Genomic DNA, 70,164 nt, shown 5'->3' on the forward strand with positions numbered 1-70,164 from the left:
AAGTTTTCATACCAAAAGAAAAATTGGCTATATTTTCATTGTTTTTCCATGAACTTTTTGAGCAACCTTCATATATAACAAAATATGACCAAAAATATAGGTATTTGGCATGGTGGTTCAGCTGTCGCTTGGGACACTTTCCCACCAGCCTGGAGTCCTGGTTCTACTCCAGGTTCCTGCTAATGCAGATGCTAGCAAGAGCAGTGATCATCCAAGCAGCTGGGTTTCTCCTCCCCCCACTGCCATGGGAGACCTGGATTGAGTTCCTGGCTCCTGGCTCTGGCCTGGTCCAGCCCCGGCTGTTGCAGGCACTGGGAGAATGAACTAGTGAATATAAGATCTTTTTCTCTCTTCTTCTCTCAAATAATAATTAAAAATATGCCAACAAGTATGAATACATAAAGCTTACTTTTTAGACAGTTTTTAGACCTATCTGATTCAATTCACACACAAAAACAGGGAAAGAATTCTCAGCACCCCTGCTAATGAGAGAAACGTTTCACAGAGGCAATGTGTTGGCATGCCTTGAAAATGCCGATGGGAAAATGAGTTGCAGACAGTTTTCTAGAGTACAATTGGCAAAGTGGATCAGAAACTTTCAAATAATGCATGTTCTTCAATGACACTGTGAGAAACAACAAGGGGCATGCGCAAAAAAAAAAAAAAAATCATCTACTAGGATCTTCTGTTGAATGATTTATCCTAGGATAAATTCATCCCCAGAGTCCCGACGTGTACATACCCAACCACGAAGAAAGTTGTGACGTTACCACTACTGATACTGTGTCTACCCACCTGCCAGGCATGGTTGGAGATACTTCACTGGTTAACACAATTCAGGACATCATTTTAGCGTCATCCTAGGGACACAGAATTTACCCACTTGCATAAAGCACTAGAGCAAACAAGAGCATCACTAGTACATGAAAGCCTTGTAGGTTATGCAGCATACATTACACTCCTGGGCAAGGTGGGATCTTATTAACGCTACACACATGCAACAACGTGTGTTGTGTCCTGCTGTTGTGAATGTAGACACAACATGCGACAGTACAAAATTGTATCTGTACATAGCCACGTGTAAGCATGGAAGCATCTATACACCACCAGGATCACAGGAAACTCACTTCTGTGCTTTGTTTTCCTCGGGTGTACAAGGCACATACACCTGTGAGGTTCAAGACAAAGAACATAAAATGTAAAAGCTTCCAGCTCAGGGGCTGCGATGCAGTGGTTCAAGCCACTGCATGAGATGCCAGCATCCCATGTGAGTTGTGGTTCGAGGGCCAGATTCCTGTAGCTTCCCTCCACTGCTGTCTGGAAGGCCAGTGGTGATGGTCCATGTCCTTGGGCCCTGCCATCCACATGGGAGACCCAGATGGAATTTTTGGTTCCTGGCTTCAGCCTGGCCTGGCCCCAGTTGTTAGAGCCATTTGGGGAGTAGACCAGTAGATAGAAGCTCTTTCTTCCTCTTTGTCACTCTGCCTTTCAAATAAACAAATAATCATAAAAAAAAAGTAAAGCGGGGGGTGGGAGAGCAGCCCAAGGCAAAACAGGCTAATCCTCCTGTGGCCTTGGCACTGGCGTCAAATATGGGTGCCGGTTCAAATCCTGACTGCGCCACTTCCAATCCAGCTCCTGCTAATGGCCTAGGGAAACATTAAAGGATGACCAGGGACCCTGGGCCCTTGCACCTACTTGGGAGACCTGGAAGAAGTTTCTGTCTCCTAGTTTTGGACCCACCCAGCTCTGGTCATAGCAGCCATCTTGGGGAGTAAACCAGCAGATGGAAGATCTCTCTCTGCCTCTCCCTCTCTCTGCAACTCCGACTCTCAAGTAAAAGAAGTAGATCTTCATTTAAGAGAGAGAGAGAGAGAGACCTGGGAGGGTGAGGAAGGAAGGAAGGGAGGGATTTTTATGGCTCAGTAGGATGGGTAGTGAGCAGAAGCTGAAAGTGCGGGGATGGGGGAGAAGGGAGGATGGGAAGGGGTGGGGAGACGCAGGGAAACCTCGTCAACACGCATTCATACGTCACAGTATGCGCCACAGACCGACAGTAGTTAAGTGCACAGAGCTGCCTGATTGAAAACCGCTGCAAGGCCACTCACCCATGCTCCTGCCCCGGCAGGTGGCTAGTGTGTGAACCGGCACTCACAAGCGTGCCTCCGTCACTGCACATGCACTCTGCACGCCACGCTGCACTCTCAGGTTAGTTCCCCACACAGCTGGTCAGTTACACAGTCAGCAAACTGAGGATGCAGCCAGTCACAAGTCGGTTTTGTTATTTATTATTATTATTATTGTTATTATTATTTCCTCTCTTCTTTCAAAAAGACATGGCCGGCCAGTCTGCAGGACTCGCAGAAAGTTCCTTTGTTGGTGGTGCTTCCTGGCCCACTTCCTCAGCCCCCTAGCTGGGGTTCCTCTCTCCCAGCATCTCCACCTGCCGCCCCTGGCAGTTCTGTGCTGCTACTAACCCCTGCATAGACACAACCAGCATCCCTCCTCCAGACCGTCATGACCATAGCAGGTACATGCACACCAGCAAACACGCAGGTAATTATTTCATTGGCACACACTTCCCCTCTTCTTTAGTCCTTCATCTTCCTCACTCAGTGTCCTTTCTCTGTTACCGATTAAGGAAAGCTTTCTGCCAAACCCAGCACCTCAGAATTAGCCGGTCGCCGGCTTCGGCATGAGCCAGCCACCTCCTGGCCCTTTCTGAATGGGCACTTCTTGTATCTGCTGAAATGGACTGTTCCCTGTTGGGAGTGCAGGGCTGTTTCAGAGGGACTTGCCCCAGGCTGAATAGGAGGACATTTGGGGCTCCCATTGAGGGTGCGCTCAGTAGAGAGGCATGAAGGGCCCCCATCTTCCTTGGTCTCTGGGGGACCTCCTCAACAACTCTCTGCAAAGCTGCAGGTCTACAGGTAAATGCTGTTCTTGCAGGGGATTTTCGCATTTTCTTATGGACTCTACGATTGCCTGCTGTCAAGACGTAAGGAGATGAAGTTGGGAAATCCAGCTCCCTGCTTGTGGCCTGGGAAAGCAGTGGAGGATGGCTCAAAGCCTTGGGACCCTGCGCCCACATGGGAGACCCAGAAAAAGCTCCTGGCTCCTGGCTCCTGGTTTCAGATTGGCTCAGCTCCGGTCATTGCGGCCACTTTGGAAGTGAATCAGTGGATGGAAGATCTTTCTCTCTATCTCAGCTTCCCTCTGTATATCTGTCTTCACAATAAATATAAGTAATTTTTTCAAGGAAAATGCAAATGTGTCTTCGACAGTTCTCCTTTGCCTTTGGCCTGTGTGCCGCAGCCAGCTAACCCACCTGTGGCTTTTTGCTCATGTGCATGACTTATCATTGCTTATGTCATTTGCACTTTGGTGATTTAGAAAGTGTGCAAACGATCATAGACCCCTGCCTCACCACATCTACACTTGTCCAAACTCCACGAACTTAAAGTTGCTGAGCGAGTGGGTCACCCAGCGCCTCCTCGCCAACCACTGTCGTCATCGAGAGAGTTCGGAGGAGGTGCATTCCTTTATTATCACTAGCATTATTTAAGGCAGAGAGAGAAAAACAGAAGCAAAGAACGGTCTCCCAGGCCCTGGGTCACCTCTCACCCCCCGCAAATGTCTTCAGTGGCCAGGGCTGGGCCAGGTCAAGCCTGGAGCCAGGACATTCCATCCTCGTCTCTCACGCTGGTGGGGACCGAATGTCCTGAGCCATCACTGCTGCTTCCCAGGGTGGATGTTAGCAGGAAGCTGGACGGGGAACGGAGGCAGGACTCAAACCCGGCTCTGCCCCATGCGAGCGCAGGCCAGCCCATCATGCCGGTGAGCAGGTGCATTTTCCAGCAACTCACCTTCCAACTGCAGGAGCCTGTAACAGCTGCTGGGCCATTCCTGCAGACGCGCACTTGACAGGGGTTGGATCTACGGGAGGGTTTGTTTGTTTGTTTAAGGTATTTTCCATTTTCCAAATTGTCTACGGGAGACATACATTGCCTTTCTAATTGAAACAACTCATATTTTTATTAGAAGTGCAGATTTACAGAGGGAAGGAGAGAGAGAGAGAAAGATCTTCCGTTCTGTGAACCAGAAAGATCTGGTTCACTTCCCAAATGCCCACAATAGGCAGAGCTCAGTCGGTTTGAAGCCAGGAGGAGCCAGAAGCTTTCTCTGGGTCTCCTGGGGTTCCAAGGCCTTGAGCCATCTTCAATTGTTTTCCCAGGCCACAAGCAGAGAGCTGGATCTAAAGGGGAATAGCCAGGACACAAACTAGCTACTCATGGGATGCTGGGCTTACAGGTGGAGGATTACCCTATTAAGCCACAGCGCCAGCCTCTCAACGACTAAAATTTGAAAGGGAATGTTGGTGGGTTCACAGGGCAAATAGGGAATACCAGGGCTCCCCCCAGAGGCCCTGAGGATGTGAAATGACTTGGGGGCCCATTCCTTAGAAGAGTGACTTTGCAAATGGCATTTTGGGAGGAAGGACAGATTAGATTAGGATGGACCCCAGCAGCCTGGGAGCTGGCCCCCTCCAAGACCAGGGATCCATCCTGTTCTAGAGTCAAACTGACACAATGACCAGCACTGTCCACAGACCTATGGGTCCTGAGCCACACTGATGATCGCCTAGTTCAAACCCCCACCCTGGCTAAGCAGGGCCGGGCAGCGGCGGAGCTGGCGGGTAAGTCACCGAGCTCCCTCTACAGGCCGCTGCTGGTATTAGCCGACCGCGTTTCAAGGAACCCTAATTCCGCCTTTGCATAGAAAGGGATGTGCTGAGACAAAATCAAAACTGAAACCCTCCACGTTGTGCGTTGTCTGGCGCCGCACGGTGGGCGGAGAGCCTCCCAGGCCTGCTGGGGAAGGGGCTCCGCCGGGTTCTGAACCTGCTCTTGCCAAGATGGACTTGGTGAGGCGACCACTCCGGAAGACCTTGCACCTGTAAGCCTTAAACTGCTGACCAACTCGGCCCATTCCAAACTGGATTAGTGTTCGCCCTGGCGGCAAAGGAGGTGTAGGGTGAAGGGTCCCAGGGCCTTGGGCTGCCCTGGACTACTTCCCCAGGCCACAGGCAGGGAGCTGGATGGGAAGCGGGGCCGCTGGGATTGGCACCCATATAGGATCCTGGCACGTTCAAGGCGAGGACTTTTGCTGCTAGGCCACCGCGCGGGCCCCACGATGTCGACATTTTGCAGCAGCGCCAGCTCTGCCCCAGGACTTTGTGCTGCTGCTGAGGCCTCTGCCTTAAATGACTGCTGCTGTGTGTGGGAGCGGAGCCCTGTAGGAGTGTCACGGTGGCAGAGTGTGACGCAGGAATCAGCTTAGTGAGAGCTGAATCCACGGGGGTTCATTCTCAGCGTGTCAGAGGCCATTGGGGAGTTCTGTGCCATGCTCTATCCCACCCCACAAATGCACATGCTGAAGACCTACACCCCATTAAGATGCTGTCAATGGGGGCGGGGAAAGTAGCATAGCGCGCGAATCCTCCACCTGTGGCACTGGCATCCCAAATGGGCCCAGTTCCTGTCTCGGCTGCTCCACTTCCCATCTAACTCGCTGGCTGATTTGGAAAACCAGTGGAGGATGAGCCAGGGGCTTAGGGCCCTGCACCTACATGGGTCTGGCTTCAGACAGGCCCAGCATTGGCTATTGGGGCCATTTGGCGAGTGAACCAGCAGATGGAAGATCTCTCCTTCTCTCCGCATAACTCTTACATGTAAAATAAATAAATCTTTGAAAGAGAGGAATTATTAGACGATAAGGGTCTTTGAGGGAAAAGGTCACAAATGTTACCTGCTCGCTCTGCCTGCGTGGGAGAAAGGCCACGGGGTGAGGGAGAGAGGGCAGTGAGCAGGCTGGCCGAGTCCACGCCAGGAAGAAAGGCTTCGTCAGAAGCCAACCTCAATGGTCATGAGGTGCTGGACATCGGATTCCAGAGCCATGAGCCAACCAGTGCCTGGCGGTGAACCCCTGGCCATGCACTCCTGGTGGGAGCTGATCACACCCCCCACTGCGGTCACCCCTGCTGCAAATGCAGGGCGGGGGGGGGGCAGTAAAGAGCCGGTGGTGCCCTGGGCTGGGGCACAGCCCTCAGCCGAGCTCCCCTAAAGATGGCTCCCCAAAGCCTGGATCCCCCAAGCCTGAATCCCCCCTCCCCAAGTCTGACTCCCTGGAGCTCCCCCAAGCCTCGACACTCCCCAAGCCTTGTTCTCCTGAGGCTGGTTACTACCTGGAGCTCCCCCATGCCTGGACACACCTGGAACCTGGCTCCCCAGAGCCTGCCCCACCTTGAGTCTAGCCACTCCTCTACCACTGCCCCCAGCCTGGCTCCCAGGACTTACTGAGTTGTAACTGGCAGGTGAGGGAAAGAAAGGGCTCAGGGCGAATACACCTGACCAATCTGCGGAAGAAGGGGAAAAAAAAGTCTTGTGGGGAAAATTAGGCTCAGCGGTTCGCACTGACTGGGGTGCCTGCATGAGACCCCGGCTTCCTGCCCATGTGTACCATAGGAGACAGCAGGTGGGGGCTCCAGGACTGAGGCCCCTGCCGCCCAGGGAAGAGATGTGGACAGGCAGTCTGAGCTCCTGCTTTCAGCCCGGCCCAGGTCTCCCTCCATCTCTGTCATCCAAAGAAATGTCTAAAATGATTTTTAAAAAGATTTAAAATTAAATTTAAAAAAATCATTCGAGTAAAAAATAGATGATTCAGAAGATATTTTCAGACAAAAAGAATGGTCAGGTTGCAGAGGTACTGTCATTTTCTAGTGCATTTCTTTTTTTTAAGATTCATTTTTACTTATTTGAAATACAAAGTGAAAGAGAGAGGGGGAGGGACAGAGAGCTCTTCCGCCAATGATGGCAGTTGCCTGCGGGACTGCCACAGGGCTGGCAGGACCCAAGCCCTTGGGCCATCTTCTGCTGCTTTCCTAGGCACATGAGTGGGGGACTGGATCAGAAGTGGAGCAACCAGGACTCGAACCAGCACTCACGTGGGCTGCTGGCCTTCTTTCCCCATGTTAGGATACATGTCATGAATCCCACATCATGGGGCAATCACATCCTTGCTTGGACGAACAACAGTGTTTGTGTGTGTACATATTTACCCACGAAGTAGACGTGGGCATAGTGTTGACACTTGCTCATTCTCCATCCTTCCTTTTCAAAAAGAAAACAACAGGTTTCAACATGTCACAGCAAGAAGTAAAATCGGTTCATTAAATAAAGAAGTGGGCGGGACAAGTTGCAGAGCAGTTTTCACTTTCATGGGCTTCTAGAAATCTCTGTGAAGCCATGATTTCGGAGCCCAAAGACAGCACTGGTCTGGGCCATGCATTTCCAGGGAACAGCAGCCCTGGGAAGGAGACCCTGGTCCCAGCAGTGGTACTGCCTGCTTATTCGGCAGGCGACACCGCAGCCAGGAGTCTGGGCCACCTCGTGTTTCTCCTTGCAGCCGCAGCTGACCCTGCCAATGCCTCTGCTTGCAGGCAAGAGAGGAACACAGCTTGGTTGGTTCTCTCCTGATTCAAGATCCGGCTGACGCTCCTCACAGTGTGGCGGCTGTGGGGGTGCCCCTGCCGGGTCGGACCCAATGCTGGGGGCTCACGCCAAAGACACTGCCACAAGGCAGTGAACGAATCCTCGGCCTCCCCCAGGGCGGCCAGCGCACCATGTGGTGCCAGGCTCTGCCTGCTGGCCGCCCGGCCAGGAAACTCTGGGATATTGGTTGTCTGAATCGCTGCTTAGGTAGCTCCAGGTTGATCCCACTGTGCTTCTGGGATCTCAGTCAATCCTTAACATTCCCAATGGCAGTAACTCCTCCTTTGAAGAAATTGGTAACGGAACAGAATGTACTGGGCAGGACTGAGCAAACCTTAGCCTACAAGCAAAACTAGAAACCAGCATGGAGCACAGGTCATGCCGAGCCATGCTCTTGCACCTACTGGTCTACTTGGGTCAAGGACACTAAGTCACACTGTCTAAGGCAGAGGCCAGGACAAGTGAGAGAATGAGACAAGCTGAGTCAGAGCAACCACTGGCAGGCGCATGATCTACGGCTAGGAACAGGCCCAGTTGGGGAGGTAAGGGGACACCTTAACTGGGTTGAGGTTCCCACCAAGGGGCGCGTGTGCTGGAATGGGGTTGCGTTCTGTCTAGGAAACAGTTGCAATCTCTCGAGGCACTAGTGTGGACTGGGATTGGATGCACCAGGCCAGGCCAGACCCCAACATCATCTGGTGTCATGGAGAACCAGGGTGGATGTGGGACTGACTAGGCTGGGTCTCAACCCCATACTGAGCCATGTGTGAGCTGTATGTGGGTATGGACGAGCCATGGCTGGGCTGAAACATCCAACAACAAGAACCAGAATGGGGTGAAAGCAAGCCAGGAAAAGCCACTGTTCCTGCTAGGACATGAGGTGAACTGAATAGGGCTGGCTCAAGGACCCCCTGGTATGCGCAAAATCTGGCATTGGGAGAGGCTCTGATGGAGGAGCCTGGGCAACTCCTCTGGCAGGACACAGTCCCTGCAGGTAAGCGCAAGAAGCATGATAGGAAACAGCCCAGAATAGGCCATGGAAAGTTTCCCACTGGCATACATTTGGCACGGGTCAGGGTGGACCAGGCTGAATCAGTTCATGTCATCCACTGGCAAATCCGAACACCAGAACAGAGTGTGGGTTGAGCCGGGTTTGGTTGTGACAAAACCAGTGCACACTATGGAACACTAGGGTGAGGTTGCCTGTACTGGATTTGGCTGCAGCACCCAACCAGCACACGCGAGATCCAGGAAGGGAGGGGGCAGAGCCGGCGGGGGGGATTAAGGGGCTGGTCCCCTCGCTGGACAGCTACTCCCACTGGAGAGCTTGAGCTGGGATGGGGACAGACCAGACTAAGCAAGGCTACAACACCTGTGCGCTGCACGTGGACTAGATCAGGGAAAAGCCAAGCTGGGCGGATGATTCCTGCTGGTGCAAGCATAAATTAGAGTGGGTGAGGGATGTTTGGGCTTAGCCACAGCATCAACTGGCAGAAGCTGGCACTGGGGACGAATTCTGTTGGGTCAAATCACAGAACCACCCGAAGAGTGCATAAACCGGGACTGAGAGAGACCTGGGAGGGAAATAGTGGGTCCCCCCCTCTTGGGTCACTAGTCCCGCGGGAGGGCATGAAAACTTAGACAGGGGCTGGGGTGGCTAGACAGAGAGGCACTCAACAACATCCGTGAGGGCTGGAGAGTTGAGTTGGTTAGATGGAACTTAGCTTTACTACCCACTGACAAGTACAAGACCCAAATAGGATGTGGGACAGACTGGACTAGTCTGCTACACAGACTGGCAAACCAGGGCAGGGGGCGGGCCTGGTGGGGGTTATTGTGGGTCGCCCCGACTAGGCTGCAGCTCTCACTGGTTGATGCAAGGGCCGAGCGTGTGCTGGGCAGAACCAGGCTGGACTGCAACACCCATTGGTTCCAGTGGAAATCAGGACTGAAAACAGAACCAACGCAGCAATTGAAACCACCAGCTGATCAGGGTGATGGACTGTGCCGGGCCCTGTGCTTGCTAGAACATACAAGAATCTGGTCTGGGAATACCTCAAGGTTTCTTTGGAGATCTCCCCAATCGAACTGCTGGACTCAGAACCCTAACCAAGACAAGACAGAGGACAGAGCAAGTCAATCAACCACCTCAGCTATATGTTGGCAGCAAAATACTGGGCAAGTGAAGACTCCATGATGGACCATATCAATCAGTGGACGACCTCATTGAGTGAAACTGGCAGCGATTCATGACTGGAGAACTATTAAAACCATTTGAGCAAGGATCTCAGAGCATGCCCCACATCCGGGACTTGGGGTGGGCGGGAAACCGGGTGGGGCTTCTCCCTCAATATCCCCCTTTACCTCAGATACATGATGGAAACAATATGGACATAATAGTATTACCCACTTCCCTATACCCCCTGAACCTTTTTTTTTTTTTTACCGTAATTAATTATGTAAAGATTGTCAACAAAAATACAATAAAAAATAAATAAATAAAAAAAACTAAAAAAAAAAGATCGGGCCGAGGGGCAAAGGGCTGCAGATCCAGGCCCTGGTGACCCAGGCGGCTTCTCCTTTGAGAGGGTTGCAGTCCTGATGCATGCCAGTGCCTCTTTTTTTTTTTTTTTTAATGATTTCTCTTATTTTTATTGGAAAGTTAGATATACAGAAAGGAGGAGAGACAGACAGGAAGATCTTCCATTTGTTGATTCACTCCCCAAGAGACTGCAATGGCCAGAGCTGAGCTGATCCGAAGCCAGGAGCCAGGAACTTCCTCCAGGTCTCCCATGTGGGTGTAGGGTCCTAATGCTTTGGGCCGTCCTCGACTGCTTTCCCAGGCCACAAGCAGGGAGCTGGATGGGAAGTGGAGCTGCCGGGATTCGAACCGGTGCGCATATGGGATTCCGGCACGTACAAGGTGAGGACCTTAGCCACTAGGCCACCGCGCCAGGTCCATGTCAGTGCCTGTTGACAGCTGCAGAAAGGGGGAAGAACTGGATTGGTTCCGGGTCATGCTGAACAGAGTCTCACAGAGTCCTCTCTCCGTGCCAAGTCTACCTGAAGGTTTGCCAGTCTTTACGCTTTCAACAAGCAACATGTGACACCAACTATAATGCTGGCATCATGCCTCAGGCCTTCTGCCCGAGTCCTAACTGCTCCTCTTCCAATCCAACATCCAGCTGATGTGCCTGAGAAAGCAGCAGAAAATACCCAATGCCCCAGGACCCTGCACCCACATCAAAGACCCACAAGAAGCCCCTGGCTCCTGGCTTCAGATTGGCTTAGCTCTGACTGTTGAGGCCACTTGGGGAGTGAAACAGTGGATGGAAGATCTTTCTGTCTCTCCTTCTCTCTATAAATTGTTCTTTCCAATTTTAAACAAAACAAATGGGTGCCCACGTGAGCACCCATTTAACTCCGGGCTGCTCCACTTCCCATCCAGCTCCCTGTTATCAATTTTAGTATTATTTTATTGGAAATACAGATTTGTGGAGAGAAAGAGAGACAGAGAGAAAGATCTTGCATCCACTGGTTCACTCCCCAAATGGCTGCAATGGCCAGAGCTGAATCACTGTGAAACTGGGAGCAAAGAGCTACTTCTGGGTATCCCACTTGTGTGCCAAGTCCCAAGGCTTAAGATCATCTTCTGCTGCTTTCCTAGGCCATACACGCAGAGCTGGATGGGAAGTGGAGCAGCTGGGACTCAAACTGGTACCCATATGGGATTCTGGCACCTGGCAGGCATGAAGGATTTGTTAGTTGAGCCACCCACCAGCCCTTAAGGTAGGCATTTTAACTATGCATTTTAATCTTAGACCTGCCTTAGTTGTAACTCATAAGAACTTCAAACCATGCTCCACATCACACACAAAAATCAACTCAAGATGGACCTACACATAAAATACAAAACCGTGAAACGCTGAGAAGCAAAGAAATGGGAGAATCTGTTGCAGTGGACTAGGCACAGATATGATTCCAAAAGTATGATTCAAACCATAAAGAGAAAATAAATTGGACTTTCTCAGAATTAAAAACTCCTGCTTCTTGAAATTCACTGCTATAAAGAATGCAAAGATACAGATTGCGAGAAAATAGCCACAAAATCAATAGCAGTTGGAAGGACTTACATCTAGAATATTTAACAGTTAAAAATTAGAAAAAAAAACTCCTTTTTTTTTTTTTACTTGGAATTACAGAGTTAGAGGGAGAGTGGAGAGATCAACCATCCGCTGAGTCACTGCCCAGATGGCTACAACAGCCAGGGCTGGGCTGGTCTGGAGCTGGGCGCCAGGAGTTCCTTCTAGGTCTCCCACGTGGGTGCAGGGGCCCCAGTACCTGGCCCATATTCTGCTGCTGTCCCAGGCCTCCAACTGAGAGCTGGATGGGAAGTGGAACAACCAGGACATGAATCAGCATCCGAATGGGATGTTGGTGCCTCAAGTGGAGGATTCCCCAGCTGGCCACGTCACAGCACCTGTCATGAGAACTCATTATCATTATTATGTATTGCAAAGACTTGACCAAGTGCATAATGAAGACGCAGGCATGGCAGGCAAGAACATGAAAACACGCTAAACCTCACTTAGACATTAGGGAGACATAAATGAACGTTCAAAGAAAAACTCTGGCCTTGCCGACTTGTGATGAAGAATGGGATGTCAGTTTTGGTGATGGATGGCAAATAGCTTTCTTTTTTCCCCTTATTTTTATGTATTCAGTTTTTAAAGATTTATTTTATTTTTATTGGAAAGTCAGATATACAGAGAAGAGGAGAGACAGAAAGGAAGAGCTTCCGTCCGATGATTCATTCCCCAAGTGAGCCGCAACGGGCCGGTGCTGAGCCAATCTGAAGCCAGGAGCCTCTGCCAGGTCTCCCATGTGGGGGCAGGGTCACAGTGCTCTGGGCCGTCCTCGACTGCTTTCCCAGGCCACAAGCAGGGAGCTGGATGGGAAGTGGAGCTGCCGGGATTAGAACTGGCGCCCATATGGGATCCCGGCACTTTTTTTTTTTTTTTTTTAGTTTTTTTAAATTTTTTTTTTTATTGTATTGTTGTTGACAACCTTTACATAGTTAATTGCGGTAAAAAAAAAAAAAAGGTTCAGGGGGTATAGGGAAGTGGGTAATACTATTATGTCCATATTGTTTCCATCATGTATCTGAGGTAAAGGGGGATATTGAGGGAGAAGCCCCACCCGGTTTCCCGCCCACCCCAAGTCCCGGATGTGGGGCATGCTCTGAGATATTTGCTCGTGGTTTTAATAGTTCTCCAGTTATGAATTGCTGCCAGTTTTGCTCGATGAGGTCGTCCACTGATTGATATGGTACATCATAGAGTCTTTGTTCGGCCCATATTTCGCTGCCAACAATATACAGCTGAGATAAAAGATTGACCTGTTCTGTCTTCTGTCTTTTCTTGGTTAGAGTTTTGAGTCCAGCAGTTCGATTGGGGAGATCTCCAAAAAAACTTTGAGGTATTCCCAGACCAGATTCTTGTATGTTCTAGCAAGCACAGGGCCCGGCACAGTCCATCACCCCGATCAGCTGGTGGTTTCAATTGCTGCGTTGGTTCTGTTTTCAGTCCTGAGTTGCACTGGAACCAATGGGTGTTGCAGTCCAGTCTGGTTCTGGATCCCGGCACTTTCGAGGTGAGGACTTTAGCCCTAGGCCACCGCGCCAGGCCCTTTCCTTATTTTTAAAGATTTATTTTTATTGGAAAGTCAGACATACAGAGAGGAGGAGAGATAGAGAGGAAGATCTTCCACCCATTGATTCATTCCCCAAGTGGAGCTGAGCCGATCTGAAGCCAGGATCCAGGAGCCTCTTCTAGGTCTCCCACAGACAGGCCTGCACCGGGTTTTTTGGTGGCCAGGTGGCATGCTCTGTGCAGGTACCCTACACTCATCAAGCACTAACCTGGAGAGCGCGCCCATCGCCTGCCAGCTTGGGGAGTGTGCACACTGCCCTTCCCCACACGCCTCTTCCCTGGGCTGTAACCAGGGCAGGGCTGTGGGCTCGTAAGACAGATCTACTTCTGGCTTCTGGGAAAACCCTCACCCTGTCTTCCCTCAAGGCCTGACCAACATTCCCATCAGCAGGCTCTCATTAACACATGGCCACTTTGAAGATCCCAGTGCTGGGGGGCTCAGTGCTCATGGCTGTTCTTAGTTCTGAGTGGGCATGTGTCCTGAGGAGGGGACTCTCTTGTCTTTCCAAGTGTATTCGGGAAACGTATTTATTTCTTTAAAAGCAGTTCTTTATTTTAAAGTCAAGGTTCCATACAGACAGGAGAATCTTCCATTGACTGATTCATTCCCCAAATGGCCTCAACAGCCAGGGCTGGGCTGCCAGGAGCTTCATCCGGGTCTCCCTCATGAGTGGCAGGGGCACAAGTGCCTAGGTCACCTTTCTTTGCTTTTCCCAGGCCATTAGCAGGGGGCTGGATAGAAGTGGAGTAGCTGGGACTTGAACAGGTGCCCCTGTGAGAGGCTGGCACCACAGGCAGTGGTTTTACGCACTACACCACAGTGCTAGACTCTCAAGGTGCTCTTCTTCCAGTAGAGTTTTGGTCCTACAAGCCACTGGGTTGTAGTTTCTGTCACAGATGTAGCTCCTTTCGGTTTACCTAATGTATTATTTTTAAAAAATTAAATTCCTATTGATTTGGTGGCCTGCAAGAGTACAAACCTATTCTCTTAGTCCTAAAACCAGTGTGTAGGAAGAGCCGCATTCCCGGTAGGCATACAGACAATGCCTCTCCCAGGCTTCCCTGCTGCTGCTACACACAGCACCTGCCCTTCCAGCTCCCACTCACTCCCACCCTCAAAGCCAGCGGGGCGCTGTCCTCACAGCAAGCCCCAGCCTCTGGTCCAGCAGCTCCCTCAGACCCAGCTGCCCCTCTTAACGAATTTGTGGTTACACAGGACCTGTGTAGATAACCCCACCTCAAGATGTTGCATTCAGTCCGATCTGCAGTCACGCTGAAGCAACAGTCAGCTTCCGGGGTCGAGTGTAAACAAGAATTACTCTGTCACCCAACCTTCCAGACCCAGTAATGCTGGGCCGTCCAGAGAGCTGTATTTATCGATATCCTTGTGCTCCTAGTTACAAACACAGGTCTTTATATGTGTAGATATATGTAATGTATTTATATATATATATATTTGAAAGGCACAGTGACAGGGAAGGTAGAGGTTTTTCATCTGTTGGCCATGACAGTCAGCACTGGCCCAGGCTGAAGCCAGGAACCAGGAACTCCATCTGGGCCTCCCACATGGGCAGGGGCCCAAGCACTGGGAATATCTTCTGCTGCCTTCCCAGGCACATGAGCAGGGAGTTGGATCAGAAGTGGATCAACCAGGACCCGAACCGACATTCACAGGAGATGCTGCCATCTCAGGTAGCAGCTTGATCCACTGAGCTACAACACTGGCCCCAGCACCCAGCTTTCGACACTGGTTAAGATGAATAGGCTTCTCACAGAGGGGGTTTTCCTACAGGAGTTCACTTTCCATTACTGCAAGACAAATGAACCTGGATTTTACAACATAAGCCATTAAGTGTGCTTTCTTTAACCATCTGATTTCAGCATCTCCTACCCTGGGATGTTTCCCCTATTCAAACTTGGTTTAAATGAGTCCAAAAACTATGATTGGACAAGTCGTTCCCATGGGGAAGAAAAAAAAAATCACTGATCTTAAAAACTAATTGAAGTCCAGCTGCACTCCACAAAGCCAGCCAAGGCTGGCCGAATGTCCTCCATTCACGCTGAAGGTTTTGAGATAAACACCATTAGGCAGCTTTGGTATGATATGGTCAACGGGGACCAGCAGCTCCGGGACTGGCCTTCCACCAAGCATCCAGAGATGGCAGGTATCCGGGATAACATGCATGCTTAGCCTTCCCAGCTTCCCAAGGTCACCCTTGTCAACTGCCTTGGTGACATGCAGTGCTACCACCTTGTGTCATGACCAGCAAACCCATCCAAGGCAGAAGGAAAGTCCTTAGCAGATGCCCTGATCCTGGCAAAGAGGGCAGAGCCCCTACATGTCAGGATTCCAGGACCAACCGCCTTCCAGCTTTCCCCTGAAATGGGGTCCCCGATGACATGCGGGATGAGCCACACTGGGGTGCAGCCAGCCGCACTGAGCTCAGCAAAACTCCCAGAGTGGCCCGCTGCTCCCCTGGGTCATCCTCACTGTCACCGGCCTTGTTGCCAAGGCCAGAGGGTAGGAAGAGCTCCTGGGTTCAGCTCCACAGCCGTGAGCCAGGGCCCAGCGGCAGCCGGGCTGCGCAGCGCTCGCCTGCCTGCTCAGCCCCAGAGGCTCCTCTGCAGCCTGCGCGCCCACGCTCCTTCAGCTGAGGCCACCCTCACACATCTTCAGGCACACAAGAGCAGCTTCCTTCTGCCCGGGACTGCTGCCCCTGACTTCCCGTTGGCCGACAGCCTGGATGGCTCTGGCCATAGCAGCTTTCCTCCTCTCTGGGCTGACGCACTCCCAGTGTCTCCAATGGGTACCAGTTCAAGTTCTGGCTGCTCCACTTCTGCTCCAGCTTCCTGTTAATGCAGCTGGCAGAACCACAGAAGATGGATCCGGTGTTTTGGCTCCTACCACCCATGTGAAGCTCCTGGCTGCTGGCTCCTGGCTTCAGCCTGGCACAGCTCTGGTTGTTGTGACTATCAGGAGAATGAACTAGTGGATGGAAGGCACCTGTCTCTCCTTCTAACTTTGCTGTTCAAAAAATTCTCTGAAGTAGACAAAAAAACAAGTAGATAATACGAGAAACATGTAACCAAATCAGAATGCTAAGTGCTTTCAAGTATACATAAGCAAACTGGATAATAACCACCTCCGCTAAGTTTAACAATGAAAATTAACATTTCATTGTTAAATTCCCTAGACACAGGCGCTGTGGCATAGTGGGTTAGGCTACCACCTGCAGTGCTGGCATCCCATAAGGGTGCTGGTTTGAGTCCAGACTGCTCCACTTTCTATCCAGCTCCCTGTTCATGTGCCTAGAAAAACAGCAGAGGATGGTCCAAGTCCTTGGTTCCTACACCCACACAGGAGACCTAGAAGATGCCCCTGGCTTTGGACAAGTCCCATGCCAGCTGTTGTGGCCATTTGGAGAGTGAACCTACGGATGGAAGAGCTCTCTTTCTGTAATTCTGTGTTTCAAATAAACAAACAAACCTTTAAAGAAAATTCACATGCTTTCAAAAAAACCACGAAATGTGTTACTGGGTACATTTTTCTATGGCCTTGGAAACTATATTTCCTAGTGTAACTTGAACTTGGTCATAAGGCAAAACAGATTTTTAGTTGCACAGAATTTAAACCAGACTACGGCTTATGTAACTAAATTTAATGGCCTCAAACATTTTCCTAAATCATGCCGCACATGTTTTATTAATCTACAAATAAAATCCATTTCAGGACGGCACTGCACATATTTAATCATAGTCAACTCTTTATCCAGGAATCAAATGTACCTAATATTGCCCAGAATAAACAGAAAGGCTTCAGAATGGAGATTTTAAACCACACCAAGACTCCAATATTGTCTAACCCAACTTGCAAGTATGAAGAACAACAGCTTTGAGAAGTCTGGCTTGGCCTGAAACAATCAGGATAAAACCGTGGTATGATTTCACTTTCCACCTGACTTTCTGAAATAAGGAATCCCAACTAAACACGTAAACATCTGAATTAGGGTCTTTGGGAGACAGGAAGCTGAGAATCTGCCAAACAATAAACACAGGAGCCGACACGATGGCTCAACTGGCTACTCCTTCACCTCCAAGCCCAGCATCCCACATAGGCACCAGTACATGTCCCTGGTGCTCCACTTCCCTTCCACTCCCTGCTTGTGGCCTGGGAAGGCAGCAGAGGATGACTCAGGTACTTGGGACCCTGTATCCGTTTGGGAGACCAGGAAGAAGCTCCTGGCTCCTGGCTTCAGATCGGCTCAGCTCCAGCCATTGTGACCATCTTGGGGAGTAAATCAGCAGACAGAAGATCCGCCTCTCTCTGTCTCTCCTTTTTTCTTTGTAAATCGGCTTTTCCAATAGAAACCAATCTCAAAACAAAACAAACAAAAAAAAAACAGGCAGAGAACTCATTCAAAGCAACAGCAACTTTTAATTGCTGCTTCTGTTTTCTCAACAAATATAGGCTGATACCATATGGAAAAACAGTAGGTACAAAAGTCACAGCTTACAGAGATAACTGATGCTCTATGCAAAAATAACTGAATTATTATACGTAAAGTAAAAAAAAAAATGCTCCGAAATTCTTTGCTTGTGAATAAGATATTGTTAATAACATACGCTTGCAGCCCAAGAGAGAGAAAAATCTCTCTTATAAATCACAAGAATTTTGGGCCCGGCGGCGTGGTCTAGCGGCTAAAGTCCTCGCCTTGAAAGCCCCGGGATCCCATATGGGCGCCGGTTCTAATCCCGGCAGCTCCACTTCCCATCCAGCTCCCTGCTTGTGGCCTGGGAAAGCAGTTGAGGACGGCCCAATGCATTGGGACCCTGCACCCGTGTGGGAGACCCGGAAGAGGTTCCAGGCTCCCGGCATCGGATCGGCACGCATCGGCCCGTTGCGGCTCACTTGGGGAGTGAAACATCGGATGGAAGATCTTCCTCTCTGTCTCTCCTCCTCTCTGTATATCTGGCTGTAATAAAATGAATAAATCTTGAAAAAAAAAAAAAATCACAAGAATTTTTTAAGAACTATTTCAGTGCAAAAGACTTCATTCTTGGTAAGTACTTTGGAAAACTGAAGGAAAAAAACCACCCCAGTATTTCAGAGCTATTTGAGGTGGCCCAATTCTTCCAATTCTTTGGGCAGAATTTTGTATGCTCACTCATACATGGCATGAATTTCCAACTCAGGCTCGGCGTGTGCGTGCCAAGTCTCGGGGAGTCGATCCTGGCCTGGAAAAAGTAGTGGGCACAGAACTCGAACCAGTCAGCTGCTTCCTTCAGCGGGCCTTGATGGCAGCCACATGCTGGCATCGTGGACCACAGGGGTTGGCAGCCAGTGATAGTGACGGACAGCACATGTTCCTCTAAGGCCAGTGTTCGCTTACTTGAGCATCGGAAGTGGAATTGGAGAGGATATAGTGGTCTCCAGGACTGGCAGACTAACAAAATATCAGCTTTCTCCCCGAACTCACCTTGAAGGAGTAGGCAGAGCACCGAGCAGCTGCCCGGCAGGCATCAGCAGGCAGCAAGGCAGGCTGGGCAGGGCAGGGAGCCGCTGTAGGTCTGGGGGGATGTGAGCCAGACCCTCTAAACCAGGGTGCGTGGCTTTATTCATCCCGTGTTGTGGTTTCCCACCTCGCAGATGACAGCACAGATGCTAACAGCCCATCTACAGTGAGCACCACCTATATTGGCGGTGGGCTCTGGGCTCCATGTCTATGGACCCTGAAACTGGCCTCCTGAGGTCCGACGACCTCCTGGCTGCTGCTGCGCTCCTGTCCCCTCCCGAGCACACGCTGCACAGAACTGCCCATCCGCAAGGCTGTCCACCAAACAGCACTCGAGGCACACCGAGACACTTCCTACGGAGAGCTGGGAACAACTGTGCCTTCACTTGCTTCCTCCATGCTAAGCAGGAAGACTCCTCTGAGGTGTGAGGCCAGTGGCTTTTGGACGCCCCTGGAAATGGCATTGCCAGATCCCAGCCAACTCAGAGATGGGAACCTGTGTACTACATACCACGCTGTTCATGAACTAAGAGCTCACTGGCAGGGAGGGCACTGTGGTGTATTAGATTAACCTTCTCCACCTGCAGTGCCAGCATCCCACGTGGGCACCAGTTCAAGTCCTGGCTGCTCCACTTTCCATGCAGCTCCCAGCTTGTGGCCTGGGAAGGCAGTGGAGGACGGTGCAGGTGCTTGGTCCCCTGTATTCGCGTGGGAGATCCAGAAGCCCCAGCTGCCTGGCTTGGCACCGGCATATCTCCAGCTGTTCCAGCCATGTCAGTGAATCAGTAGATGAAAGATCTCTCTCTCCCTTCTCCGTAAACTCTGCCTTTCAAATAAAAATATTAAAATTTAAATATATACATGATCTCAAACTACTCAGGCTCAACCTACTAACCCCTGAAAAGCACAGTCTGACTTCATGTTCCCTTCCACAGACGCCATGACTGTGCCCCACTGAGAACACCTAACCCCTTGCACTAGCAGCCGGGATCGTCTGCAACGGCTAAACCTCCACTCCTGAGCATCACAGTGAAAACAGCACCTCTGCCACCTCAGCCCACGCCTCCCTCTGTCCACCTCTGCCCTGTCTCCCAGCCCAGAACCAATCTCCAGACCCCTCCGTGGTTCCATCCACAACCCCTCAAGACCCCTTCCCTGTAGTCGTACTTGACGAAGCTTCCTTCTGACCGTCCCACACAGCACTGGCGTCCTGTTGGCTGAGGCAGCACCTTGGATGTGGCACTCTCACATGGGATACCAGCAGGACTGCCCGCAGACACAGCCATGGCCAAGCACCCAGTCAGGCTGGCTGCTGCAGCCATGCTCCTGCAGGACTGCCTGCAGACACACCCTCGGCCGCCTGCCCAGCAAGGCCAAGCTCCGTCAGCCTAACTACAGCCATGCACGGGGCTTGCGAAGGGTGCTCTTTTCTGCTTATGCACTCCGGTGGCCGGGGGAACCCTGGGACATGGAAATCTGACCCTGTTCTCACCTGACTCAGTGTACAGTGAGAGGTGGCGGCCGCATGCGAGGGCAGAGAGACGTGTTCCTTCGACGGCCTCTACCACTTCTTTCCCTGTGCTCCCCAGGGACCTGGGCTCAGGCAGACTACACGCCAGGGTCCTGCAATGTCGCTAGCAAGTCTCCCAGCTCCTTAAAGATGGCTAAGGCTTCCAGGAGTGACACCAGTGGGCTGTACACTATAGAAGGGTACACAGCCAGGATCAACACAGCCAGGAACATAATTACTGTTGTGTATGGGGCTAAACTCTTCGGAGGGGGAAACCTCCAAATAAAAGCCTAGTAACGAGAAAAAATACATACTTGGAAAACAAAATTCTTCATGTTGCAATTTAAGAAATGGCAATTGTAAGTAACTGATCATTTGCATGATGTAATAAAAATTACATTTAAAAAATCTGGGAAGTGATATGTTGAAGAAATAAGACATTTGTTTGCAGGTATTCCATTAACCAGAATTTAAAACTGTACAAAGACCTTTGCTAGCCACATCCCATCCTATTAGTTATCAACGTGGAAAGCAAGAGACACACATGTCCCAGTCATCCGATAAATGATTAAGGAGGACCGTCCGCGTGCCTCCCAACAGCAGAAACCGGCCAGCAGAGGCTGGGGACTCGGGGATCAGGCCCAACAGCACAGCCCTGTGGACAGACGGGGTACTGCCGCACGGCAGGCCCCACCCAGAGCCAACATCTCAAGTGGGAGGCTTCACACACTGCCCTCCGCTCCTGGGGCACAGGCTTCAGCAGGCACTGAGGGAGCAGGCTGTGCCTGCACCCCACCGCCTGCCCTGTACAGGGAAACACCACCCACGGAAAGCGGGCTTCTCAAGCCGCAAGGGGAAGAATGGGAGGAGGTGGTGAACAGCACACTGTGCTTAGAAACAAGGTTCCTGCTGGGAAAGAGGACTAAGTGATCTTTACAAATACAGCACCTCAGTGCTTGCACACACTTGGTTTCGAACACCGAAGCCATATTGCCTCAGGTGTCTATCCTTACGTTCGGCTGTTGCTCAGTACCAACCTGCTTTAATTCTTAGGTGCCAAGCTGGCTCACAAGGTACAACAATCTGGATCACAGCCTTGTCACCCCCTGGCAGCTTTATTAAGCTATGTGTGTTATGCAGAGGGTTGTGTCCCTTTAGTGCTGCCCACCAGGGGCCACTCAGTCTGCTTGATGAACGCGTCTCCTCTCCTCCACCTGCTCTGTGGCAGCCATATGCCATGCTGCAGAGTGGGCCAAGGGGGCCAAGGGAAGACATCGGGAGAGGCAACCAGGATCACACATGGGTACTCGTCCTTTTCCCGCTGGCGCCAGCGACATTTTCTGGACTGTTATCTTTGATGGATTCCAGCAAGCTCTTAACCCTCTCACTGGCCGGCCGCTTTCTTTGCTTCCTGGGGAGAGCGCCACCCTCGGCCCCAGAGGGCAGCAGCAGGGCTGCCAGCCCCCAGGGGCGCGGGGCTGGGGTGCTGGCTTCTTCCTGCTGCAGGAGCCAGGCGCTTTCTCGGGCCAGGTCCACAAACTTCTGCAGCTGGCTCTGGCTCACGTTCTTGCTTATATTGAGAGAAGTTTCAAAAGGATTCTGAATGTGAAGCGGAGAGGAGTCGGGCTTGCTCTGTTCCCGTCCCTGCAGAGGACGACACAGACAGGGAAACACATCAGGGCACGGAGGGCTGGGACAGCAGCTGCCTCCAGGGACAGCCTGCAGTGTGTATGTGTGTGTGTGTGTGTGTGTGTGTGTGTGTGTGTGAGAGAGAGAGAGAGAGAGACAGACAGACAGACAGAGAGACAGATGGGGAAAGGTATCAGGGCATGCAGGGCTGGGGGCAGCGGCAGCGGCAGTGGCCGCCTCCAGGGAGGGCCTGCAGCCAGACCTGTTTTCCCCCTTGCAGGTTTATAACTAAGCTTTGGAGAAAAACAACTTCCTTGGGCTGCAGACCACTGGATGCTGCTGCTATTTCTGTCCTCCAGCAGGGAGGGCTGTGGGGGGTCAGTCAGGCCCAGTGTTTCCTGTGTGCCTCCTGGGGCAGGGCCATGGCACAACACCCACAGTGCCGCCCGCCCCCCCGCCCCGCCAATCCAGCGTGCTGCTAACATGCCCCCCGAGGCAGCAGAGGACAGATGAAGCATGTGGGACACCCCGATGGAGCCCCAGGCTCCTTGCTCTGGCCTGGCCCAGGTGTCTGAAGAGTGAACCAGCAGAAGGAAAAATCTGTCTGGTTCTTTCAAGTAGGCAAAAATCAACTTTAAAAACAAAAGGAATTCTATACTGCCCAATGCTCACCTGCCCAGAGGGAGCCTGCCATGAGGACACTGCTGCACAGCTAGGACAGCAGTTGGGCCTGTGGCCCACACAAAGCTGCACAGACAGCAACAGCAGTGAAAGCCTGGAGTCCAGCCTGGGGCGGCGGCCCAGCCCCGCCGGTGCTCGGCCACTGCCCAGCCAGGCCCTGCCCGTCACCTGAGCCAGAGTGCCGGGAGGACACAGTGCTTTCTGGTGGCTGACCTTTCACTTCCAGATGCATACCCCCCGCTGTCTGTGGCCTCTACCTCTCTCAGGCCCACACTTCTAACTAACAACGACCCAAGAGTTAGGGGAAAGGGGAAACAGGAGAGCTGAAGGAAGCAGATAAAAAGAGCAGTGGGGCCCTGGTCCCTGAGGCAGACTCGGGAGGTGGCTCCCCCGGCACGGACACAAACTGTCCTCCAGCCTGACTGTCTCCTCTGAAAACATGTCTACCACCTCAGCTCCTCGGAAGAACCAGCATCAAACACCCACTTGCCCTAAATAAGCCCAAAGTGGAGGGCCCTGGCTGAGGCTGTCACTGTAACCTGTGTGGGGACTGTCCAATCTCTCCAAGAGAAACGTAAAAGCAGTTGACAAACAACACTACGGGGACCTACTGCACATGTGGAAGGCCCGGATATCAGCACGGAGTGGCGACAGAACCCAGAGAGAACACAGCAGCAGAGCAGGTGTCAGAGCAGCCGGTGGCACTTGGTCCATGCCGGGGTGGCTATGTGAGGCCTGCCTGCTCCCCAGGGCCCAGCAGGTCAGTCAGGCAGTAAGAGCCGCCTCTGCTCTCCCAGTCACCAGGCGACAGCAGCCCAGAGAGCTCCTTCAGGTCTCAACCCACCCCACCACAGAGCGCCGTGAAACCTCTACCAACATCAAAACGTTACTGACCTGTCGGATATTTATGGAATTTTTATTGAAAGCAAAGTTGCCAAAATATTCAAAAAACTCCGTCAGCAGCAATTCTGCAAGGAAACAAACAAGACAAGCACAGTGAGGAGGAGGACTGTTTTACCCCACACAGGAAGAGTGAAAAGGGAAACACTTACCCAGTGTTTCCGTGTTCCCGGACGGCTGAATTTTATTCAAGTCCTGAACGAACGTACAGTTGTTGCCTTCTATTACACACCTGTCCTCTGCATCTTAAACAGGCAAGAACGTAAAGAACACTCATTACACTTCAAAGATACTTCCTCCTTCACGTAAGGAACCTACAGTTCAAGCTCAGACGAGATCGGGCGCGTTCAGGGTGGTATGGCCGTAGACAGGAATCTGCAGTTCAAATCAGCCCAAGTTACATATTCCTGGATCCTATTATTGGGGTTTACGCATTTTATGCGTGCATTTAAAATATTAGCTGTGTATGCAAACACACACATAGTGAATAGGATTTAAAATCCCTTTTAAAAAGGAGGCCAGTAACTACACTGAAATTAACTGGACATTGATGTTAGCAAACTGCAATCACTGTCTTAAGGACCACCACACAAACCCTAATCTATCTTCCAGATTTTGGGCTCACAGCTGCAGGTGAACACAAGGGGAGCCCCATCTGACATCAAGCCCAACCCTGGTGCACCCTCAGTTTGAGATCGGCCATCTCTCTCCTCTTCTCATCCCTCCTGCCATCTTCTCACCAGGAATCTGTTCACTGGTCACATGAGGTGACGCGACAGGAGTGCGGAAGGCACTTCTGCCAGGGGCCCTGCAGGGCCCGACAGGCAACAACCGTACCTCTGCTCCCGGTCCTCCCACCTCTGCAGGCAGCTTGTCCCTCCCTCATCAAAGTGCGGATGCCAGTAGCACCCACCTCCTCACTCCACATGTCACAACTTGTGACATCCCCGCCGGGGAGCGCAGCCCTGCTCCTCACCCACGGAATGCCAAGTCACAGGTCCCCCCTTTCTGCCCCACTGCCTGGCCGCATCCTGGTGAGCGCCAGCTGTCCAGCCCATGGCCCCACGCGGGGGCTGAGCGCCACTACCCCTCTCCAGCCCAAAGCATACCATCACATGGCCTTCGGACTGACTGCTGCCAGCAGCTGAACAAGGGGCCTGCAGACTCCGACCTCCCCCTTTCTGTGCTCTGGTTCCTGACAGGACTTGGACACCCCGAGAGCAAGCTTTCAGTGCCCTGCCACACAGGGCCGAGTGCTGGAGGAGCATGGCTCTACGGAGCTGCTCTGCCTCCTTCACACCATCAGAGCCAGCCACATACCCTGATGGAATTCTACTATTAATACAGAAATGACAGCCATATTACAGTGTTTCTAGGAAATACAGTGATAAAAACCTGAGACTGTCTGCAAGTGCTGCTTCTCATTCGAAGAGTTTTAAACAACTGAATGGAAACTTAAAGGAAAAAAGTTATTCTCTCGTTAAGGAGATAGCTAGCTTTCCTTTTTCAAATCCCCCAAGGTGTTCAACTCTAACACAGCTTAGCTGTTCAGCCCTCCCCCTCAGTTTCTGTCTGTCCTGTTTTCCTACTATCAGTAATACCAACAACTATGCAGCCTCCAGCAACCCGCAACTATTCAAGTTAGTCACACCCCCCCACCCTTCCCCATCCCATGAGCCACTCCATTGCAAGTGCCTAAACAGCAGAGGTGGCGAGTGGCCGCAGGGCTTCACAGAGCATGCCACCACTGGAGGAAGTTCTGCAGCAAATGCTGCTTCAGCAAGCTGGTTCTCAGCCACTGGCATGGGACAGCCCCACTGCTCAACTCTGGCACCAACGTTCGATTCAACAGCATCAGGGGAAACAATGGCAACACCTAAAGAAACACAAACTCTCTGGGTGGACACTCCACATGGTAGCTGCCCACGGCCCCTGGCAGAGGACCTGGTTCAAGGCCCCCCTGCACTGCTGACGCTGGCTTCCTGCTATGCGCACCTTGGCACACAGCAGGTGACGGCTCAGGTGTCTTGAGTCCCTGCTCTCATGGCGACCCTGACTGAGCTCACAGCTCCTGGCCTGGGCCTGGCCAAGTCTCACGGGCTGTGAGTGCTCACTGGGAGTGAACCAGAAGATGCTCCTCTGTTTGTCCAGCTCTCAAATACAGAGAAAACAAAAATCTAAAACAGAGTTCTGATGAAAGCAGACAGACAAGCATCTTAATTAACTCACATTAGAAACCTGATGACTTCTTTCACCTAAAGTGCATGAAATAAAATTAAGGCTATTTACTAAATTTAATTTCCTTGTTTGCACGGCAGGGAGAGACATCATGCATCCACCGGTTCTCTCCTCAAATGGCAACAACAGCTGGGGCTGGGTCAGTCTAAAGTCAGGAGCAGGTGCAGGGGTCCAAGCACTTGGCCCATCAATCCTTTGCTGCTTCCCCAGGTGCACTGGCAGGGAACTGGAATGGAAGTGGAGCAGCCAGGACTTGAACTGGTGCTCATATGGGATGCCAGCACTGCAGGGAGTAGCTGAACGCACTATGTCACAACACTGGCCCCCCTGGCGATCTTCAGCTCTTCCAACTGGCAGAGCCATGACTGCTTCTGGCACAACAGACATGACAAGAAAAACTCGCTGAGTAACATTCCCCACATTGTTAGGGAATAGGATTACACCACAAATGTACAATGTGTCACAGGGTCAACACGACTGCCAACAACTGCTATCACAGACTTCTGGCAGGAGCTGCAGGATAATTGCATCTCTGGGCTGTAATCACACCTGTGAATATAACCCTTTGGGTCATCAACACTGGGCCAGCCACATATTGCTTGCAAACCTGGAATCTGACGGGTGCAAAGTGGACTCAGAGACACAACAGCATCAAGTTCACACGGAGGCATGGTATGTTTGTTTTAGGAAAAGCTTTGTGTGATGGTCTACGTATATCAAGAGCTAGTACGGAGGCCCGGCATGATAGCCTAGAAGCTAAAGTCCTTGCCTAGAACACACCGGGATCCCATATGGGCGCCGGATCTAATCCCGGTAGTCCCACTTCCCATCCAGCTCCCTGCTTGTGGCCTGGGAAGGCAGTCAGGGACGGCCCAGAGCCTTGGGACCTTGCAACCACATGGGAAACCTGGAAGAAGCTCCTGGCTCCTGGCTTCAGATCGGCTCAGTTCCAGCCGTTGCAGTCACTTGGGGAGTGAATCAGCGGATGGAAGATCTTCCTCTCTGTCTCTCCTCCTCTCTATACATCTGACTTTGCAATAAGCATAAATACATAAAACAAAAAAGAAAGAAAAAAAAATGAGTTAGCATGGAACAGCTAGCATGATTTAAATCACTACATTTTCTCCACAGCAGTCAGTAGGCCCAAACCTTCCAGGAAGGCAGGGAGCAGAGGAGAGATACCAGGGTGGGTTTCTGCTGTGGGCATTGCCACCAGCTGTCTCCTGGTGATGGCGGTGGGCGGTGTAAGCTTAGGCTGGAAACACGGCTGAGGACAGCTTACAAAGGAGACTCCATAGGAGCACACAGGGCCAGGCCAAGAGGAAAACCTTCCCCGACCCCACGGCTCCTGGCAACTGCCTGGGACCAATCCTGTGATGCAATTACCACTGAAGTACATAAAAACCAAAGCCCAGCTGAGTGTCACGGGTGGAGAGGGACAGTATTTCCACGGACCTGACTCGCACACCGCCAGGCCATGGCAGTGGTCAGAAGCTGCGCGCGACTGTTCATGTCTCCTCCTGCTGACTCAGCCAGGGACTACAAGGCAAGGGCTTTGCCTGGAGACATCACGACGAAACCGTGCACTCCGGGGTCGCTGCACGAGGTGGCCACGCAGGGAGTGCCCAGGGAAGGTAGCACAGGCTCACGGGACGGAGCCTTCAACCCCCAGGCTCCCACAGTTCTCAGACTCCTAAATGCTGTAAATTGTGACTGGTAAAAATGAGTTTTAAAAAATTACTTTAATCATGAACACTATCACATCAACACTATCAAGGCACTTCCAAGCAAGTCCAAGAGGCCAGGGTGCACCTGGGAAGGCCCTGGCGGCGAGACGCAGGAGAAGGCAGGCGCGCAGCAGGGTCCTTTCAGGAAGTGCCTCTAGAAGGCCCACCTCCCTCACTGTCCACCAACACCTCCACCCTCTCACAGCAGACATCCCACAGAGTACTATGCTTGAGCTTGTTCCAGCTTCCTACATCTCTACCACCGGAGGGTGCAGGTAGATCCGGTGGGGAACCATCTCTCATCTGCGTTTGGGAAAACATTTTTTATAAGATCATTCTCAGGTTGGTCACCTAGTGGAGAGGCTCCAGGGGTCTTGGTGTTGGTTACTGCCATCTCTGCTCTCCAGAAAGTCCAGTTTCCAACTCCCAGCCCTGATGGGCATTTGAAACAGTGAGTGGCATTCAAGAGTGAGAGCCTCAGGCAGCCAGCTGGGGAGCGCTGAGCCCCCAGGGCACGGCCCAGATTCCCCACACTCACCAGCCAGGGCCTTCAAAGAGTCCAGCGTTGGGAGCACAGGGGGCGATCTCCTCTGTAGAAAGAAGATGACCATCACGGTGAGGGCGAAGTTGGTGACCCACGCTCCGGGAATGGTGCTGGTGAGCGCATGCGCGCGGGCCCAGCAGCGCACAGCGAACACCAGCGCCCGTACCCTCGAGTCCAGCGAGCCGTACAGGTAGAGGAGCTCGGAACTCTTCAAGGCAATCCTTCGGAGAGAGAAAGAACCAGACTGTCACACTCCCAAACCAGGATCACAGCGCAAACAACCCATGCCAAGAACTGCCTGCGGGCACACCCTGGGGCGCCAGCAGTGCTACAGGGAACCATGACACACACTGGACAGTAGAGTCAGACACCTGGGATCACCAAGCCACCTGCGTGCCGGCGGACACAACCAAGTGCTCGAACTTAGAATCGAAAACCCCAGCTCCTAAAAGGCTCCCTCAGCCAGGGAAATATCAGGGGTGGTATTAACCATCACATCACTCCTGATGGGCCTGGGCAACTCATCTCCAGACACCAGCTACCAAGCTGACAGCTCAGCCCAAAACACAGTACAGCACTCCACGGGCCTCAGCAGCAGAGCGATTCAGCTGGACATTCTGACGGCGTGAGAAACTGCCAAAGTGGCAATAAGCCCAACTTTATAAATACCAAAATCATCTGGAGGCACTACATCTGTTAAGAAGCCAAAACCTGGGGGCCCGGTGGCGTGGCCTAGGGCTAAAGTCCTCGCCTTGAAAGCCCCGGGATCCCATATGGGCACCGGTTCTAATCCCTGCAGCTCCACTTCCCATCCAGTTCCCTGCTTGTGGCCTGGGAAAGCAGTTGAGGACGGCCCAAAGCTTTGGGACCCTGCACCCGCGTGGGAGACCCGGAAGAGGTTCCAGGTTCCCGGCATCAGATCAGCGCGCACCGACCCGTTGCGGCTCACTTGGGGAGTGAAACATCGGACGGAAGCTCTTCCTCTCTTTGTATATCTGACTTTGTAATAAAATAAATAAATCTTTAAAAAAAAAAAGAAGCCAAAACCTGGGCCCAGCACAATAACTCGGTGGCTAAGTCCTCACCATGCAACCACTGGGATCTCATACGGGTGCTGCTCCACTTCCCTTCCAGCTCCCTGCCTGTGGCCTGGGAAAGCAATCAAGGACGGCCCAAAGCCTTGGGCCCCTGCACCTACATGGGAGACCCGGAAGAGGCTCCTAGCTCCTGTTCTAACCACTGTGGCCACTTGGGGAGCAAACCAGCACAAACAGAAAATTTCTGTTTCTCATTCTCTACAAATCTGACTTTCCAATAAAAGCAAATAAATCTTAAAAAAAAATATCTAGCTTCAACAAGATTCCTAGTCCTGATGTAGAAATGCAAATTTCAGAAACTTCATTGGTATTTAAACACTAAGATTATACTTACCAAAGCACCTCCTGTAATTCCTCAGAGCACCAACAGAGGGCACAAAATTACTGAGCAGAACATATATAAACTGTGACGTATCCGATAGCAGTCACACATGAAGTCAGAAAAACGCCAAGCAAGAAGTTCACAATGGTTAAGAGCCTTATGTGAGTAAAGCTAAATTTAGCTGAACAATTACCAAATAGTCCAAGGAATCTAATAGACAAAAACACTACCAGTATAAAAGAATGAAGCATGTAAGACAAATTCTTATTAAAACTCTGTCAACAAGACAAAGAAAACACTACATAAAAATTAATGTCGGGGCCAGCGCAATAGCATAGTGGTTAAAGTCCTCGCCTTGCACACACTGGGATCCCGTATGGGCGCCGGTTCTAATCCCAGCGGCCCCACTTCCCATCCAGCTCCCTGCTTGTGGCCTGGGGAAGCAGTCAAGGATGGCCCAAAGCTTTGAGACCCTGCACCCACGTGGGAGACCAGGAAGAGACTCCTGGCTTCGGATTGGCTAAGCTCCAGCTGTTGCGGCCGCTTGGGGAGTGAACCATCGGACGGAAGATCTTCCTCTCTGACTCTCCTCTTCTCTGTATATCTGCCTTTCCAATAAAAATAAATAAATCTTTTTAAAAAATGAATGTTACTTTCTCCTATTTTACATTCACAAGTACCTAAGTTTAGTTTGTTGGTGAATACATTAGTTTAATACAAGCTCTTCTATGCCAGATTTTTCTTCTTAAGATTTATTTATTCATTTAGAAAGTCAGGGGCCCAGCATTGTGGCCTAGTGGCTAAAGTCCTTTCCTTGAACGAACCGGGATCCCATATGGGCACCGGTTCTAATCCCAGCAGCTCCACTTCCCATCCAGCTCCCTGCTTGTGACCTGGGAAAGCAGTCGAAAGAAAGTCAGGAGTTAGAGAGGGGAGGAGGGAAGGAGACAGAGGGAAGAGAGAGAGAGTCTTCAATTCCCTGACTCATTCTCCAAATGCCAGCACTGGACCAGGCAGAAGCCAGGAATTTCATCAGGGTCTCCTATGTGGGTGCAGGGGTCCAAAGACCAATCTTGTGTTGCTTTAAAAAACCAACTGGGAGCAGGCATAGTACTACAGCAAGCTAACCCTCTGTGGTGCCTGCATCCAATAGGGGCTCCAGTTGGAGAGAGACCTGGCTGTTCTACTTCCCATCCAGCAATTGTTTATGGACTGGGAAAGCAGCAGAGGACGGCCCAAGTCCTTGGGACTCTATGCCCATGTGGGCGACCCAGAAAGAAGCTCCTGGCTGCTAACTTTGGTTCAGCTCAGCTCTGGCTGCTGCAGCCACTTGGGGAGTGAACCAACAGATGGAAGACTTCCATCTCTCCGTCTCCCTATAATTCCAATTCTCAAATAAAAAAAAAAAAAAAAAAACCAAATCTTACAAACCAACTCTTCGCCAACACTGTGGCTTAGCTTGCTAAGCCTCCGCTTATGGCGCCAGCAGCCTTTATGGGTGTCAGTTCATGTCCCTGCTGCTCCACTTCCATCCAGCTCCTGGCTAATGGCCTAGGAAAGCAGTGGAGGATGGCTCCAGCCCTTGGGCCCCTGCACCATGTGGGAGACTGGGAAGGAGGGCTTAGGACCAGCTCAGCTCCGGCCACTGCAGCCATTTGGGGAGTAAACCAGCAGATGCCCCTCACTCCGCATTTGTACCCTTTGAAATGAAAAAAATATATATATATATATGAAAGAGATCAACTCTTTGAGAATTTTTCTTTACTATGAACCCAGCAAAAGTGAACCGAGCCTGAAAGAACGCGGCTCTCACAGCCTGGCCTGTGTTTTAAGGCAAGCAGGGCTCGTCGTGCAGGAAAGTCACCCAGTGCGCTTAAGCACTTTGGCTAGGCCCGAGCAAGGGTCACACGGTTCAGCACGCAGCACTGACTGATCCCGCTCAAACCCACGCAGTCACTGGCTTTTCCCAGTCTGCCTGAGATACTATCAACAGGTACTCCTCCCGCTGGCAAGCCACATGGCTCAGAATGACTGACACACAGCTGTTTTCAGCTGCTAGGAAAGCCAAGATCTGGATGTAATATCCCAGAAGGCCATTCCGTAAGTACAAGACAGAGAAAGGGCTTCTTGCTTGTCGACTCAGAGCTTCCCACTGAAGCCCATAGTCTCAGTGTGAGACCCACGGCATGGCGCTCACTGCCACCCCGCTGCCAACCGCAGAGTGCCCACCTGTTATTGGTGGTCAGGTCGCACTGGAAGCCCGAGGCCTGGTGGGAGAAGCGCACGAGTGGGCAGCGAGCGTTGAGGATCTTCTGTACGCCCACGCAGCCGGGCCCAAAGTGGTCCAGGCACTCGCCGATCACCGACAGGATCTTCTGCGTTGCTATCCTTGCGGAAGGAACATTTTTCACTTGAAATTCCATCAAAAAACTCCCTGAGGTCTGAAGAACAAAAACATTTGTGAACATTTTTGGCCAACAGGAATTCTTAAATAAACTTTTTTTTTTTTTTAAAGATTTTATTGTTATTGGAAAGCCGGATATTCAGAGAGGAGGAGAGACAGAGAGGAAGATCTTCCATCTGATGTTTCACTCCCCAAGTGAGCCGCAACGGGCTGGTATGCACCGATCCGAAGCCGGGACCAGGAACCTCTTCCGGGTCTCCCACGCGGGTGCAGGGTCCCAATGCATTGGGCCGTCCTCGACTGCTTTCCCAGGCCACAAGCAGGGAGCTGGATGGGAAGTGGAGCTGCCGGGATTAGAACCGGTGCCCATATGGGATCCCGGGGCTTTCAAGGCGAGGACTTTAGCCGCTAGGCCACGCCGCCGGGCCCAAATAAATAAACTTTCCTAAAATTATTTCTGGCAACAGCAGCAACAACAACAAACAAACAAACAAACACTTTGCATGCGACCACAGCTAGAGATGGTCAGTTGTAAAGTCCTTCCTTGAAAACCCATCGGCTTGTGACCACTAGCTGACCACTAGCTGACCCACACTACCTGTCCTAACGTGACACACGTGCAGAGCTACTCGCTCCCAGGTGCACGGATAACCTCCCGGATGAGCTGGGATGTTTGGGTGCCGTACGCAACGGACAGGTCTAATGCCAGCAAGCAGGTCAGAAGACAACAATAGAAAAAAGAGACTTAATGACACGGCCGTGCAACACTTAATGAGCTCTACATATTACACGGGGAAAATTTCAATTTAACAAATGAGTCAAGTGGCCAGGTCCAACGTGGTAGCCTAGTGGCTAAAGCCCTCGCCTTGCATGCGCTCAGATCCCATACAGGTGCTGGTTCTTATTCCAGCTGCTCCACTTCCCTTGCAGCTCCCCGCCTGTGGCCTGGGAAAGCAGTCAAGGACAGCCCAAAGCCTTGGGCCCCTGCACCCGCGTGGGAGACCCGGAAGAAGCTCCTGGCTTCCGATTGGCTCAGCTCTGTTATGGTCACTTGTGGAGGGAACCAGAGAATGGAAGATCTTTGCATTTGTCTCTCCTTTTCTCCATATATATCTGCCTTTCCAATAAAAGTAAATTGTCTTAAATGAGTCAAGTGACCACTAAAATAAAAAAGAAATAACTAAATAGCTTCCTAATTTGGTTCTAAAACTCAAGTAAATCCAAAGTGGATCAACAATTTCAATGTAAAAAAAAAAAATACATGTATCCATAACGCACTAGGAGCCCTAGGGCAGGGCGGGGGAAGTTTTTACAACCTTAACATCCTGAAGGATCCTGGAAGCACAACACCCACAATTACAAAGGCCACAGAGGAAACACCAGCTAGCAAGAGTAAGGGCCTATAGAGGCAAGCCATGCATGTACCACTCCCTGAGAAAAAGGAGGCAGTGTGTTCCTGAGCACAAAGCAAGGACAGGAACCACGGGATTCTAAAAGGGCAAGAAAGAGTGGAGGAAGCAGTTAATGCAAGAACTAAAACGGCTGTGGGGAATATAAATGAAAGGTCATTCCGACAGCAAAGACAGCCTTTGCCACGAGCCTGGGAGCACAGCCACAAGCAGGGCGTCCACTGTCAGCGGGGGCACATACAGGGACACACTTCTTGTGGGCCCTGGACCGTGAGATCTATAGAGCCAGCTGTGTGTGTGCTAGGAAGGCCTCTCAAAGGCAGGCTGGCATAAACGAGCCCATTTACTAGGATGCCCACTCGCATCAGTGTTACACACCCACACTAACCCTTGGGAAGCTCGCCAGCTTAGGAAGGTCCCCTCACTGCACCCCCATCTTCCCCATGTGTTACCATGGAAACCAACCCCATCCATCCCAGACAGCAGTCTGGGTGCAGACGGACCACACACCCAGAGATCTGTGTTGGGACCCGGGACCAAGGTGCAGGGACCACCAGGCAAAGCTTTGGGCGGGCACCCACACCACCACGTGGAAAATAAAGCAAATCTATGGTGGTGTGGGAGGAGGAGCGGTGGGCAGAGCAGGAAACATGACGTCAAGAGCAGAATGCTGCCTGGGCTCCCGGTCCTCCTCAGCATCACCCCAACTCCTGCACTGGGTACCACGACACCCCGTCTCCGCTGCTTTGCTCTGCTCTTCTAAGGCAGAGGGGGTGGCCATGCAGTAAGCACTGGCTTCAGAAGCCAGCCCCCCACACTCAAGTGCCGGTTCGGGTCCCGGCTGCATTGCTGCCCACTGCCATGCCTGAGAAGTCAGCAGGTGCTGGCTGCCACAAGGAGGACAGGATGGAGTGTCTGCTCCTGGTTTCCTCTGGGCCCAGCCCCACCCAACCAGCCATTTAGGGAGTGAACCAGCAGATGGAGAACCCGTCAGCCTCCCTTTCAACTGAATAAATCTGAAAGAAGGCTGGGAAGGGGGAAGGCGAGGAGGAACGATTCTGCCCGACCGAGAGAAGGCTGATTTCAGTGGAACATTCTGTAGCTATTGTAAAGGACACAGTGGACTGAACTGCCAAGAGATTATTAATGGGGGTAAAATCAAAGTTCAATTTGCAATTTTAATCTGTAAAAGATTAAGTTGTATTTATGCAAAATCAGCTATATATGCAAAAGAAAAAAATGCAGAATAAATTACATTAAAATATTTTATCTCTGAAGGAAGAAATATTTACATTTATGCATCTGTTACTTTAAATCAGAGAAAAAGGAGATCAAATACACAAATATACATGTTATAAATAAACCTCACAATTAAACAAACATGTTATCTTTATCACCTTGTCTTCTGTAGATTTCTTCTTACAGCAATACTTTCATATTAAAAGGAATTAAAAAATGCATTTCTTTCAACATCTAGGGGTTAAAACTCCGGTTTAGCCATTTTGTCACAATATCTCTACTTCCCTGATCCACTCCAATTTAAAAAGAAAACATAATTAAGTCGTTAAGGCAACCTCAGTAAAATGAGACATAGAAGAAGTGAATCCCAGGCGGGAGGCAGCAACTGTGGGCACCAGTGTGTGCTGTGGCAGGGTAGGGCTCCCTTGGCCCATACCCCTCAGGGAGGCGGTCAGGGACCTGCTGGGCTGCTGCTTAGGTTCATGAAGCTTCAGAGGGCAGCTTGCACCATCGGCTTGCAGCTTTAGGAGCCACCATCGCATTCCCCACCACGTCGGCCCTGCTCCCAGCCCAGGAGAGAGGCAGGCTGGCCAGGCGCAGGAGCACACTACGCTCCCACCCGCAGTGCCTCCGCTGGCCCGCTGCTCAGCACCCCTGAGATTCGGGAGCTGGGTCTGCAGCCTCATCTGGCCGTCCAGGAAAGACGGCACTGCTGCTGAGACAGGACAAGCGTAACGCACAGCTCCCAAGGCCCTCAGCTGGAGCTGAAGGCACAAGCACATTCACACAGAAGGAAACACAAGTAGAGTGCCAAAAGGGACCACGAAGCACCAAGCGGTGTTCATCACTGCCCAAGGTGGGCAAAGAAGGCTTGGCGACTCCAGTAACACCAAGACTGCTTTGTACTGTATTTCACTTGCAAGGTTTCCATCTCTTGTTTCATGATTACAATAGCTTGGCTATCACGTAGAAGCCATTAGAACCTTAAGCATGTATTTCCCCCCTAAAATCTTAAATGAGCACGTGCTTTGCAGAGGACTTACTTGCTTGCCTGAGACAGAGGGTCAGAGAGAGGGCACACATGGTTGCAACAGCCAGGGTTGAACCAGGACAGGCCCGGGGCCAGGCACCCCATCCAGGATTCAGACCTGGGTCACCACAGAGCTGGGAGGTGAACCTGAACCAGCACTCCGAAAGACTGATTCCATTATTTGTAAGAGTGAGAGAGGGAGAGACACACAGAGGTTTCCTACCGGCTGGTCCCTCCCCTAGATGCCTGTAGTAGGCGGGCCTGGGCCGTACTGAAGCCATGAGCCATGAGTTCCGTCTGGATCTCCCATGAGGGTGGCAGGAGTCTAAATACTTGGGCCATCAGCTGTGGCCGCCCCAGATGGGCAAGCAGCGAGCTGGACCAGAAGTGGAACAGCGGGACATGAATCTGCCACTCCAACGTGGGATGCAGGCACCCCAAGAAACCCACCGTGCCAAGCCCCAGCCCCTTACTGTTTGTAGCACCACTTTCAGCAGTAAAGCCTATACATAAGATAACATCAAACTGTTGCGTCAGACTGCAGCCCTGCCTTCTGAAATGGCTTTCCCACTGCAGAAATCCAAGAGTGAGAGCCAACTAAAAGTTCCCAACTCCTGCACTTCCAACAGGGAAAAAAAGGGGAAAGCAGTGTTGCTGCTTGGTGGTAACTAAGCAGCACCTGTCGCCACTGACGCCGCTCAGCACCGAGCAGTTACTGTGCACCAGGCACCGTCCCAAGGACTCCACCGCACAGGAGGCGACTCAGTCAATGGGCGGGCACCGCGGGGCCAGGCCAGCAGCAGGTAGGAGAGCCGGGCAGGGAGAAGGCCCACGTGCCCAGTCCACGCAGCTCCAGGCAGAATGCTGACCCTGCAGCTGGGCTCCCCAGCCATTACTACACTCTGCTGTGTCCCCTGATTGTTCAGGGCCCTCCACAACCTAAATGCTCCTGCCAGGAAAGCAACATAGCCGTAACAGCATCCACGCTGGCCTTAAGGACACTGACCTAGTGAGCCTCCCTGACCTCTCTGGAAGGTGGAGAGAGAGATTATCTCCTCAATGCAGGTCTCCCACCTGGGTGGCAGGAACCCAAGGGCTTGAGTGATCACATCTGCCTCCTTAGAAGCTGGAGGCAGGGCCTCAACTACCAGGCCCCACGCCCAGCCCCACCTGACACACTCATCCCAAACCGTTTCCCATCCCCGGCCAGCCTCAGCTACCATATGTACTGAGTGTGTGGGTACGCCAGACCCCGTGCTCCTGACCACACCATCAGCAGACACGGTGCTGCTCTCCTCAAGCTGACGGCCGAGTGAGGAAGGCCCAGACCCAGCACCAGCTGAACACCGAGAAGAACACACATGGACAAAGACGCCCTGCAGACACTGCAGCAAGCGGGCTCGGTTTTGACTAGAGCGAAGGAAATCCACAGCTACGCTGAGAGCAAGCACACCAGAAGGGCCTGGGGGACAGTAGGGAGCACCCCTCACAGAGCCCTGGCAGGGCAGAACTCAGGAGCGTCAGTGTCCTCACAGCACAGCACAGCACTTGGCCGGTCTGGAAACGGTGAGCAGGAACAAAGCATCTCATCAGTAGGTCCAAGTGTGCGAGAAAATCCAAACTGGGCTTCCAGGAAGCACAACACAGGCTGAAGGTGGGAAGACTAAGGCGTGATGCTGGGAGGAAAGATGTGGAAAATAGGGTACTGCTCCCACAGAATCAAAGCAAAGCAAGGCCCTCTACCATAGGAAAGAAGCAATGACAGTGGAACTGTCCCCAAGACTGGTCCATCAGCAAAGCAAGCAGGCTGAGCGCCAGGCCTCCCGGGCACAGCCCAGCGGCTCAGCACAGCACGCACATGAAGGCTGCGTGGGCAGACAGGTGGCTGTGCTGACGAACAAGCCAGAACGCAAGGCAAGCACTGACAAAGTTTAATGACAAACGCAACAATTTGGCAAGATGGAATAACCATATACCTTGGTAGCCAACAGAAGCTGTTTGAAATACAAATCTCATAAGAATTTTAAGAAACTAACACTAAAAGCCGTATTTTTAAAACATTGCAGTAACTAGTTCACACTTACAAAATTAATAAATTTCTAATTTCTGAATTTTAAAGAATTATCATGGTCTGAGGAAATAGAATTACCTTAGAAGCACTGTGTTTTCCAATGTCATCTAGATCCAGAAACATGTCCAGGTCACACCCTAGCTTCCCAAACGTGTTCACCGAGGAGCCAAAGGGCCTGACGGTGCAGGCTGGGAAGTAGGCGGCTGCCAAGTCCTCGATGAGCGAGCAGGTGAGGTAGCGGAGCCTGATGTTTTCCTCCGTCAGCTGCAGCGCCTTCCACAGCGTGTTCAGCTGCTCATCTACCTAGCTGGCCAGAACAAAGACGAGACACACAGATGGGCATGTCACATCAGGTCGCCACCGGCTGCCGCTGTGGGCGCCCTACTCAAGAAACGAGCAGTGTCTGACACTTCAAGCCTTGGGCACACTGCTCGGAGACACATTAAGGCTGGTGACCTTTCCCGGGGCTTGAGCGCCAAGTGTAGTGCTGCAGCAGAGGCCGGGGCGGCCTGCACCCACTCAACTCCGGGAGTCAACAGGAGGAAGCCTGCAACACTGCACGCAGTGATGACTCAAGGCCCAAATACCCGATCCAGCGCCAGACTGCTCACATTACCTGTCCAACAGAAGACTGCCACTAAAACCCTTAGTTTGGGCCCTGTGCAGTGGCTCAATTGGCTAAGCCTCCCCTTTCAAGAGCCAGGACCCCATATGGGCACAAGTTCGTGTCCCAGCTTGTGGCCTGGGAAACCAGCAGAGGACGGCCCAAAGCTATGGGCCCCTGCACCCATGTGGGAGACCTGGAAAAGGCTCCTGGCAGCAAGTTAGTCTCAGCTCTGGTTGTCACAGCCCCACGGGAGTGAATCAACAGATGGATGATCTTTCTCTTTGTCTCTCCTTCTGCAAACCTGCCTTTCCAATAAAAATAAATAAATCTTAAAAACAACCACCACCACACCAAAATTGCAACCTCAAATGCTCAAAAGCAGTATTTTTAAAAAGAGCTGAATAAATATTCTTCTAAAAACATAAATCAAGGAAATGCAAAAAGTTAGGGAAAAAATTTTTTTAAGATAGAAAATTAAGCCCCCCCCCCCAAAAAAAAACCCAACCAGTATTTTGATACATAAAAGCATGACTGGTTGCTTGGAAGGCCTATTAAGCTAGGTCACACTGGACAAGGCGGAGGAGGAAAAGCACAAATATAAACAACAGTAGCATAGAAAAAAAGAGATGATTCCAGAAGATATGCTATCAGCTACAGAACAAGTACATCATTCTGATGAAAACTGTACTTCATTAGGCTGCAAAGAGAGAAAATGCAAACTCCCCCAAAAGCCCAGGGACTAGAAGAATGTGGCCAACTCTGGCTGCAAACAGGACGTGGAGCAGGCAGCAGGGGGCCACCTGCACTCCTCACTTGGCACATTCTATAGGTTGAAGCTTTAAAAACTATATATATATTCACATAAAAAGCAAAATTAAAGAGAGAGGGACAGAGAGAGAGAGATCTTTTATCCGCTAGCTCACTCTCTAAGCAACATAACAGGCTGGGATGGGCCCGGTCAAAGCCAGCAGTAGGCGCTTTTTCCTGGTGTCCCATGTGGGTACAGAGGCCCAAGCACTTGGGTCATCTTCTGATGCTTTCCCAGGTGCCTGAGTAGGGAGCTGGAAGGGAAGAGGCGCAGTGCCCACATGGGATGCCCAGCACTGCAGCCAGTAGCTTAGCCTGTAAAACCACAACGCCGGCCCCAGTTGCATGGTTTTATTAGTTTATTTTGTAAAGCAACTCGACGATGATAAAACCACAGAATTTGCGAAACAAATATATGGACCTATTTTTGAAATACGCCTTGACTAGCAGGGTTGTTTCTGTGAATGCGGCAGGACAGGCTCCAGGAGAGAGAGCAGGAAGAGCCGGGAGTCTGAAGTCCAACATGCCCTCAACGTGCGCCCTGCATGCGGCTCTCAGAGCTCCCAGTACAAGAGCACGTCTCCCCGGGGCACACGCACCACTGCCCCGTCCACCCCACCAACTCCTATCACAGGGCACAGCTGTGCCTGCCACCCTGACCCTCAATCACACGGCACTTCTCCAACCCAGAAGAATGGCACACACATTCTTCAGTGGAGATGCCTATCCACTTACACTTTCTGCACGACAAAGCAGCTCAAACAGCTTCTTGCTGGAAGGCGGCAGCTGGTGACTGGTCTGCATGCAGGGCAGGTCGGAGGCCTGGCTGGGCCCCTGCTTCGGCCGCAGGTTGAGGAACCGTGAGCGGAAGGGGATGGCGGCCTCCCCGCTGCCCAGACGTGGCGGGAGGGCCCCACTCAGCACAGAGCGCACACTTTCCTGCTGGCAGAACTCCACCACAGCATACAGACCCTGCGGCAGCGACAGGACAAAGCACAACACGACTCAGACCAGCACGCCCCAGTGCCCGCTGCAAACAATCCCAAGCAACAAAACAGCTCCTCCCATGCCAGCACCCCACACAGACCAAAAAAGGACCGCCTCCCCCCACCCCCGCAACTTACAAAGCTTTCATAGAAGAAGTGATTATTGATGGGTCCATGCTGAGATAAATACTTGAGGAGCTTTTTCTCGCTGACTTTGTTGGGACAGTGTATCAGGACGGAGCGCTGGGCTTGCTCCCTCCTTCCCTCCTGCACCTCCGAGAAACTCTTCCTGGCAGTCAGGTCCACAGGGCCTAGGAGGAGACGCACACACTGTGAGCACACCGTCACACGCAACAGGACCGCAGATCCGCGTGAGGGACACCAAGGCGGGACGTGCGACTATAAACCCCTCTCCCTTTGTGAAGGTTAGGCTAGCTCCCCATTGTCTACTCGCCAATTCCACGGCCATCACTAAAATTCAACACTGCCTCGGTCTGCACTGCCTATACTTGAGGCCCCAGGCAGCAGGGGGGAAAAAAGAGCCCTACACCATTTTAAAAACAGAATTGGTCGACACTTCCACAAACAGGCATATACACACATGCACAAATTCTACCATCTCCAAATTGATTAAAAAAAAACCGAGGTTGGGTCTGACACAGTGGCCAAGACATGGCACCCGCCCTGCAGTAGCTGGATGGAGTCCCAGCTGTACTCGGACTCCAGCCACCTACTAACGCACACCCCAAGAAGCAGGCATGAGGGCTCACCCGACCTGGGTCCCTGCCACCCACTGGGGGTCACAGCAGCCCAGCAGGCTCAATCCCTGCTGGCCTCTGGGGAGTGGGCCAGTGAGTGGAAGCCCTCTCCCTCAGTCCGTCTCTCATCTCTCTCTGTAACTCTGCCTTTCAAACAGAATGTTTAAAATCTGTTAAAAGGGTTTCACTCCCCTTAAGCTATTTTGGGTTTCTCTGTCCTGCATACAATAAAGTCCTAAATTAAGACACCACATACCCTCACACTCCACCCAATACTCACAGGAAAGCTCTGTGCACACTGAGGCGACCAACACGGAAATGGAAACGCAGCAGACACCAGCCTCAATACAAACACGTGCCCACCATTAGAACCTGTGTACTAATGGCACTATAGCCCTTTTTTTAAATTGTTATTTTATTTTGATAACCTTTACATAGTTGATTAGTGCACAAAGGGTCAAGGGATACAAGAAATTAGGTAAGACCATTGTTTCCACATTTTTGTTTTCTGTATCTGGGGTATGGGGGGGGAGATAAAGGGAGAAGCCCCACCCAGCATCCCACCCCATCCTAGGGTCCCCGACATGGGGCATGCTCTGAGGGTTCTGCTCAAGTGGTTTCGATAGCTCAACAGTTTTGAATTGCTGCCAGTCTCGCCATGCCAAGCACAATGAAATCTCTCCAGAATCCACTGGCTGACACAGTCAGCTTAGAGTCTCCGTTTGCCCATATTTTCACTGCCAACACAAGGCTAGGGTAGTTGATTGACTTTTCTGTCATCCGTCCTCTGTAGGCTGCAATGTACTACCATATCCTCCCATGTGCACCTGTATATGCTGTCCACTGCTCCATCTGAGTCTCTGAGGAGGCTCAGCTTTGACACTTGCATTCTATGGTCAGACCATGGAACCTGTACTTCTCTTCATGTTTGGGGTTCTGAGATCAGCAATTCAGTTGGAGGAATCCCCAAAGAAACTTCGTCTGAGGTGACCCCAACCTGATTCTTGTGTGTGCATGCCAGTACAGGGTCCAGCACAGTCGCCCCAATCAGCTTATGCACATTCTGTTGGCTGCAATTGCTGGTTCAGTTCTGTTTCCAACCCTGCCTTCCAAGCGAACCAATGGGTGCTGGAGACCAGCCTGATTTTGCACACCACACACTCGGCCCTCACACAAACCAGTGGGAACTGCAGCCTAGTTGGGGTGACTCCCAATCACCCCCACCAGTCCTGCCCCCTGCCCTGATTCCCATGCTTGCCAGTATGTACAGCAGACTTGTCCAGTCTGTCCCACAACCCAATCAGCTCTCATACATGTCAATGGGCAGTGGAGCCTAGTTCAACCCAACTAGCCCTACTATCCAGCCCACACACATGCTGATGGGTGCCATTCTGTCCAGCCACCCCTGCCCCAGGCCTGGTTTTCATGCTCTTCAGTAGGAGTGGTAACCAAGAGGGAAGTGCCAACAATTTCCCTCCTTGGCCCACTCCTGAATCATGCACTTTCCAGATGGTTCTGTACTTTAACTTGAGAGAATTAGCCCCTAGTGCCAGTCTCTCTCAGCTGATGCTATGGTAATGCCCAAGCAACCCTCACCCATTGTGATTTATGTTTGCATCATTAGGAACAGTCAGCCCAACTTAGCTTTTCCCTGATCTGGCTCGCATGAGGCCCACAGGTGTTGTAGCCCTGCCTGCTCTGGTTTGCCCTCATCCCAACTCACGCTCCCCAGTGGCGGTCCAGCAGGGATCCTTCCATATTTCCCCTACCAGCTTTGCCCCAAATCCCCCGGGTCTTGAGTGTGCTGGTTGGATGCTGCAGCAAAGTCTGACATGAGCCACACCCCCGGCCTCAGCATTTGCCAGTGGTGCTGCAGCCTGGCCCGGGCAGGTCCACTCTCAATTCTAGCTGACGCTGGTGGGGGTTACAGCCTAGCCCAGCCCAAAAAGGCAACCAGTCCCAGCCATAATGCATACTGGTATGTGTTGCGACTGAACCTGGCCTGACACACATTCTGTTCTGGTGCTCAGATTCACCAGTGGGTGATGTGAACTGGTTCAGTCTGGTCCACCCTGACCTATGACAAATGTATGCCAGTGAGTACCATTCCCTGGCCTAGTCTGGGCTGTTCCTTATCATGTTTCTTGCGCTCACCTGCAAGGACTGTGTCCTGACAGAGGAGTTGCCCAGGCTCCTCCATCAGAATCTCTCCCAGTGCCAGATCTCGGGCACACCAGCAGGTCCACGGGCTAGCTGTATTTAGTCCACCTCCTGTCTTGGCAGGAACGGTGGCCTTTCCTGACTGGCCTTCAACCCATTCCAGTTCTTACTTTCGGATGCTTCAGCCAACACAGCTCGTCCATACCCAGACACAGCTCACACTTGGCTCAGCAGGGGCAGAGACCTTGCCTAGTCTGTCCTACATCTACCCTGGTCCTTCAGAGCACCAGTCAGTGCTGAAGTCTAGCCCAGCTCAGTGCACCCAGTCCCAGTCCACACTTGTGCCAAGGGACACTGCAGCCATATCCAAACCACAACGCAGTCCCCACTCTGGTCTCCACAATCACCCGTAGGAACCCCAACCCAGCCAGGGTGTCTTCTTAGCTTCCCAACCAGGCCTGTTCCCAGCCACAGATTGCATGCATGCCAGTGGTTGCTCTGACTCAGCTTGGCACAGCCCCTCACCTGTCCCGGCCCTTGCCTTAGATGCTGTGGCCTAGCATCTCTGGCTCATGCAGACTAGTAGGTGTAAGAGCCTAGCTCAGCATGACCTGTGCTCCATCCTGTATTCTGTTCTTGCTTGTGAGCTAAGGTTTGCTCAGCCCTGCCCGGTCTGCCCCATTCCATAACCAATCCACACATTAGGCAGCCATTAGAGCTACTGTGCCCAGCTTGCCTGACCCCCCAGGCCTAGACCATGTGATCATCAGTGAGAGTTATGACCTACCAGGGTAGTTTCCCCAAGTTCCTCCACTTGACCCACTCCCAGACCCAGATCTCATACATGCAAGTGGGTGTTAGGCCAGTGCCCGGCATAGTCTTCCCTTCCATGCGCTGGTGAACACTGCAGTCCGGCCCACCCCACAATCAGTTTTAGGATGCACACGTGGGTGCAGCTGCCTTGACCAGCCCAGAATGTTGCTGGTTTCTTTACCCGTGAGTGATGGCCAGTTCCATGGTCACACCTAGCTCAGCTCATCGTCACCCCAACTCTTGAGCTAAACAATAGGATTTGTATTTCCTAGGGTTGCATCTACACATCCCCTGCAGAATCTACCCCCGCACCTGCTTCTCTCATGTGCTGGTTAGTGTCATGACCCTGCCAAGTGTGAGCCGTCCCGTTCCACCACTCAGTCAGGTACTAGTACCTAGCCCTGCCAGACAGGCCCCCAGCCATCACTTTCGTGTGGACTGGCGTGTGGCAGTCAGTGAAGTTCTACGCTAACAGCCCATCTCAGGACTCCCATGTGGGCTGGTGACTCAGTCTGACCCAAACAGATCTTAATGACTCTCCCCTCCAAACCACTAGGTCTCAGTCCCCACGCTTGCTAGCAAGTTCTGTGACCCCTATTACTGGGAGTCACACAGGATTCAGCCCTCATCTACACTCACATTGGCCTTATCCATGGATGTCCTAGGCAGCAATTAGATACCCTAAAAACCCTAGAGCTTGCCGCCATGGCCATGGCCTTAGTCCCAAGCATTGGGTCCAACCTGGCTCAGGTACCCTCCGCACCCGCCACGCTGCAGAGGGCTCCTTCCACCCAAGTTCCAAGGCCTAACACACTGTAGCCTTTTTACTTCTAGAAAGCAGACTCCAAGGTTTGTGCCAAGTTCTTCCTCTGTGGGCTGAGGGGCACTCAGTCAGTCAGATTCCTACATTCCCAAGGGGATCAAGGGGGGAGCTTATTACCTGTCATGCACCCCCACACAGAGTCCCTGGATACAGTTTCCTTATTATCTTACCTTAATGCTGAAAACAGGCAGTATCTGCTTTTAAAAATTAGAACAGCCAAGCTGTAGGCGGGGGAAGGCCACGGCTTTGGGACAGGATTTCTTTAATCTTGGTCACTGAATGGTGGGGCATTTGGATCTAGCCTGTCTCCATAAAACAGAGTACCACTCTGTCCACAGCTACTCCTACCTGCTGTGCTCCTCAAACTGCTGCACCCGCAGCAGCTGCAGGGAAAACAACCAATGGCTCAGTGCCACAGCACACCGTTCCGTGCAGACCACAAACCCAGTTTAGGGAAAATTCCCAGTTATTATGAGGGGCGTCACTTCAGCCAGATCAACAGTATCAGCAGGCTAGGGTCTCATCCTCCACTGCCCAGGGGGGTTGAGACGACTTCACACTGGGCCCAGGGGAGAGGTCCCAGAAGACAGAATCAGGACTCCCGGTACCCCAAACCTAAGAACTGGGCCCAGGGGAGAGACCCTAGAAGAGGGAATCAGGACCCCTGCACCCCACATCCCCACCACCTTAATGACTGGGCCCAGGGAAATGATCCCAGGAAGGGGACACAGAACCCACCCACACCCCTCACTCCCACCCCTCTGACGTTGGGCACACGAAGCGGTCCCGAGAAGGAGGAGCCGGCAGCGCCACCTCCCATCCCCGCACCCGTCCACCTGCTGCGGCGCACACAACGGCGCCATCGCCCACCTGTCTCCGCGCCGCCAGGGGCCTGCTCTTCCCGGCGCACGTCGGCGGCCGCCGTCCCTGAGCAGCAGAACCGCCTGAGGCCGGGTCGCTGGACTCGGCCTGGGCCCCGAGCGCACAACGCCCAGCGGGCCCAGAGCCGCGCACGGTGAGCCGCCATGGCCCCGGCTGCCCCGAGCCCCGACGCAAGGGCGGCCGGCTGCTGCGCATGCGCGCTAGGCGGCGCGGACGGGCAGCCCCGAGGGCCAAGCTCCGCCGGCCGGCCGGCGTGCGCTTTTTCCTAAGACAGGAACAAAGGCGTTATAGCTTGCACCGAGGCGAGCGTACTCTGCAGAAAAGCAGATGAGACCCCCAGAGCTGTGACGCTGTGTCCCCTACCAGAGACGGGTTTGGGGCACTAAGGGACCTCCCTCTCCAAATGTCATTATCTGAGAGGTTTGTGCGACTATAAAATGGTTCATAGGACTGGCTCCATGTTAATTTTTCTCAGCTCTCTTATTCCATGTTTCTGAAAAGAATTCCTCCATTTCCTCCACTGTAAATGAAAGGAAATTAAATTGGAAGATGCACGGAACACTGTGTACTTGAAATTGCCCCGAGGGGGGGGGGGGGGAAACAGCTTCCAACGGTTTGTGTGCTATCATGTATAGCCCAGGGAACTTTGGGCTGAGCCCTTCCACTTCTTAGCTGAAACAGAAGACCTGGTGTAGGTGCTTTGGCATAAATAAATGATCTCACACTTTTTTTTTTTAATGTGTCAGACCCTGCTCGGAAGTGCTGTGGATCTAAGGACAGTCGGTCTTACAGCGACTCTGGGAGGCAGGAATTATCCCTGTCTTAATTATCTGCTTATGTGTGGAGAAACATTGACATTATGTATAGGATCTTGTCCCATTTGGGGGACCAGTGGATATAGTAACAGCTATTCACCAATTTCTGTGCCTGTCCCCTAAGAAGTCCTCCCTGCAGGCCCGGCCTCCTTGGCTCTTGGGCTCCCCCCCGCCATAAAGAAATAAAGATTTACTTATTTTGTATTGGAAAGGCAGAATTACAGAAAGGAGACAGAGAAAGATTTTTTTTAAAAAAAAAGATTTGTTATTTTTATTGGGAAGTCAGATTTACAGAGAGAGCGGGGGAAAAACGATCTTCCATCTGCTGATTTACTCCCCAAGTGGCCACAATGGCCAGAGCTAAGTCAATCTGAAGCCAGGAGCCAGAAGCTTCTTCCAGGTCTCCCCTGTGGGTGCAGAAGCCCAAGGCCTTGGCCATCCTCTACTGCTTTCCCAGGCCACAAGCAGGGAGCTGGATGGGAAGTGGAGCAGGTGGGACATGAACTGGCACCCATATGGAATGCTGGCACTTGCAAGTGCTAGATTAGCCAACTGAGCCATCTTGCCAGTCCTTAGGCTCCCTTTATATAGTCAGGGCTATTCATGTGTGTACAAATATTTAACTGTGCCAGGTGTTGAGCTGAGCAGTCAGGATGCCTGTGTCCTACATGGGAGAATTTGGGTTTGGTGCTCCATGCTGTCTCCGGACCCCAGCTTTCCACTAGTGTACCCCTGGAGACAGTCGTACCCATCCTCTCACCCATGCTGGGTCCCTGCTTCCCAGCTTCAACCTTGCCCAGTCCCACACTGACAGATCCCACAGTCCTTCCCTTGGGTGCTGCTATTCTACTCATGGCCATATGGGGGCAACCCTGAGGAGGTAGAACATTCTGTATCCCACCACTCCGGCTGACAGGACTGAACCTGATTACAGGTGCACTGCAGGGCAGCCAACACCGAAGGGAATGCTAGGAATGCTGGGACGCGGGAAGCAAGGTGGAGGAGAAGGCGGTGGAGGGGCAGGGGGGATGAGATCTCTCCTCGGTGTTTCTCTCCTGTTGGGGGGCTGAGCTCTCCCGCTTCTTACGTGCCATTGCCACCATGCTCATCTTTTGCCTGATGTTGGGGTTGGGGGTGCAGGGTTGCCTAGGCCTCAATGTGGATTCCCCTCCTTGGAGATGGAGCTAAGTCGATGGACTTCTGCTTGGTCTATGGGTCAGATGGAGAGTAGTATGAAACTAGACTTGACCTTGGCCTGTCACAATGTTCACAAAAATGAGCACACAATATGTGGGCCGTGAGAAACACGGGCAGACCTTGATGAGGTCTCTTTGAAGTGACCACTAAGATACCCTGAGGGCCAGCACTGTTCATAGCATCACATGTAGAGACTGGTTTGAGTCCCTGCTGTTCCATTTCCCATCCAGCTCCCTGCTTGTGGCCTGGGAAAGCAGCAGAGGATGGACCACATCCTTGGGCCCCTGCATCATGTGGGAGACCTGGAAGAAGTTCCTGGCTCCTGGCTTCAGACCAGCCCTGCTCCAGCTATTGCGGCCCCCCAGCGGATGGAAGACATCTCTGTCTCTTCTCCTTCTCTCTCCGTCACTCTGCCCTTAAAAAAAAAAAAAAAAAAAAAACTCACCCTGTGAACTGTGAACAGTTCACAGGTTTTGCATTAGGTATTTTCTCATAAAAATGTCCTGCTGTTAGTGCTCGATGTCACTTTTCTAAGAACCGGAGGGAGATTTGCAGTGGGAGAATCCAACTCAGAGTGAAAATGAAAGCACCTCTAAGCAGGTGACGTAACCAGCTCCACGTAGTCAGGGGAGGCAGTAAAGCAAACACAGACGCGTCTGTGTGGGAGAAAAGAAACCAGGTCACCGAGGCTGCACCTGCTCAGGGCTCGGCTGGCAGCCTGCTCTGGGTGCAGACTCTCAGTTTCATTGAAATAAAAACCCTGTTGTACTTCCCTGGCATTACATGACTTATATTTTTTACTCTCCATATGCTTTTCCCCCAACCCCTTAGTTGGTCCCTTTTCCATTTTCTGCATTCTATCATTGAGATGATAAACCTACTCACCACATGTCCTAATTTTGTCGGTAAGGACACAGAAAGGAATTCACCTGTTCCGGTAAATCCCACAACCAGCAAAAGGCAAAGCCAACAAAACCAAAGCAACAACACCCAAACCCACAGGCTGTCTTTTTTTTTTTTTATCTCACACTTTCCAGCAGGGGAAAAGTGATATAAATTCTGCGTAGCCCCACACTACTGGATTATGACGCATTTGTGGGCGGTATGTAAAGCAACATCTTTATCGAGGACTTCCTGCAGAGAAGAGCTGAGGGGTGGGCACTGGATTGTGGTTCAGGCACCTGCTGGGGATATCTGCACCCCAGATCCAAGGGTCTGGCACCTCTCCTTCCCATCCAGCTTCCTGCTAGTGTGTACCCTGGGAGGCAGCAGGTGATGGCTCAAGTGCTTGGCTCCCTGCCACCCGAGTAGGATACCTGGCTGGACTTTTGGACTCTGTCTGGTCCAGACTTGACTGTTGTGGGCATTTGGGGAAGTGAACCAACAGACAGAACTCTCTCTTCTGAGTCTCTCTCTTTCAAATAATTTGATAATAAGCACATTCTTTTTTTATATAGAATATTTATTTTTGTTTGAAACACAGGACTACATCAGAGAGAGGACAAAGAGAAAGATCTTGCATCCATTGGTTCACTCCCCAGAAGACTACAATGATCAGTCTGAAGCCGGGAGTTTCTTCTAGGTCTGTCAAGTGAGTGCAGGATCTCAAGGATTTGGGGCACCTTCCACTGCTTTTGCAGGCCTTTAGTGGAGAGCTGGATCAGAAGTGGAACCAGCCAAGACTTCAACTGGAGCCCATATGGGATGCTGACACTGCAGGCTGAGGCTTAACATGCCATATCACGGTGCCAGCCTCAATAAACATGATCTTTAAGGAAAAAACTGCGTGTTGCAGTTGGGCCAGATAAGTTAGCCCTGAGTCTGGTCCTGCTACTCGCAGTGGAGTACCTCTGAGTCACTTCCTGCATTTGGATGTCATCATGAATAAGGTGAAGGTGTTGGGAATAAATCATCTTGAAACACTCCACTTACCTTGGGACACTGTCGACGCCAACCAATAATAAAACCGAAGCGCAGATTTCACGGAGAAACTGCTTGTCTTCCACAGTGACCTTTTTAAAGAGGAGTTTATTTCTTTGCACTTACTTGAAAAGGAGGGAGAGAAACAGAGGCAGGCATCTTTCATCTGCTGTTTTCTTCCAAAAGCCCACAGTGGGCAGGGCTGGGCCTGGATGAAGCAAGACGCTAGCCATTCCAGCTGTGTCTCCTGCGTGAGTAGCAGCGACCCAGATGTTTGAGCCACTACCTGCTGCCTCCCAAGGCACACACCAGCAGGGGGGAGGATAGGAGGCCGAGCCGGAACTTGAACCCAGGCCCTCTGCTACTGAGGGCGGCCGTGTCAAGTGACAACTCAGTAGTTTTGTCCAGGTGCAGGTGGCCAGAGACGAAGCTGATCAAACCCGAACTGTGCAAAGAAAACGAGGCTGTGTTCCCTAGAATGCTAATAGCCATGGCCGCTGAGCTGGCAGGTGAGATTAGGGCCAGAGCACACAATCTCTGCAGAATTACAGAGGAGAGAGAGAGAGAGAGAGAGAGAGGGTCTTCCATCCGCTGGCTCACTCCCAAAATGGCCACAATGACTAGAACTGGGCCAATCCAAAACCAGGAGCCAGGAGCTTCTTTGGGTCTCCCACATGGTGCAGGGGCCCAAGCTCCTGGACCATCCTCTGCTGCTTTCCCTGAAGCATTAGGAAGAAGCTGGCTGAGTGAGAAAACTGTCTTTTAAGATTTATTTCATTTTAACGGGAAAGGCAGAAAACTGGAGCAACAAGGACTTGAACCGGTGTCCGTATGGATTGACAGTGCGGCAGGCAGACGATTATCATGCTATGCCATGGTGTAAGTCCCATGAAGCATGCTGGTCTGTAACTGGAGCAGGACCGCAGCCTTCCAGGGAGGTCTGCGACCAGACGATGTTCCATCATCGGGGATCTTTGAGGGGTGAGAATGGGATGTCTGTCAGGTACCAGCTGAGTTAGCAGAGTAACCAGGGGTGGTAGCTGGGCAGACCAGGGTGTGGAGGGACACTAGGGGTGAATTACAGGCAAGGCTGCAAGAGGATGGTGGGTGGTGTAGGTGATCTCTGGGACCTGCAATAACTCCTGGAGCCCACCAAGGGGTTTGGGTCTCTCCTGAAGCACCTGGGGTAAAAAGTTTGGCTTGGTGGGACTGTGTTGTGGCCTGACACATTAAGCTGCCACCTGCAGGGCTGGCATCACATATAAGAACCAGTTTCAGCACCTGCTATGCTGCTTCTAATCCAGCTCCCTGGTAATGTGCCTGGGAAAGCATAGGAAGACGGTATAAGTGCTCCCATGTGGGAGACCAGGACAAAGCTCCTGGCTCCTGGCTCCTGGCTCCTGGCTTGGGCCTGGGCTCCAGCCCTGGTCATTGATATCTTCTGGGGAGTGAACAAGTGGATGGAAGACCTCTCTCTATCTCTAATTCTGCTTTTTAAGTAAATAAAATAAATTTTTTTTTAAAAAGTGTTTTTGGCTTAGGGCATTATCTGAATGATCTTGGAAGATCATACTTAAGGCTATTCACAACAACTTTCAAGGTTAGTATCAAAAGCTTAGGGGTAGGGCCCAGTGCAGTGGCCTAGCAGCTGAAGTCCTCACTTTGCACGTGTCAGAATCCCATATGAGTGCCAGTTCTAATCCTGGCAGCCCCGCTTCCCATCCAGTTCCCTGCTTGTGGCCTGGGAAAGCAGTAGAGGATGGCCCAAAGCCCTGGGACTCTGCACCTGCATGGGAGACCCGGAAGAAGCTCCTGGCTCCTGGCTTTGGATCGGCTCAGCTCCGGCCATAGTGGTCACTTGGGGAGTAAATCATCGGATGGAAGATCTTCCTGTCTGTCTCTCCTCCTCTCTCTCTATATCTGACTTTGCAACAAAAAATAAAATAAATCTTTAAAAAAGAAAAAAGAAAAATCTCAGGGGAAAGTGAAAATTAGTGTGTCTGTCACAAGAATTCTAGGAGAGTATGGATGCAAGCACCATTGGTCTCACTTGTCTCCTACTGGCCAGCAAATGGGTTGTCGGCAGGTGTTGACAGTATACTATACTAAATGCAAATAAGGTGGTTTCTCTTTTTCTCTTTTATAAAGCAAAGAAATCCAAACTCCCCAGGGTTATGGGGACAGAAAATGGAGAAACAGATTTGGATCTAAAACATGCCCTTTTCATGTGGCCCGTAATTCCCAATGACAGTCCCCTCGTACTTTCTAAAATTCAGATATTGGAGGCTGAGGCTCACAAGGACACAGCCAGAATTTCCCAGGGGATTCTGTTTTTAAGTGTGTGTGTGTGTGTGTGTGTGTGTGTGTGTGTGTGTGTGTGTGTTATATAGAGAAAGGAGGAGAGACAGAAAAATCTTCATTTTCTGACTCACTCCACAAATGGCCACAGTGGCCCAGGACTGGGTCAGGGGAAACCAGGAGTCAGGAGCTTCTTCTGGGTCTCCCACATGGGTGCCGGGTCCCAAGGCTTTAGGCTGTCCTCAACTGCTTTCCCAGGCACATTAGCATGGAGCTGGCTTGGAAATGCAGAAGGCAGGACTGGAACCAGTGTCCATATGGAATATTGACATTCCAGGCAACAAGCTTATCCTGCTATGTCCCAAAACTGGACACTCTCAAAGGATTCTTTTAATTTTTTAAATTTAATGTTTTCAATATTGATTACATGTTTGAGAGGGATATACCCTGGTGGGCCTCTGCTGAGGGTGGGGAGAGTAGAGGCGTGGAGGAAGATGAGTAAGATAAATAAATGTTTTTTTTCTTTTTTCTCCTGTGTCCAAAAGAAAGGAACAGGGAGGGACTGTACCACATCAGTGCTCTGGGATGGGGGGGTGGTCATTTGATGACACCTTGGAGATGCAATGTGAGAAAAGAACATTTTCAGGGTGTTATTTGAGTGGTCTTGATAGTTCTCAGACTTTGTCTGTTTCATTGCTCCAGGGTTGAGAAAATCTTTCAAGGTCTGTTGGTTGACAAGGTCCACCTTAGTGTACCAACAGACCCAGAACATGCTGTTAAACTTGGCCGGGAGAGTTGTCCAACCTGTTCTGCTTTCCGTCCTCCGACATGACACTCGGCATCCTTTGCTGGCCTAGATGAGCTGGCCATCCTATCTCCCATGTGGATCTGGGCATGCTGTCCACTCCACCAACATCAACAACCAACGAGGACCAGTTCAGATGCATGCGAAGATTGGACCACATATCTTGTGGTTTTTCCTGAGGATGGGGTTTCAGTCCAGTGATCTAATCTGGCTTTCGCTGAGCATGGAACAGCCCTGTGTAGGACTACTTTGGGTACTGGACAGTAACTGGTGCAGCTTGGGGACCTGTCTCCCCCGAATGTCAGTGGCTGCCAATGTGGCGACATTAAGAGATGGGAGCTTTGACTGGTGATTGGTGCAGCAGGAAGGCCCTGGCCTGGGCAACAAGATCAAGCCCTCAACAAAGGTCACTTGCCCTGGCAGAAAGACACGTGTCCTTCTGCCTCACAGCATGTGAGGACACAGCAGCAAGCTGTCACCTTGGAGCCCAAAGTGGGGCCCTCCGCAGGCCACTGAGCCTGCTGGCACCCTCACCTCTAACATAATCTCTCCAACTGTGAGGTAATATATATTTGTTGGTTTTCTTCTAAGATTTAGTTTATTTCTATTGGAAAGGCAGATACACAGAGAGAGGGAGAGACAGAGAGAAAGATCTTCCATCCACTGGTTCACTCCCCATTTGACCTCAATGGCTGCAAGAGAGCTGAGCCAATCCAAAGCCAGGAGCCAGTAGGCCACAAGCAGGGAGCTGGATGGAAAGTGGGGCCATTGGGATTAGAACCAGCACCCATACGGGATTCTGGCGAGTGTAAGGAGAGAATCTTAGCTGCTAGGCTACTGCCCTGGGCCCAGCCTTTTCCTCTTGAGAGCAGGACTGAGTGCTGGGGGTGGAGGGACTATGAGGTTTCACCAGGGAGTGGCAGGTGGCACCTATGTCATCTCCAGCTCACCACAGCAGATCAGCAGATAGGAGGAACAGGAGGCTGGGGTACTGTCACCCCTGAGCCCTTCCTCCCACCCCTCACCGCCCAAGTGTGACCAAGGGGAGCTCCCGCATGAGGCCAGCTCAGGGGAGCCGTGTGGTCATCTCAGAAAACATGCCTGATGATGAGTTTCCATCTGGGAGGAGAGCAGAGGTTTGTTTTTGACGTTATGGCTCAAGATCTCCAATTTGGGGAAGTCATGGCGCGAAGCAAAGCCAGGAGAAAAAAAAAAGTAATGAGCCTCATCTATTGCAGAAGAGACATGTTAGCCCAGTTCTGCTTCTCCCTGCCTCTCAGGCAGCAGGGCTCAGGGCTGCACGGGGCTTTCAAGGAGGGGGGCGCTCTGTGTGGGAGGAAGGAGCCTGCATTTCAGGTGCAGGTGACCGAGGGGTGTGGCCAAAGCCTGCCCAGCTCTCCATGTGGAGCTTAGGTGGCTCAGCAAGGGAAGCTAAGTGCCAGCAGCACAGGCATCCCCTGGGAGCGCCACATTTTCCACTTCCGATTCAGCTCTCTGTTCACGCCCCCAGGGAAGTAGCAGAAGACAGGGGCCCAGGTGCGTGGGCCTGTCACCCACGTGGGAGATCCCGAGGGACTTCCAGATGCCATTTGGGGGAGTGAACCACCAGATAGAAAAGCTTTCTGTCTTCCCAACCCTGCCTTTGGCATCATTTTTTAAAGAGCTACTAGAGTTTTAAAACTCAGTTTTAACTGCTTTCATGTTTTGAAGGAGTTAATTTTACATTGATCACCCACTTAGCTGTGCACTTGAAGGTTCTTATCAGAAGTAAGACAAGATCACCACTTAAACATGCTGATTAGCAGACAGCAGTTTCAACACAAAACCAGCCAGGAAAAAGTGATGCTCCTAACTGTAAAAATCTTATTTAAAGCTCAACTCAAGGTCAGCAGTTAGTGATCGTCCTTCGATGCTTGCATTTGGTCATGAAAACTTTCAAAAGAAAATAAACTTTTTTTTTTACACCAAGTCATGTGTATAAGGGAAATTCAAAAAGTTTCTAGAAAAAAAATAGAACTAAAAGGGAAGTTTATTCAGGTGCAGAAAGTTTTGAAAGCATGCAGTCTTTTTTTTTTTTTTTTTTTTTTTGTACTTTGCCACAGACATTTTGAAGTGCCCCTGTAGGAATCTCCCAGTTTCACAAAATTCCCTATTTTCTAAATGTTAAAGGGATTGGAAGACAGTGTCATATGTTAAGCTGATTTGTACAGAGCTTAGTGATCCCATAGGCGACAAGGATAAGCAAGTCTCTCAGCCCTTGTTAATAATTTGGCTGCTTAAGTAAATAAATGAGTTTGGATTTGTAAACCACAGTTTACAAATTCATTATGTCTCCTCCTGTGAGTAGAGATAGCCTGTTAGGTAAATAAACATTGTTACCCAAATTGCAGGCGTATTTTTTTTAGGCTATTACATTTTCTTTGTAAAGATTTATTTATTTTATTGGAAAGGCAGATGTACAGAGAGAAGGAGAGACAAGAGAGGAAGATCTTCTGTCCGATGATTCACTCCCCAAGTGGCCGCAAGGCCCAAGTGGAGCAGCTGGGATTAGAATCGGGGCCCATTTGGGATCCCTGCACGTTCAAGGCGAGGACCTTAATCATTACGGTATCGCTCCGGACCCATAGGCTACTACATTTTCAACAGAATTGTTCTTATAAGATTGGCATCATGACATAACAAAACAAGCCTCAGTTTATTGTGCTGGCATCCCATATAGGTGCCGGTTATGTGCCGGCTGCTCCACTTTCCATCCAGCTTCCTGTAATGGTCTGGAAGAGTGGTAGAGGACAGCCCAAGTACCTGGGTTCTGGCACCTGCATGGGTGACCAGGAAGAAACTCCTGGTTCCCAGCTTCTTCTGTTCCCAACTTCAGATGAGCCCAACTCCAGCCACTGCAGCCATGTGGGGAGTAAACCAGTGGATGGGACATCTTTCTATGTTGCTCCTGTTCATTCTGCAATTCTGTTTTTCCAATAAAACTAAAGGTTTTTTTTTTTAAAGAGCTGTTTTTGTGATGTTCGTTCGTTCTTTCTTTCTTTCTTTCTTTCTTTCTTTTTTTTGTTAAGATTTGTTTTTATTGGAAGGTCAGATGTACAGAGAGGAGACAGGAAAATCTTCTGTCTGCTGATTCACTCCCCAAGCGGCCTCAATGGCCAGTGCTGAGCCAATCCAAAGCCAGGAGCCAGGAGCCTCTTCCAGTCTCCCACGTGGGTGCCGGGTCCCAAGGCTTTGGGCCCTCCTTGATTGCTTTCCCAGGCCACAAGCAGGGAGCTGAATGGGAAGTGGGGCCATTGGGATTAGAACCGGTGACCATATGGGATCCCAGGGCGCTTGCAAGGCAAGGGCTTCAGCCGCTAGGCTATTGTGCCTGGCCCGATGTCATTTCTTTATTCGCACAAGATTTTTTTCCCACCAGATGGACAAAGAACTTTTAAATTTTGACTTGTTCTGGGAAGCAGAGAGACAAAGACCCTCAGAGCGCTCCCATCCATCCGTGTGCTCACTCCGCAGATGCCTGCAGTGGCCAGGTTGGGCCGAAGCGGGGCTTGACAGGAAGCCCATCACCTGAGCCGTCAGGGCTGCTCCTTCAGCCGGTTCCCAAAAGCAGCTCCCTATGGCTCAAGCGGCGCTTCTCAAACTGCACTTTTCTAACTCACTGGGTTGGCACAGAGCGTGAGCAGAGCGACTGCCAGGAGTCGGCCAACTCACCCCGCCTTTGCTGCAACACTCTCCCTTCGGGCTGCTAACAGGAAAGGCAGATATATTATCTCCGTGAGACTCAACACTAAGTTCCCAGAAGCTTGGGTGGGGCTTGTCGTGAGCTCATCCCAGGGTGGGGAGGGATAGGGAGAGGGGGTGTGGCTCCACCACTCTATTTTTAAGACGCGTATAAAGATCTCCCTCTGGCGGTATGAAAGGCAGAGCTGAGGGCCCTCTGTCACCACGCAGTTCCAGGTAACAACCTGCACTCGCCTGGCTCCCAAAAAGACTGGGATCACCCGCGGGCGCCAAAGCCGGAGCGGGGTCTTTGCCTCCCCAGCCCAGTCCCGGCTGCAGGTTTGCAGCAAATCGCGGGCCAACAGACGCAAGGGAGAGACACAGGTCCAGAAGTCCTCACGATCACAACACTCGCCCATCTGGTTCTAGTGCTTACAATAACTGGCGGACTGGTGCTGGTGGATGCGCGAGCCGTCAGACCCCGGGCCCTCGCCTACTTCTAGGAGAGCTGGGCTTGCTTATGCGCGAACCCGAGGTGCAATACAGCTAGAGGAGAGGAGGGCTGGCTGGTCACCGCATTTTAACCTGAGCCCGCCAGCAGTTCTTTTAGGACTCCCCTCACGGTCAGAAAAGACGGCTTTGGTCACCACCAAGAGCGGCTGAGCTTGCGGACGCAGGCTTGGCGGGGGCGGAGGGGAGACAAGCGCAGCCAGGCAGGTGTTGGGAACGGTTCGAGGGAGAGGTGCCTCTGTCTGAGAGAGAAGCCGCTTCCGGATCCGCCGCCTTGGTTATGGGGTGTGTTGGAGGAGTTAGTACACACTGTTTTCCCACTCCGGAAAATTCCAGATGCGTGGCTCCGGGGCTCAAGATGAGGGGAGGTCCGCGCGGGCAGAAGTGTGCACTACAGGACACTGAGAAATGCAGAGATTGTGCCGGCCAAGGGCAGGGACTCCAGCCCGGTGGGCTAGCAGCATCAGAAAAGCAAGTGAGGGTCCTGCAAGGATATCCCCAATCCACTCCCGGTCCGCCCAAACCAGGGGCGCACCCGGCCCGCCACAGCCGGGGGACGTGCGTCGGGCGGAGGGTGTGAACCAGCCGGAGGGGCGACCTGTCTTTGTGGTTTTTTCTTTTCCAGCTCCGCGGTCAGGTTGGCAGCCCGGGTCTGCGAGGCGGGTCCCCGACTTCACGCTCCGCCTCCAACTCCTCCCCTGTGCCGGCCCTTGAGGGGAGGGAGTGGTGGACGGAATTTCCCAGCGCTGGGGTTCTGGCTTCCCCTGCCGGCCCGGCCGACCTCTTTCTGTTTACGAAGAGAAAGGGGAAATGGAAAAGGCGGGGAGGCGAAGGCAGGCACTTGCTGCACCGCCCCTGGGCCGGCTCAGACGCCCTGAGTCAGGGGCCGAGTGCGCGGCCCGAGGTATAGTTGGCCTGCTCGGGTCTGGCCGTCGCGTCACGCGCTGGAACCCGGCGCCCTGGCTCTGGTCCTTGCGGCTCCCGCAGCCGCCACCTTGCCACCGGGACCCTGCGTGCGCGGCCGTGGAGGACCGGCCCCACGCTGCGCACCGAGGTGTTGGTGGTCCACGGAAAAAGTGCTGAGCCCCTGGAGATAGCAGGTAATCCACCCAGCTACCGGAGGCGGGGCAGGAGCTCGAAATGGCTTGGCCACCCCTGGATGAGTGTTTCTCTTCCTCGCCTCACCACCTGCATAAGGGTGACCTAGGCGGGGGGCGCGGAGACAGGGGCGTACCCCTCTTCCCCCAGCCCGCGGGCCGCTGCGCAAGCTAACGTCCTTCGCTGCAGCCTGGCACGGCTGGAAAGCACCTTGCGCAAGGGTCTCACGCGGTGGAGACTCGGGCTCCTCCCCTTTCCTCCTCCTCCACCACCTCCTTCTTCTTCCCGGATCTCCGGTGCCGGGTCCCGGCTGAGCGCGAAGCAAGCAGGGGACCTCGCGGTGCCCGCGCGTCCTGCTGCGGACCGCCGAGCCCTTCTTGGCCGAGGTCCGGTGAGTTCCTTGGAGGTGGGGGCTGAGGGAGAGATAAGTTTGGTCCGAGAAAGCAAAGCTCACAGTTTTGTTGTTGTTTGTGCGTGCACGCCCGGGTCTTCCGTCTGGTTGCCAAGTTAGGTGTCCTCTGATTGGAACTGACCCTGCCCTCTCTCTCCAGCCCCCTTCCAGCTCTCTCCCAGGGACTGAGTTTCTGTGCGGAGTTTTCTAGCTTTGACCTTTAAGGACTTAGTAGAGTTGGGAGAGTTGAATAGTTGAGACATCTGGAGGTTTTCGTGGCTGCAGTGCCTCATGCAGGGGCTTTTTGAAAAGGAAAGCGCAGGTCAGAGGTTCGCCCCGGGCAGCGGGTGGGTGGGGACATTGTCCACGTATTCCAGCCTTGGGGTGATTGGGTGGGTGGGGGGATCTTTTAAACGGGGTGGGGGGTAACGGGAGATGTTTTGAGCCTTGTTTGAAGCCCGGCAGGTCCCTCTGTTGTTAGGGTCATTTTCATTGATGTTTGTGTTCTTTTTTATGTGCCAAGTATCGCATGATCAGGGAGGAATCTCATCTCTCTTTCTTGCTGATTCCTGGGTTTCTAAGACGGGTGTAGTTTTCTGTGGTGTTAGGGAGTCTGAGGATCCCTCTCCGCTCTTAATTGTTCCTAAGTGGAGTAACTTCTGGGATCCACCTCGTTCCCGGCACTGATGAGAAGTTAAGTTTGTCTGCTTCCTGCAGGCTGGAAATTGCTGGGTTTTCTTTGCAACAGTGTGGGGCTGACTGGTCTTTAGGGTTGCCTGGGAGCTGAGTTGGTGTTGCTAAGGACTTAGCGGTGCGGGCTGGGAAGTCAAGTCAGGCGCTGCTGGACCTGCCCTGTCCCTCTCTCTCCTGTAGGGGTGTGTGTATGTTAGAGACAGACGGACAGACAGATGGACCGACAGAGATCCAATCTCTAGGTTTTCTGTAGAAATGCTTCCGACTGCACAGTTAAGAAACTAAAACCCGTCTTTCCCCTAGGATCCACCTGCACGAATGCCTGTCTCTCCCTCCCCCTCTCGGCTAGTCCTAGGAACTTTTCTGTCACCTCTGTTAAGTCCCCGTAGCCTTCAATCTTCCCAGCTCGGGGAGGGTGGCGGAGATGTGGGAGGGGAGAGGACCCTGCCTTCCACTGTTTCTGTTTTAACTTCTGTTTTTCTAGTCCTGCCTACAAACAGAAACTGCAACTAAATAGACGTGGTGAAACCAAAGGCATTTGTGCCTTGATTGTGCCCAGGTTCTCAGCACCACGCCATGCCAACTCCAGCCCCTTCAAGGATGTGTAAGATGGACTTGCAGTGATAATGAGCCATCAAAGCGAGTCTGCCTTTTTTCTTTGTCTCTGGTTTTTGAGACAGTCTTTGAAAGCCAGGGTGTTCTGTCGCTAACTCAGTCATTCTCTTTCGTGCCCACAAGGCAGCTACACCTGACCGCTGGCTTGCTTAGCGCCCCCTCCCCCTGCCCCCCGCTGCCCACCTCTCTCTCTCAGCCTCTGGTGACCATGAACTAGCCTCAAAACTGTCCTGTGAGCCAGGTGCAGTGACTGGCTCCCTTTGACAGGTGGCGTGTGTACAAGTGAAGGAGCTGGCCTGACGTTAAGCAGGCAGTCCCCCTGTCCACACCGTAAGAGTGGGGTGTGTGATGGGAGCCCAGGCAGAGTCTTCTCTGCAGGGTCCCCCCATGGGACCCCCGCCAGTTAATGGTAGCACTAGGTGCCGTGGTGCATTCTGTGGAAGGAGATAGCCTCGGAGGCAGGTGGCCGCTGATTGGTGATGCATGGCTGGTGCTTCCACAACAGGGATGGAGGGGATGTTAAGAAACGGAAGCATCTGTCAGAAAAAGTGCACAGCTGTTTCTGGCCTTTATCAAGCCCGCTGGTTAAGCGCACGGACGGACGGGATGTGTTGCAGCAGAGGTCTCTTAGGTCCTTATATCTTTTCTCCTTTGACCATCGCTGTGTAATTCCCCTTGCTGTCCCCTATTTTTATCAGATGTCCGCGCCACGCCCACCTCCACTAGGATGGCACCTCATTTGTATCTTAAAAAAAAAAACCAAACACCTAAAATGCAGTTTTAGCCAAAACAATGGGACTTCAGAAAGGTTGCAAAAAAAAAAAAAATGGAATTCAGAACCGCTTTATTTGGGGACAAGGAAGGCCCCCTGCAGTCACATGTGCTCCTGCCTCCATCTTGTCTTGTGACAGATTTAGGTTTTTGGGTCTCTTTCCATTTGTGCAGCTCCTAAGGGAAGGCAGTGAACAATCAGTGAACCTTGGGGCCCCTCGGGGTGCAGGCCTTCCGGTCTCTCACAGAGGGGCCCACTGCGGCAGAGGGTGAAGGACTTGTCCCTGGAGGTAGTGAGATGTGTCTCCTTGCAGCAGGCTGGATCAGGAACTCTCCAAAGGCCTAACCTCGTGTCTGCCACCGGCTCCCAGGGCCTTGTGTTCTTTCTCTTTCCAGCTGCAGGAGGGAGCCGGAGGCTATAAGGAGAAGCCTGGAGCCCCTCAGATCTGCAAGCTGCTTCCAGTCTGGGTTCTGTCCAACTCCCAACAGGTGCATGCTCCGGGTCTCAGGTTTCTGCTTTTGCAAAGTGAGCTGGATGGAAGGTTCTCTGAGGTCCCTTGGCACTCCCCACTGTCCATGAACTTGCACTCGCACCAACTGTCACCAAGCGTTCTTGCTCCAGAGTGCAGGCTGAGACACTCATTTCCTGAAACGTGACTGTCACCCCTCAGTAAGTCTTGGTAGTCTCTGTTTCCCCTAGCAAGTGCACCCGTGATGGAGTACATGAGCACTGGAAGCGACAACAAAGAAGAAATCGACTTACTGATGAAGCATCTCAGTGTGTCCGATGTCATAGACATCATGGAGGATCTGTACGGGAGCCAAGAACCGGCTGTGTACGAGCCCAGCCTCCTGACCGTGTGTCCGGACGGTAATGAGAACGAGGAGCGGGCGGACTCTCTGCTGCTCAGCGGCCAGGAGGGGCCGTGGCTGTCCACGGTCAGGTACGGCACGGTGGATGACCTGCTGGCGTTCGCAAACCACATCTCCAATTCGGCAAAGCGTTTTTACAGCAGTCGGCCCCAGGAATCTGGAGTTTTATTAAACATGGTATGTTTGCATGTTGTGTGTGTGGAACTGTGAGCACTGCAGATTCTTTTCCTGCAGAGTGACATTGAACTTGGGTCGACTGGCTGTCTAGGTATGATTTCTAATAGTGTCTGCATTGGTCATGTCTGTGTTCGAGATGCAAAAATAAAACAAGAAAAAGTCTTTCTTAAAATTTCCATGTTGGTAGCAGTTCTCCCAGTAGGTAATTACAGAGAGTGGGCCTTAATTTAATAATTTATTAATGTACGCATTATTGATGCGGGAGAGAAGGGCTGGTTGAGAAGCCTTCAGCTGGTGGGGGGCAGGGAGAGTGAGCATTGGGTTTGCCCTGCATGATTCTGAGGGCTCAGTTGTTTGTCACATCTGGTAAAGCCTCCAGCATGACCACCTACTCAACTGACTTCTTGCCAAAAACTCAGTCTGCGGACAGTCTGTCGCCCTCTGCAGGTTCACTGTAATTAGCCCAGGAGGAATGGCCCTTTGGGTTCAGTTAGTCATCTCAAGTATGCCTGGAATGCAGCATCTGACCCTGCTCTGTGGCTGCAGTCTGTGAGCCAGTGCTGTGTCAGGGGCCACACAGGGTTCTGGGAGGCACTCAGTGTGTCACAGGTGAACAGGTGCTGGCTAAAGGTCAACAGATGATTGTGCCACGGGGGGGGGGGGGGGGGGATGGTGCTTAGACGCCATGCTTGTCGGCAGCATTTGCTTCGAGTGTCGCTGGATGGCCATGTGGCCCTCGTTGGGGGTTGGTCACCACTTGACACTCTTGTTTTTGTATCACGCGCACTGAGGGCCGAACAGCACGGTAACGCAGGACAGCACATGGTGAATTGTTTTCTTAAAAGCCACTTGCTTTCTTTTCCGCCTCCCGGCAGGACTTCCTTCGGTCTATTCAGTTGAACTTGGAGCAGGTTTTCTCTGTTTCTCACTTGTGAGAATGAGCTCTAGATGAAGGCCTGCAGAGCGGATGGGATTCTTGTTGGCCAACCAGCAGGGCGCGAGGCGTCTGTGGCCAAGCCCCTGGCTTATCAGACTGACTCGAAACAGGCTTTAGCTGTTCCCTGGGAGTTCACGGAGACAATTCAGGAAAACTATAAGGAGGACCTAGCAGTTGCCCCCTGAAGCTTTTAAAAATATTTATTTTTTTAAAAAAGATTGTTTATTTTTATGGGAAAGTTAGTTGTATAGAGAGAAGGAGACAGAGAGGAAGATCTTCCATCCTCTGGTTCACTCCCCAAGTGGCCATAATGGCTGGAGCTAAGCTGATCTGAAGCCAGGAGCCAGGAGCTTCCTCTGGGCCTCCCACATGGGAGCAGGGTCCCAAGGTTTTGGGGCCATCTCCATTGCTCCCCCAGGCCACAGGCAGGGAGCTGGAAGGGAAGTGAAGCAGCTGGGATTAGAACTGGTGCCCAGGGCCCGGCGACGTGGCCTAGCGGCTAAAGTCCTCGCCTTGAAAGCCCCGGGATCCCATATGGACGCTGGTTCTAATCCCGGCAGCTCCACTTCCCATCCAGCTCCCTGCTTGTGGCCTGGGAAAGCAGTCGAGGACGGCCCAATGCCTTGGGACCCTGCACCCGTGTGGGAGACCCGGAAGAGGTTCCAGGTTCCTGGCTTCGGATCGGCGCGCACCGGCCGTTGCGGCTCACTTGGGGAGTGAATCATCGGACGGAAGATCTTCCTCTCTGTCTCTCCTCCTCTGTGTATATCTGACTGTAATAAAATGAATAAATCTTTAAAAAAAAAAAAAAAAAAAGAACTGGTGCCCAAATGAGATCCCGGCATGTACAAAGCGAGGACTCTGGCCACTAGGCTACCACGCCAGGTCCAAAAATGTTTATTTTTTATATTGTATTTTTGTTCATCTACTTAAAAGGCAGATAAAGAGGGAGAGAGAAAGAGAGCGAGACTGCTTCTGTCTGCTGCTTCGCTCCCCCAAATGCTGTCAGAACTATAAATGCAGCTGGGACTGTACCTACCCAAAGCCAGGAGCTCAGTCTGGGTCTCCCATGTGGGTGGCAGGGCCCCAAGGACTTGAGCCGTCAACTGCTGCCACTGCTGCCTCCCGGGGCCCACATCAGCTGGAAGCTGACTTGGAAGAGCCCGAGCCCACTTGGATTGGACCAGTGGACATCCCGGCCAGTGACTTTAACCTGCTCGGCCTCAGTCCCTGCCCCCACTGAAGATTCTTTGTGAAGGGTGGGATTGGAAAGGCTAGGGCAGAAAGGCAGAGAAAGTAGGACAGGAAGCGGAAGTGCCATCAGCCAAGGCTAAGTGGCGAGTCCTTGCCCTAGGACCTTGCTGTGTGAGCGAACACACACTCGCACAGACACGGTTAGGAGAAAATTTAAGCCTAGGACATACAGCAGAAAGGTAGCTATTGTGAATGCTTTAAACATCTTATTGTTTTACAAAAATGACCAAGCATGTAAGATACAAGGGTATCTCCAAAAGTTCATGGTCAATTAAAGATATGTTTCTTTGGAGGCTAACCAATTTGAAATTCTCACAGCCTTCCTTTCGTAACACATTTCCCGTGACCTTTTTAAAATCTCTCTTCTGTTTTAGCAAGAAGGCTAAAAAATCATAATGGAATTAAAATCTACGTTATAGTCTACAGTGTGGGGATGCGCCTGGCCAGGGTTAAGATGCTGGTTGGGATGGCTTTGCATCCCATTAGAGTGTATGAGTGCAGCCCCTGCTTTGGCTTCCTGACCCAGTACAGACCCTGGGCGGCGACGGCAAATGACTCAAGTTAATTGGGTTCCTTTTACACCCCCCGGCCCATGGGAGACTTACCCTGAGTCCCCAGCTCCTGGTTTCAGCCTGCCATTTGTGCAGTGAACCAGTGTGGGAGATCGGTCCGTTTCTCAGATGAATCAAAAAGCAAACCCACAGTGTGAACACCCCCGGCCTCACCAGGAATCATTTGGCAGCCTGGATGCCAAGTTCAACTTCCTGTCCTGGCCAGATAAAGCACTGTGATTGCCTATGAGTTTCTGCAGCTCTGTGCTTCACACATAGCTAGGGAGGCCTTCAATCTCAGCCAGTGTGTGACAAGGTGGTGTCCTCGCCTCATCCTCCCTGCCTTCCAGACCTTTCCTTCATCATCATCCTCTACCACCGCCCTATCACAACTTCTTTGTTTCTGGGATCCGTTTTCTGTTTTCTGCTCTGTTTTGGAATATACCATCTCATTACCGACCACCCACTTGGATTGGTCTCAAGGTCAAATTTGTCTTTGTAATGTGCCTGCTGAGGGGCGGGGAACTCTGATTCTCCTGTTTACCTGTGCGTTTGCTAAGTAGTAGCCCGGGCATCTTGGGCTGTTTTCCAGATGTTGCAGGGGCAGGGCCGCTGGGAGCTAGGTGCCTGTGTTGCTGGGGCAGGTGCATGACATGGCAGTCCCTGTGCACCGGAGGCCAGGGCGGAGAGTTCTGGGGCTTGGCGAGCAGGGTTCCTTCCCACATCCATGACTGGGGGAGAGGAGGGAGCACACAGGTGCAGAAGGCAGAATGCCCATGCTGAGGTCTGCAGCGTGGCAGAGCTGGAGTTGGTACAAGATGATGGGGTGGGGAGAGGGGAAGGTGGAGAGGAGGGGAAGGCCCCAGATGAAGGCAGCAGTGAGTGCAAAAAGCCCAGAGCCTGGAGATCTGGTGTGTTCAGTCCCCAGTGCTGGCGAAGCTGGAGACCCCAGCAATAACTATATCCCCTGAAACCTGGGCATGTTGTACCTGTGGTTGTGCCTGTAGTTCTGTGGGAAGTGTGCTCTATTTTCCTAAATATCCGTGGGAGTCCAACAAGACCCGGTAGAGGACAGTAGCCGGTGAGTCTAGGAATCTATTGATATCTGGATGCTACAGGTTGTGCATAATGAAGATGCGTGCCTACACTGCGCATGTGGAGTAGTCTAAGATAGGTTCCAAGGGCTTACCCCTCTGGGACGCTGGTGATAGTGAGCTGCCAGGCAGGCATGAATGAATGGGCTGAGAGACGCAAGTGTGAGATGCTGAGGGTTCATGCTTGGGGCCGTCTTGGAGTCAGGCTTTTCAGGGCAAACCTCAGAGGGGCTCAAGTCTGAGGTCTCACCTGTCACTCACCCCAGCCCTTGACTGTGATTTCTGGTGCACTGTTCTGATCTGGACTTGAAATAAGACAAGGCCCTAATCATCTGTGTCTGGGTATGACTGTTGGCACCTTCTTCCTTATATACAACTTACACAGATGTACATATATATATACTTAATGATTTATTTATTTTTGGCTAAGTAGATTTACAGAGAGGAGAGACTGAGAGAAAGATCTTCCATTCACTGGTTCACTCCTCACTTGACCTCAATGGCCAGAGCTGAGCTGAAAAGAAGCCAGGAGCTAGGGACTTCTTCTGGGTCTCCCAAATGACTGCAGGGTCCCAAGGACTTGGGCCATCCTCGACTGCTTTCCCAGGCCACAAGCGGGGAGCTGATTGGGAAGTCAAACAGCCCGGACATGAACCAGCAGACACAAGGGATGCTGGCACTTGCAGGGGAAGATTAAGCAATTGAGCTGTCACACCACCCCCAGCCCCGCACTGGTTAGGAAGAATTGAAGTCCATTGAAGTGCTAGTCCTGTGTTTTAATCCTAAAAAAAAAGAGTGCAAGAAGGGACATGGTCCAGACTGGGGTCTTTGATCGGCTGGGACCATGAGAGAGGATCCCCTAACACCCAGTGTTTAATACACTCAGCAATAAATCATGTAAATCATAGCTTTACTCCTTACGGCACATCTTGTGTGCTCACACACTGAGTGTGGATGGTGGAGGTGGGTATTGTGCAGAGTCCTCTGTTCACCCACACTGTGACTCCTGAGTGCCCCTGAAGCTGTCTTGGGTGCAGTGAAGATCTGGCAGCGTGGAGGGGTCCTTTGAGGGGGTCATTTGGTGGAGCCCCTGGAGTGAAGACAAGAAGACAACCTTGTGGCTGTAGAATCCTGAACCCTCCTTGTTCTGTGTCACAGTGACTGGCCTTTTTTCCTCCTGGGCCACATTTAGAGGAACCCTGGCTCGTAGTGGATCGTCACAGTGAAAGCTGTTACATGCAGAGGCAGTGAAGGGCAGGAGCTTGGGTTGGGGTAGGTTAGGGGCAAGTGGCCACTGGCTACAGGGAGGTGGCAGCCCCTGGACATGATGTTTGCAAGTTGGACTTCAACCCAGCTCTGCGTTGAGCTTGCTGCTCCTGTGTAGTTCCAGCAGGGCGCTTCCTGGAGTCCCTGTGGCAGAAGCTCTCAGCGAATCTTCTGTTTCTTCATCATAGTGCCAAGGATTGCCTCTGATCCCAGCTTCTTGCTGATGCTTGGGAGGCAAGAGGTGATGACCCGAGCAGCTGGGAGGGCCCAGGAGGAGTTCCAGGTGTCTCCTGGCGTGGTCCTGGCCCATCCCAGCCTGTTGGAGGCATTTAGGGAGTGAGCCAATATGAATGGGACATCTCTCTCTTTCTCTGTCTCTTTGCCTTTTAAATGCGTAAAAGAAAACATTAAAAATATGTTGAAATTTTCACTGCAATGATTTACCTTTCTGGGTGTAGAGTTCTGGTTTATTCCCTAATAGTGAGCACAACTCTCTGTGAGATGAATGGCTAAAATTAGCAGTAGCATGGCTGCTTGAGTAATCTTGTGGTCCCTGGGCTTTATGCCCGTGGCAGTGCCTGTGTGTTGCGTCCCGGCATCCACCTGTGTGATCAGGGCCCATTCTTTTGCTGCGTGTAGTTTTGGGAACTTGTCACATTCCCTTCCAGCTTCTCCTGTGCTTGAAATAACTTTGTGGCACTTCAGAGTTCCGTGTTTCTTCAATCCATAATCTGAATCCAGCTATTGCTAATTATGTTTAGGAAAAAACTGATTTTTTTATAAGAAAGATTTATTTTTATTATTTTTTTTTATTTGGAAGGTCAATCCCATGTGGGTGGCAGGGGCCTCAGCACTTAGGCCTTTTCCTGCTGCTTTCCGTTAGCAAGGAGCCGGATTGGAACTGCTGCAACTGGGGCTTGAACCTGCATTCGTAGTGGAATGCTGGCCTTGTAGGTGGCAGCTTTACCCACTGTGCCACAATACTTGCTCTTGCTTCTGACTGTTGTTTGGAAGAATACTGCAGACTTTTCTTGTTTTTTACGCATGGGTTCCAAGTCCTGGTTTCTGTGGCTTTTCACATTTATTTCTTCTTTAAAAATTGAGATGGGCAGATGTGACCCAACATGCGCTGAAGTCACGTGCTGCAAAGTAAAAACCACATTGAGCCTAACTAACCTACAGGACGTGAAAGCCAGAACACACATCCACTGTAGAATGTCTGCCGTGTGCCCCTGAGACCGTGGAGCTGAGTCAGGGTTCCACTGGCTGCTGCTGCTGCTGCTGTCAAGGTCTTAACTGCGTGAGGCCAGGCCACAGAAAAGACCCCAAGTGCCTGTGGCTCTCACACCGTTGTAAAGTTGGGAAATCACGAAGTTTAACCATCGTTAAGGCAGGGACTGACTGCCGCAGCCTTTGGACTCCAGATGCTCCCTGGCTCGTGCACTTTCGGTTTGGTGGTCGGGGGTCACTGAGCGCTTGATGATCAGGGGTCGCCAAGCCCTTGCTCCTGACCCTGTGTATGCTAGGACTCCCGGCGCCTGGCACACAAGAGTGTGTGCAAGCAGTAAGATATGAGTCAGTGGATGAGAAAGAATTCTGACGTGTGTCATGTGAAAGGTAGCAAGGCCAGCTGCCGCCCAGCATTGTGTTCCCGCAGCTGCTGTGACTGCGCCGGTTAATTTCCACTCTCTCTGTTGTGCATTGTGTATCGGTAACAGGTATGTAGACAGACAGGTTCACACGTTCTGACAGGCGATTCAACGCACAGGCATGCATGCTGTACACGTAGGCTGTCTTTATTTTAAACCTTTGGGTGACATGAGGTGGACTGTTTTACATAAACAATGCGCTTTAGATTCTCTTTGGCAATTCATTACTCATCAGGAGGTGGAAATACAACCAGGGCTGGGCCAAGGATACGCACCTGTCTCAAGCTTTCTCTGTCTTGCTCAAGTTCTAAATATAGCCTTGATACAGAGGGAAGATGACACGTGCCCTGTGAGTGGCCACCGCCACGGATGAGTGCTGGTGGGGCTGCCGGCTCTCCCGGGAGGGCTGCTTCTGCTACTGTTCTCACTCCCCACTGGGCTTCCTTCTTAGGTCATCACTCCTCAGAACGGACGCTACCAGATCGACTCGGACGTGCTGCTCGTCCCCTGGAAGTTCACTTACAGGAATATTGGCTCCAATTTTGTGCCGCGTGGGGCCTTTGGCAAAGTGTACTTGGCCCAAGATATAAAGACAAAGAAGAGAATGGCGTGTAAGCTGGTGCGTGTTTTTTAAGCTGGCGGCTCGCGTGGTGTGTTTATCTGCAGCGACCCAAAGTTCTTTGATGGGGTTTCAAAGGGTGTTCTGCCTTAGTCCCCCCCATTTTTTGTAAGATTATTTGTTTATGTGGGAGAATTTTACAGAGAGGATGAGACATGTAGATAGATGTGAAATCCGTTGATTGAGTCCCCAGGTGATTGGAACGGCCAGGACTGGGCCAGAGCCAGGGGCTTCATCTGGGTGTCCTGGGTTGGGAGGGGTAGGGACCCAAGCACTTGGGCCATCTCCCGCTGATTGCAAGCGTATTACCTGGGAGCTGGATGGGAGGTGCGGTAACCAGGACTTGAGGTGGCGCCCATACGGGATGCTGGTGTTGAAGGTGTCAGTGTTGCCTGCTGCGACACAATGCACTTTTTTTTTTCAATTCTGGATTTCTTTGGAATGCATTCAACCCTAAAACCTTTACTCAGGTGCAGAGCTGATTTATAGCTAATTAGAGCACAGTGCAGGGCCTGAATGACAGCATCCTGCTGGGTGGGGTGGGGCCGAGGCTTGGAGCTAGCCTGCACCCCAACAGCTGTTCCATTCACCCCACCCACTTGGGAGGGGGCCAGGCTGAGAGGCAGAAGGCTTCCTGGGACTGTCATTTAAAAGGCGGAGTTCATGTGCAGCTGTGATGACAAAGAGGCCAGGTACTCCCAAGCCTGTGACCCAATAATTTCACACCACCCCACGGGCGTGGGGCATGGCTCTGTGGTCACTGAAAGCCCAAAGCTGGGTGCTTAGCACGTTGGTGCCAGTGTGGTGAAGAGGTCCAGGCTGGAAACTTCCCGGATTTTTATGCAACAGGCAGCAAAGAGTTGGCAAATTGTTTTTCCTCTCTCTCTCTCCCTCTCCGTCCTCTGTCTCCTCCTTGCCAACTTCTCAATTACAAATTCTCAAGTAATCATCATTGCAGAATGTTACATTCGGCTTTTAGTGATTCTAATGAGACAAACACAACGTTTTGGTCTCATTGGTTCCTTTTTTTAAAAGACTTGCAAGAACATCTATTACTGAAGAGAACACCGGGAAGACTTATAGTAAGGTGGTTAACACTTGCAAGGAGAGTATTGCCTCAGTTGATTTTTAGCTGTGGGAACCAGAGACCTGGGTTACAAAAAGCATGGGAGAAGAACTGTGGGGGTTGTTTGCCTTACCACACTTGCACTTGATATCGAAACCATACTTTTCTTAAAACTGAAAAAGCACACAGATGATCAAATCCCCACCCCCATCCCCCAAAGCCTCAAGAGAATGTCGCTTGAAGGATAAAATCCCGAGACTTTGAGGTGCTTAGGGCCCATCAGCAGTAAGCACCCATCCTGAAATGGCTTCTTTCGTGGCTACAATGTTCCCGCCTGCAGCCAACACAAAAGCAGAGCTGAGGCTGATGGGTGTGGCCTTTCCCCAGGGCCCAAGTGGCCTCTCCAGATGGTGGGTGGACCTATGTCAGGGAAT

The 70,164-nt window shown here is 51.7% G+C and overlaps 2 protein-coding genes across 5 annotated transcripts in view; one reads left to right on the plus strand and one right to left on the minus strand.

Moving 5' to 3' along the window:
• Positions 1–21,493: 21,493 nt before the first annotated feature.
• On the minus strand, positions 21,494–45,607 carry MTPAP (mitochondrial poly(A) polymerase). Of its 2 annotated transcripts, XM_058669666.1 has the most exons (9): positions 45,400–45,607; positions 40,114–40,286; positions 39,725–39,961; positions 37,654–37,878; positions 31,652–31,863; positions 27,998–28,224; positions 23,647–23,739; positions 23,489–23,562; positions 21,494–21,928 (listed from the first exon to the last, which is right to left on the minus strand). In XM_058669666.1, exons 1-9 carry the CDS (start codon positions 45,554–45,556, stop codon positions 21,578–21,580), a joined length of 1,749 nt encoding a protein of 582 aa, XP_058525649.1. In that variant the 5' UTR covers positions 45,557–45,607; the 3' UTR covers positions 21,494–21,577. The 2 variants fall into 2 exon arrangements, with proteins under 2 accessions (XP_058525649.1, XP_058525650.1); XM_058669667.1 differs by lacking the exons at positions 40,114–40,286; positions 45,400–45,607 and having other exon boundaries at positions 21,495–21,928; positions 37,654–37,882; positions 39,725–39,852.
• An 11,818-nt stretch (positions 45,608–57,425) lies between these two features.
• Positions 57,426–70,164, plus strand: part of MAP3K8 (mitogen-activated protein kinase kinase kinase 8) — a 23,497-nt gene continuing 10,758 nt past the window's right edge. The window contains exons 1-3 of one of the 3 annotated variants that reach the window (XM_058669668.1): positions 57,426–57,776; positions 60,945–61,294; positions 68,497–68,664. In XM_058669668.1, coding sequence (XP_058525651.1) covers positions 60,959–61,294; positions 68,497–68,664 — 504 coding nt within the window. In that variant the 5' untranslated portion in view covers positions 57,426–57,776; positions 60,945–60,958. Of the gene's footprint in view, positions 57,777–57,854; positions 58,166–60,369; positions 60,734–60,944; positions 61,295–68,496; positions 68,665–70,164 lie in introns of those variants that run through there. The other 2 variants (XM_058669669.1, XM_058669670.1) reach the window with 2 other exon arrangements.

This window comes from Ochotona princeps, chromosome 10, assembly GCF_030435755.1.
Source record: "Ochotona princeps isolate mOchPri1 chromosome 10, mOchPri1.hap1, whole genome shotgun sequence".
Lineage (NCBI taxonomy): Eukaryota > Metazoa > Chordata > Mammalia > Lagomorpha > Ochotonidae > Ochotona > Ochotona princeps.

Bases quoted from the DNA above. Each gene is read 5' to 3' on its own strand.
- MTPAP (XM_058669666.1), bottom strand. From the start codon at position 45,556: ATGGCGGCTCACCGTGCGCGGCTCTGGGCCCGCTGGGCGTTGTGCGCT. The intron at 31,864-37,653 runs GTAATTCTATTT...TTTGTTCTTCAG, and splicing joins GAAAACACAGTGCTTCTAAG to ACCTCAGGGAGTTTTTTGAT. The intron at 21,929-23,488 runs GTCAGTAACGTT...CGTCCTCTGCAG, and splicing joins ATTCCATAAATATCCGACAG to GGACGGGAACAGAGCAAGCC.